Source organism: Cupressus sempervirens, chromosome 1 (assembly GCF_028749045.1).
Source record: "Cupressus sempervirens isolate cs-2001-9-10 chromosome 1, ASM2874904v1, whole genome shotgun sequence".
Classification (NCBI taxonomy): Eukaryota; Viridiplantae; Streptophyta; class Pinopsida; order Cupressales; family Cupressaceae; genus Cupressus; species Cupressus sempervirens.
The window spans coordinates 490,245,358-490,317,446 of NC_143118.1; the positions used below are offsets into that span (position 1 = coordinate 490,245,358).

Here is a 72,089-nt window from a genome sequence, read left to right on the forward strand (position 1 = left end):
ATCTCCAATTATGACATTTTCATCCAACTGCAACGTACCCCAGCTCAAATTTCCATCTTTGAGTTGTTAGAATTATCCCCTTTACACAAGAACATCCTTGAAAAATCTTTACGTTCTACCAGCCTTCCCACAGATATCGATGCGAAATGATTCCAAGCTATGGTGAACCATATCTCTTCACCTCACTACCTCACCTTTTATGAAGAAGATGACAAAGCTCTTAGTCATCCCCACAACTTTTCTCTCCATGTCAAAGTACAAATCTTTCATACTCGCATTCACCGAATCTTGATCAATAATGGTGCAGGGTTGAACATCATCTCATCCAATGTTATACAACAGTTAGGCATGTCTAAATGTTCCATTGACCTTAGTTGCAAGATCACTATAAAAGCCTACGATGAGGTCGAAAGACCTTCTAAAGGTCTAATTGTGCTTCCAATTGAAGTTGGTCTAGTTGAGAAAGATGTCATTTTCCAAGTCCTAGACATACCACTTGCATATAATTTTTTGTTGGGATGACCATGGATTCATGACATGCAATTATTACCTTCCACATATCATCACTATATTAGGTACCCTTTTAATGGTACTGATATAGTTATCCCCGATGACAACTCAATGTCTATCAATATGTTATCTATTGCAGAAACATTGGTTCCACATAATCACGCTTCTCATGAGCTGACACCATCCTTTATAAAGTGTGAACAGAAACTAAAAATTATGAGCCTAGGCATGGGAGAGTACACTCTAGACTCTATTATTGCTTTACCTGTTTCCCCTCAGTCTTATGAGAAACCTTCTACCAACAAGAAGCCTTCAGCTTTTGCAAAGACTCTTTTTGGCACCTTTGTGCAATCATCAATTCTCCTACAAGTGGAGAAAGAAGAACAAGCAATCAAAGATTGGATATATAGGGAAGAGGAAGATGAGGAGGAAATCATTGTCACTCCTTCCATCTCTACTAAACACTATGGAAAAGGATATAAACTTCATGCAAACATGGGCTATTAGGGCTATGGGTCCTTAACTAGTAACAAAAAAGCTCTAGTCAAACCTTTAAATCATACTTAGGGTCGTGACACTTGAGATACTACTGGCCTAGGTTTTGGGTTAGAAGATGAAATACCAACAATTTGATAGAAAAGCACCCATGTCTAGTGAATCAGAGGATGATGATCCTCCCTTTGTTGTTGCCACTTTGCAAAATGAGGATTTCATACCTTTCACCTCTCTCCTTTGGGGAGAAGAAACACTAACTACCCACAATGATGTTGAATCTTCCACTTCTCAACAACAAGAACAAGATGAATCCAACCATGAAGACATAAATAGAGGATGAATTAGACAAAATATTGCTCACTGAATTGCTAGAGATCAAAGTATAGACTATAATGAGTATGAATGGGAAAGCATGTCAAACACATCTTACAAACTAGGGGTGGATGTCATTCATAGCTATGCAACCCAACTAAATATAGTCAAAGGTTCTATAAGTATAGGGTCAAACGAGCTTGGCTTGCAAACTACTTTAGTGGATCATGTTGGTCCCTCTAGGTCTATTCCTAATATGGATTCCTTTGCAACATTCACTATAGGCTTGACTTCGCATGTCACCAGAGACAACTCTTTTCATATTAACAACCTTGAAGCTTCCACATATCTCTCCTTACTTCATCCCAATCGCATTGATTGGTTGGTTCAACATCAAAGACCTAAAAAAAAAATTAAATTAAATGACTATGAGATCGCTTGCTACCTAAATGTCATTGAACCTGTCACTTCTTCCACTAGGAAACTTGTGGTTAACATGTCGGAATCATATATCAAGTACCTCAGTCATAAAATTTAAAAAAAAAACAAGTGGTTAGATGGCGAAAACCACTTTGTGGCGGTATTTGAACCTAAAAAAAAAGTAAAAACAAAAACGTATCCAATGGTAAGAACCTCCTTGAGGTGCCTATGGATGAGGTACTTGGTAGTTTTCCAAGCTATTTTTAGGATAGATCTGCAGTTCTCATAGAACCACAAAGCCTATCAGCTTGGGGACAAAGGAATCTCCTAAAATTATCCATGTGGCTCAATCATTTTCAACTGAAGAAAAGGAGAGTTTTTCCAAATTCTTTTAAGACAAGAAGATCAATTTTGCATGGACATACTCAGAAATGACAGGACTTGACACAGATCTTATCATGCATCATTTATCTATCTCTCCTAGTGTTAAACCTGTTAAACAAAAATTGGGAAAAATGCATCCACGTGTAGCCCTCTTGGTCAAACCAAAGTTGGAAAAACTCTTGAGTGCAAACTTTGTCAGAGCTATTTATTATGTGGAGTGGATTTCCAACATTGTACCTATGTCTAAACATGATAAATCCATTCAAGTATGTATTGATTTTAGAGATCTAAACAAAGCATGCCCCAAGGATGACTTTCCACTACCAAACATAGACATGATAGTGGATATGACAACGGGTTATGAAATGTACTCCCTAATGGATGGCTTTTCTGGGTATAACCAAACCAAGATCGCTCCTACTAATCATGAAAAGACAACCTTCACATGTGCATGGGGTACCTTCTACTAAAATATCATGCCTTTTGGATTCAAAAATGTTGGTGCTACCTATCAAAGAGCAATGACAAACATTTTCAATGATATGATGCATAAAAATATGGAAGGCTATGTTGATGACACGCTAGCTAAATCTAGAAAATAAGACACACATCTTGAAGACCTTAGTCTGATATTGGATTGTATGGAACAATTTCAACTTAGGCTAAACCCAAAAAAGTGTGCCTTTGGTATCACATCTGGAAAATTGCTAGGCTACATTATATCAACAAAAGGCATTGAGGTCAATCCTGAAAAGGTCCAAGCTATCATGGAAATGCCTCCTCCAAGAAATATTAGTCAACTTAGAAGTCTACAAGGTCGTCTACAATCCATTAGAAGATTCATTTCTCAGTTGGTTGATAAAATTCAATCTTTTAGCAAGAATTTGCATAAAAGTTCTACTTATATTTGGAATGAAGATTGTCAAAAAATTCTAGACCAAATCAAAGGGTGCTTGCTTAAACCTCCAGTTTTGATGCCACCTATTCCAGGAAAACCTTTGATTTTATACATCTCGGCTACAGCTTCTTCTCTAAGAGCATTATTGGCACAATGTGATGAGACTGGTAAAGAACGTGCTATATATTAAATAAGTCAAACTTTGGTGGCTTACAAAATGAACTACAATAGTATCGAGAAAGCCTGCCTTGTAGTGGTCTTTGCTTCTCAAAAACTCTAACATTACATGTTGGCACATACAGTTCACCTAATTGCTAAAATTGATCCCTTGAAATACTTGTTGAGCAAAGTTGCACTTACCAGTCATCTAGCTAAATGGATGATGATTCTTTCAAAATTTGACATACAGTACATTGAACGCAAGGCTATCAAGGGGCAGGCCATAGCTGACCAACTGGTTGATTTTCCACTAGAGGATACAACACCTATGCAAATTGAGTTTCTAGATGCCTTAATTATGTACATCACTGAGAGAACTTGGAAAATGTTCTTTGACGGTTCTCATACACAGAATGGGGTTGGAGTAGGTGTCTTTTTTATTTCCCCTCATGGTTATACAATCCCAAAATCATACAAACTCTTATTCCCTTGCACAAAAAACATTGTAGAATATGAGGCACTAACAAATGGGATCAAAATGGCTCTTGAATGGAGAATCACTGAATTACACATCTATGGAGATTCCCAACTTATTATAAATCAAGTGAATAATGAATATCAAAAAAGGATGACAAATTGATACCCTATAAGAAGTTGATTGATACTCTAAAGGAACTATTTCACTTTTGTGATATTCTAGCAAATTCTTAGAGTAGAAAACAAGGTTGTTGATGTTATGGCCACTCTAGCATCTATCCTTCAATTATAAGAACATGAGTCGTGATTTGAGTTCCTAGTGAAAGAACTACGTCATCCTGCCTATGATTCCTTAGATAACCAAGTGATCTGCATTATTGTAGGTCATGATTCCTCCCACTATGCTACTATCTTCTCTTACCTGTGTAATGAGGTTATTCTTGAAACCCTCACGTGCAACCAAAAATGCCAACTCCTCTGCAATTCTTCACATTACACTTTGGTCTCTAGTGAATTGTATAGGAAGAATCTAGATGGAATGTTTCTTAGGTGTTTAGAGTTAGAATATTTTAAAAAGACACTAGCCGAAGTCCACAATGGTATTTGCAGGGCACATTCCAATGGCCTTGCACTTTCTCAGAAATTACTTAGAGCAAGTTATTACTAGCCAACCATGCAAGCTGACATTGTTCATTATGCTAAGTCTTGTAAGAAATGTCAACTTCATGGTAGTTTGATTCATGCTTCTGATCATGAGTTGATTCCCTCTATGACATATTGGCCATTTCAACAATGGGCCTTTGACTTGGTAGGAAAAATTCACCCAAGCTCATCTAGTAGCCACAAGCTCATCATCATAGCAATTGAATATTTCACCAAATAGGTTGAGGTTGTGCCACTATCTATTGCTACAAGCAAACATGTTTCCCTGTTTGTACAAAACCACATCATTTTTCGTTATGATATTCCTTCCTCCATTGTTATTGATAATGGAGGACAATTCGCGAACAAGGACCTCAAACAACTGTGCAAGAAATTTAGAATCAAGCAACATTGGTCCTCTATCTACTACCCTCATGGGAATGGCCAAGTTGAGGCCTCCAAAAAAACATTACTAAAAATCTTACACTAAACAATTCACAATTTAGCAAAAGATTGGCACTTATAGATTAATCGAGCATTATGGGCCTATAGAACTACAATACATAATCCTACAAGGGCCACACCCTTTTCTTTGGTGTATGGTTTTGAGGCTATCCTCCCATTAGAAGTTGAGATCCCCTCTTTACGAGTCTCTTTACATGGGTTGATAATTAATGAAGGTCGTAGAGCTATGCAAGTATAGGAACTAGAGACTCTTGATGAATGTCGCAAGGTTGCTTTTGATCACATGAGGGCTTACCAAAAGCACATGTCTACTACCTATAACAAGAAATTTCATCCTCGAGAGTTCCAAGTAGGTGAACTTGTTCTTAGAGAGAATCCAAAAAATTACCAGCATAAAGAGCAAAAGGAAAATTTTGAACCTAATTGGTTAAGCCTGTACATTATCACAGTAGTATTTGGGTTTGGTGTTTATCAACTATCTACTCCGGAAGGGGAAGAATTCACAGAGCCTATCAATGTCCTACATGTGAAGAATTTATATGCTTAGAGGCTCACAACTCAACTATCTTTTACATATCTATGGATCCTAAACAAATCCTAAAAAGCAAAAAATGTCCTAAACAAATTATCATCTTGGTGAAAACCTAGCAATATGCACTTTGATGTATCACCAATATATATGTATACAAAAAAAAAAAAAAAAAAAAGTTCTGAAAAAATTTCAAGTGGTAAAAACTTGGAAACAAGTGATACTTGAGACCCTTGCACCTATGCCATCAGTCTTAATCACTCACTCTGCAACACATATTCCTAGCTTGGAATTGTTTCTTGTCCTCATCTCGAGGGCATAGCTGCTTAGCCTATTGAGGTCTCCTTGTGCATTAGGGTTTCTATGGCAACTCACAAAACAGTGTTTCTCAACGCTACCCCCAACTTGACATCAAGTGTTTCTCAACACTTTTCAGATAGTTTACCTATAGTCTCTAATGTCATGATATTTCTCACTATCTGAATTAAGTCTTGAAGAAGTGGCCAAGTGACTTACACACACACACTTAAACATTTAACTAGCTGAGCTATGATGAACTTTATCTTTTTTTTGTGTTGTATATGATGATTCCTTTGTTGAGTGTTCCCTCCCTAATAGCCTTTTGAGGATGTCATGAACTAGAAGACTGGGGGCATGGGGCATGTTTACTTTCTTTCTGCTTGTGGGTATACTTTGTTCTTCTACAATGTTTAAAGCATGCATGCTTGTCCTATTTGACACTTTGACTCACAAACATACCATCCTTGACTATTTTTGCAAGACCACACTCGAGGGTTATCCTAGCGCTTATGCCTTGATACCAGTGTAATCTTTCTATATTAAACTTAGGGAATCTAATTGCATAGTCATCTTGACTTACATGTCTTTGATGCTTAGATTGGATTTTCATATTCCTATCTGATATTGATCATATTCATATCCTCATAGTTATACTAGTGATGGTTGTATGATCTCATGATGTCCCTAATAAATACTCAATGATGAAATAAGAGTCTAACTGTTATGTGTTTCTTGCTGGTAAACCACTTTACTTATTAGCCTGCATTATAGGTTCATTCTCTAGCTTAATCTTGCATTTTTGCATATAGGGAGAGCTCTCTCTTCATCTTTTAGAAGACTATATCGGCTAACTGCTTTTGTATCTTTCTTTGCTTTCTTCTTGATCATGTCTTTTCATCTTCTTGATCTTTCGCTTTGCCTCTTTGCTATCCTTTCATCACAAGGGGTTAATCTAAAAACCACATGCGATCTATCCAAGTGTTACATGTTTTAAAAAACATAAGTCTATATCATACACATGAGAGCTAAACATCATAAATGAGAGAAATCCATGAACACATTAACATGAGCATAAAAACAACACATACATGAGCAAGAAATTGAAACATCACATGAAAACTTAAAATGCTGAAACATCCATCAAAATGAGACATGTACACAAAATATGTCGATCAAATCCAATATCTCATTTATATCAATGTGTCACAATACATATACAAATGTGAGATCCAAAATTTGGATATCCATGTCAACATACATGGAATACAATCACAAAAACTATCAAAACTATCAACCATAGAAAACATGGCAGTGGGTAATCATCACCATACTCATCAATGAGTCACTCCCAACTCAAATGGTGGTCTAAAATGGTGACATCATAGAACATCTCTTGCATCACTGCTCTCCCCTTTTTTGGGGTTTGATCATAATATGCTTGTGACATATAACCAAACCTTGCATCAGTATACCTTGCATCAATATCAAAAATTGAAAACGTAAAAGAGTAATCAAACATAGAACTCACTAGATCACCACATGGTAGGGTACCCAAAGGATGCAGTACACATCCTCTAATGTGATGGTCACCTCTCTAGTAGGCAGGTGAAAGGTGTTGTGCTCGCTATTCCATTGCTTGGCTAGCATAGTCAACAACTTGTGGTTCACCTGTATGTGGGGCATCTGCGTGACCCACCTCAATCCCATGCTCGATATGGCGACCCTCTCACCATCAGTAAAATACCCTAAGACCCACAACCCCACAACTTGGGGGGGCCTGATAAGCAATGCTAGGAACACCATCTGCAAAACAATGACAAAGAAACATCAACAACGTCGTAAAATAGTGCTCCAAACTTCAAAATTCAACTAAAAAACACAAAAAATAGATTATGCGACATTTCTTGCTACATGCAAGTGACACAATATGTTAATCAAATAATGTGCAAAATTTATTTATATACCCAAGTGATTTTTTTCTTCGGTGACATTTCGCACTAGCTCGCACGATAGTTGGGTATGGCTCATACAATAAACTTTAAACTATTTGTGCGATACAATTTTTAATGTGAAGTATCGCGCGATATTTTTTAAGTATCCGTGCGATTATTTTCAAAATATCATACAATATTTTGTATTTAACCCTTAAAATGTGTGAAAAAAGGTCATAAATGCTCAAAAAAGTTGAAAACTTACTGGCGCCTCATAATGGGTTGACCAATTGTGCAACTAGTTGCACTCAAAATGGTATTGGTGAGTTGAAATGTTCATCAAAGCCATGATGCTCTCTTTCAGCCACTCACAAGCTCTCAAAAATCACAAAAGACAAAATGATTTGAAAATGACACTTGGACCCTTATATAGCTTTCCGACCTAATTTTGACCCATTTTTCAAACTCCTCAAAATTTTGCAAAAATTGCACCCCTGGCTAATTTTGACATCTTGGATCCATTTTCAAGATCAAAATCAAAATTCAAGTTCATCTTGATAGTCAAAATCACATTTTAAAATTCTACCTTCTTTCTATGCAGTTAGCTAACCTTCTAAGGTCTAATCTTTGAATCTTCGTTGGGGCGTCTTCATTTCTTCATGTCTCCATCATTGCTACACTTCATATCTTCTTCAATTCACTTTTTTATGTCTAAAATCACATTTCTACTTTATTTGACCTAATTTTCATGATTTATCTTTCTTGGTCAACTCTGGTGAAATTGGGGCATTTTATTATTTCCTTATGGTCACTCTTTGGTTCTAATCATCTATCTGTCATTATGAACTTTTCTATATCTCAATTTACTAATATCTAGCTCGTTTCTACATCTCCCTTACCTCATTTTGATTTCGACTCGAGGGGGCAGAAATACTCTATCATTGCTTGCGCTATAGATATATATTTCTTAGGAGCATATCTTTGATCTTTTCATTTACTCTCAATCTAGCTACTTTGCTTGGTGTTAACATTCTTCTTGAGTGATGACATTGTATCTTTCCTAAGTGTTCAGTACTACCGCTATCAGGTTGTACATTCAGGATTTGCTACCTCTTTCTGCATTTCATTCTTTGGAATCAAATATCTCTATCTATTTTTGCCTACTTGGCTTCTGTTTTCTTTGACATAATGTGTTCCTAGATTGATCACGCATTAGTCAAAGAGAGGCAAATGTAATTGGATAAAAATGGTCACCTAGACTATTAGCCCCCTTCTCAACATTTCGGCTAAATTAATTCATCATTTGCCGAGACCAAATTGCTAAAATCAATTAATTTGATTATAACATATAGTTTTGACTATGCCATCCTAAGTTCATTATTTTATTAAAAGAACATTTCCCCTCTTAAATAAATAAAAGACCCCTTTGTTCTAACCCACTTAAAGTGCACACATAAAGTCTTTTTTCTATTTTACAAATTAAAAGAAAAGGCTTTGTGACTTTTGTCTTATATGGGAAGTCAACTTCTATTTTATTGGTTGACTTGTGTGTGTACATGGATCACTCCTATTTTCAAACTCCACCCTTGATCATCCATCGTTTTGACCTTGATCTCTATCATCTATACAAATTTAAAAGAGCTCTCCCCTTGTTAAAGGTTTTACGCTCTTGAGTATTGTTATGATGCAGGTTTCTCATTTGAATCCTTGAAGAGCTATTGAGGAGAACTTCTACTTCTCATCTCATTCTCATCCATCACATGCTGGCTTAGAATCATACTACATAGTAGTTTAGTTTCTTTGCAATAACTTAAATCACATAGTAATTAGTTTGGTTTGTAATACTCTCATTCTTATTAACATAGTTGCATTTTGCATATTCATGCTAGTTTAATCCACATTTGCATTGCATTCTTGAGGCATTCTTTGTGGATATTTGCATTCGTGCATCTTGTCTCAAGGAGAACCTCTCATTTCATGGTTTACTAACAAGAAGAGTATCTCTAAGGCTCAGCTGAGAGCCCTCGCACATTCAAATATACTTTCTTTCACTTCGTGGATAGGGAGCTCTAAGCCGACATCCAAGCATTCCAAACTCATGGAATCACTTGGATAGAAGGGTTTAGAGTGTGACACAAATCAAGTGTACATCAACTACCAGGTATCTAGTTGGATTCAGGAAACAAAATAACGCACTAACACAAACCATGAAAATCAACCCAGGCTGGCTTATGTGGTAAATGTGTTGTATCTTGATTTAGCCCCTTAACTTGAAGTTTAGTTTCCCACTTCATGAATTCCAATAGATCTCTCTCTTCATGGAATGAATCCTTTAAGGTATTAGGGGTGTGTTGGCAGCTCCAACAATTTCCAAGGTCTTCTCCTTGTGGGAATGGTCACAGGAGTGTAGTGTCTGCCCCTAGTTTGCATTTTTCTTTCATTGCCAAACTCTTTTAGGCCAGTTTTATGTTTGATGATTAGTACTATTGTTTTGGAGATTATTAGATATTGTTTTACATTCAGTTTATTATATGATGAGATTACTTGGTACTCTATATTTCATGTATGTATGATGATTATTCAGTGTTTTCAGTTATTAATGATAATTAGTTAGATGGTTTATTATCACATGTGTTTTCTTATGGATACTTACCCCATACTACATGTGTATGGTGTGCATATTTGTTTTCTTTATGTATGAGGTTTCTGATGTGATTAATGAAGGGAGTCGTAGTCACCTGCTAGTCAGGATCTACATGTTGCACCACTTCCTGCCATTGCCTATTTAGCTTAGAATATTGTGTCTATACATGCATGGATTTTATGCAGGTTGTAGGTACGAGGTATCGACTTCCCTGAATTGTCAGGATGAGTGTACCCTATTGCATTATCTCAATGGTAAGAGAGGGGAGATAAATTCTTAAGTCCAAATCCCAAACCTTTAAGCCATTTGGCCTAATTGAAAATTAGGACAAGTATCTGAGTCGAGTACCCTTCAAATGCGTTGAATGACGTTAATTCGTGATTATAACCCTTTAGTTTGATTTTGTATGGGTTTTTCAATTATGGGTTTTCGAATGTTGTTATGAGTCTTTGGTGTATTTTCTATTGATTAAGTCTAATTAAAAGATTAAATTAATGATTTAATTTAATGAAAATTATTATGACACTTCAATATTTAATCGTATTTAATTAATTGAGAAATTAATTAAATAAGAGAATTAAATTTGAAGATAAAAGTTACAAGGATAAATTTAGAATGTGATAATATTTATTTAATTTAATAATAATATATATTTAGAGTTCATTTTTAAATAAATGCTAAATAATATTATTATTTGAGTTAATAAATATTTTATCAATTAAGTTTTGAAAATAATTTAAAAAGTGAAAACATAGTTTTTTAATAAAAGTTTTAAGATCACATGATTTATGCATGAATTTAAAATAAAAGAAATTAATTTAAAAGATTAAACATATGAATTTAATAATGTTGTTTTTAATTTGCATAAAGTGCACATGAGATTAAAGTTAATAAATTAACTAAAAGCGAAGTCAAGTGGAAATTAAATAAAATTATTTAATAATTCATTTGACGTGCATGGAAAAGAGTAATGAAAGATAAAAGAAATATAGATAAAAGTTAATATGGAATTAAGGGTTGTGAGCAAGGAGTTCTCCCAGGTGAACGCACAATCAGTGCCCCAATTTAAGGAGAGAACTCTTTATCACAATTAGGGGGTTCATTATTGAGGGATAAGAATTTTGGAGGAGGAATTTAGACACAAATTTTGGGAGCAAAATTTGGAAGCGAATTTTAGAAGGGAATTTTTGGGGAAAAGTTTCAGTGAGAAGTTCTTGGATAGGAGCGAATTCTCTCGCGAAACTTTTGAGCATTGCAATTTTAGCATGAGAACCAAGTAGGTTCTTGAGTTTTGATTCACCCAATTAAAATTATGTTGTTAGATAATCTTGTCTTCTTCGTGTCTGTTGAATGGCTATCTGGATATTTCTTGTGACAGCTACTTTCAATCCTGTGAATTTCCAGTACGCATGTTAATTCCTCTATATATGTAGAAGTTGAATTTTTTTTAGAAAACCTTGTCCATTAATTTTGCAAATTAGATATTAAACCAGGGAGGGTTTGAGATTTAAAAAGAAAACAAATATTATTGTTTAGAATTTAACTGATGAATCTGGGTTTCCATTCTAAATCTGTATTAGAAATGTTTATTAAAAAGAGAGAGGAGAAATTTGTTCATATAAATTTTATATTGAAAAGAGACGATATTCTTTTAAAAGAAAATTTTAATTTAGGAATTTGAATGGTTAGTCGAATTTCTCCTATCAAACTAGGATTGCAAATATTTATTTAATTTATTTTTTAAAAATTCATATATATATATATATATATTGACAACTTTGGGAAAGGAGGCCTTTTTATACAAAAGGATTTTTATATTAATATAAACTATATTTAAAATAATAATAATTTAAAAAATAATTATATATAATTTGTAATAGGTGGTGAGGGGGAATACCCCAACACACACACCCCTTTGCTAATGCCACCAGCAGTCATTGTTGGCGCAGGGACTGCGTCAGCAAGGCTACCATAGGCCCTGCAACAGCAGGCCTGCTGCGCACAACAGCCACCCTTATAAGGGTTGGCATTTATTTGATAGCCCTGCTGTGATTTAAAATCGCATGACAACTTTGGAATTGTTTATTATTATTTTTACTAAAGTTTTAAGTTATATAAAACTTAGTTTATATAAAATTATTTATTAATAGATATCTATTAATTAATATGATATTTAATGGGTATTAAATGTTATTTAATATATAATAGATATTTAAAAGTTTTAATTTTATAAACGTCAATAATTAATTATTAGATATTAGATTAGTAATTAAACTAATAGTTGTTTAATAATAATTTAAGTTATATTTAAATAAAAAATTAATATTAATGATTTAGTAAGTGACTAAAATTTTAATAATATCTAATTAAGTTATCATTAAAATATTTTGGAATCATAGATATGAATTATATACTTTATTAATTAATTTAATTAAAACGAGATTTAGTTAGGATTAATTAATAAGGAGAGTTGTTTTCTTTAAGTCCTAAATTATTATAATATTGATTTGATAAATTCATAGATTATTCTTGAAAAATCAATAAGCATTTCTTTAATAATTAATTTACCCATGGAATATTTTAGGAAATGGACTTAAATCAAAAGGATAATTGGACTTTATAATTAAGAATGGGGTAAATTGAGGGGGTAAATGATGAACCTTATCTACTTGAAATATACCTTGAAACAAAAACTGGAAACCTTGCAATTAACTCCACATTATGTTTTCAAATCAAACCAATTGTGAGACAATGATGTTTCTATGTATTGTTTATGTTTTGGGGTTTGGGTTGATTTAGCTTTGACCAATCCTAGATTGTTACCAGAGGCTTGGGGGTTCTGTAAATGTGATGTTATGTTGTTTTGATCTCGATCTTTTAAACCCAACCATGGTGATGTGTTTAGTATGCTCTATGATGGATGTATTTATTGATTGTTATTGCTTTCTAATCTTCTTGTGTGTGTGAAGCTGAAGTGTATGTATATGAAATACCTGACTTAACCATTTTTGAGTCATCAATCAGTTATATTTGATTTGTCTTCCAGTCGCTTTAAGAAGACTGAGATGTTTTGGATTATTTGTTCTTGATGATGTCATGTTGTGACATGTTTGACTTGACCATTTTGGAGTCTTCGATCAGTATTATTTTGGGATGCTTTCTGATTGCTTGTTGGAGAACCATTGAATATTGTGATTTATCATTGATGCCTTCAGTTGCTGATAGAGAAATGTTGTGATCATTATAATTATCATTTGATGCTTTTGAATTGCTCGTGGAGGACTGATGTGATTTTGTGGCTTATCTTTTGATGCTTTCCAGTCGCTTGTATAGGGTTGAGGTGATTTTGTGATTTGTGATTTCTTGAGCCTAGGGTAGGTTATCTGTGTGTAGTGTCGGGAAGTGGCTTGCAACGGGGGACAAGGGCCCTAGTGGCTCTAGGAATGACTCATTGTAAGTTAATTTTTAATAAGTGATAACTGTTACACTAAATGGGGATTAAAATGAACCTAATAAGATAATTGTATGTTCTCTCCCATGCCTCAAGTGCTAGTACAAACTGGGATGGGGTAAAGAGAACGCTTGGTTACGACCTTGCATTCCGTGGTATGCCTCGTCAGTACGAGAGGATACTAGTGGCTGCAAGATCATTGAGGACCCGAGATTCGTAAGGGATTGTTTGCGTAACTTCCAACGTGATTTGTGTGATAACACTTTCCCGCTTGCATAGTAGGTTTCCTACGTGTCTTGTGTGCCTCTAGGTCTAGATGTCAATCTATGTGTTGGAACCTTTGAGTTAGATCACTTTTAAGATTTCCTGGACTTAGAGAGTATTTGTGTTATGTGTTTTGATATCCTGTTTGAGACGTGAGACTATCTCCTTAGCGTGGTGGGAGTGGACCATTTAGGTTCCACATAATCAGGTGGTAGTGCTTTTTACTCTTACCATTGAGATTTGTCCGTAGTCACCATGGTTGGAGCTTCTTGGTTCTTCTTATGTTGTATTCTGGTATGTTAGATTTATTTATGATTATGTTCTAGTATGTTTTAGGAGTGATGTCCCTATTACTATAGTACCGATGATCTTATCGATGGCTTGGGATGTTAAGCGTGGGGGATGGCTAGGACCCACAATGGTCTAATGATACTATTGATGGTTGGGAGGAACCACGCATTTAGTTAGTTGTGTTTTACAATGTTATATCTTTATGATGGATAGATGTACCCATGTATGTTATTAGTTTCATTTATTTTACTGTACTTTGTATCATGGATTCGTGGAGGATGATGTATTTCTATTTTTACATATGTATATTCTTTTAAGCCTTTCATACCCTGTGACATGTACAGTGGATGATTGAGCATTCCAGATTTCATTTGCCAAGAGGCATTCAGAACAAATGTATATTATGGACATTGGACTTTTTCATTATTCTTTCATGTGGATGTGGTAGTTGTTAAACTTAGAATTAATTAAATTTAAATGTGACTCAACATCTTGGGATCCTTAAGGAATGTAACCTGTTAAGTATATTTACAGTTGATTGTATGTTATTGCTTCTACTACTATGTGATTGATGTGAATGATCTATCTTTCTTGTTTAAAAAAAAAAATGCTTGGCAAACTTAGTAAAACTTTAGGTTGATTATTTTGGATCCCTTGGCGGGGCGTTACAATGAGTCTTAACAAGGGCCAAGTTGGAAGAAGTTGCCAGAGCATGCTTTGTCATGAAGGCTCAAGAAATCAGGGGTTGTGGTGGACTTTGATAAGAATGTCCTCAAAGAGAGGCACTGAGAGAGGTCCTATTTTGAAAGATTTTCATTGATTTTTCTTTTTAAAAACTATGGATGTCAAAATTTTGATGTTTCAACGATGCCTCTCATTAATGGCATGACAAGCTAGTCGATAACAATCTCCTAATCATCAATATTTCAACAATGCTTGTCGTCGAGGGCATGGCAAGCTCGTCAATAACAATTTCCTAAATGTCAAACTTTAGACAAGAACTGTTGTCGATAACAATGTTGTAATTGTCGAAGTTTCGAAGTTTCCTAGTAGTGGTCTGGCGTCGCCCCATGATAGAGATTGGGATCATTTTTGACAAGGTTGTCTGTTGATATATCAATAGCCTTGGATTACATCAAATTTTTGATGAAATTATAGTGATGCTATTTTTTGACCATTGTCCATTGAAATAATGACCAATTACTAGTGAGTCATTACATACATTTAGTACATTGGTCCTTGGTAGAGGCCTCAACCCTATTAGGAGTTATTCCAATAAGAAGTCATTTCTCAATGATGACTCACTGTCCAAATACAAAAGGTAATAGTTACAATACCAAGAATGATTGTTCTAACATTACAATGCCTAATTAGTCCACAATAACTCACATCTACTCTAATCATCAAGGCTCACATTTGACCATCAAAATAGCATCATATCACATAACATCATCATACATCATACCATGCTCGCATGTGAAATCTAACTTTGCTTTATACCTTTTCTCAATTAATTTTCTAGTCAGCTTGCTAAAGTTGTCTTCACAAAACGTGTGGCACAATGTCCACAAGTAATTATTAAGAAATGTTACCCAAGGGTTAACACCTAGGATGTCATCCTTATAATTCCAAGTAATTGAATTGGAAAAACAATTCAATTCCTTAGGTCAATTTGCCAAATCTTCAAAATTGATTATGAACAACTACAATAACTGCTAGTTAACATATTTTCAATCCAAAACATGTGCCACACTATCTTATTTTAGAACATATTTGAAGCATGTATGAACCTTATACTATTATTATCCTATATCGTGGTCATTATTGATTACTATGTTATGCTCATTGACAAAAATAATCTAACTGCTCACTATTTACATTTAGGCATTTTTCATTTGCAAGCAAACCAAAACTAAATATTAGATTAGGGGATCATATTGATTGACTTTGTTGCCATCAATGACAATATTTGAGTCTTCACAAATTGATCACGTGCCAACAATCTCCCCATTTGGCATTGATGGCATTACTTAGTAAAAAATGACTAAAAGTCAATGCCAAACCAAAAACCTACAAAGATTTATCTATGCAATACTCCCCTTTCTTACTACATTCTCGAGGTCTTGACATTTTCCTAGCCTAGTCATTTATTCATTTTAAAACAACAATCTTCTTCATCTTTAAGAAAGTTAATATCCCATGATTTAATTATGTCTAAGATTTGTGGCATGAGAGGTGGTTAGTTTGTTGTGTTTATGAAATTTTTGTAAATTTTGAAAATGACACTATAACCATGAAGAGCTAATTGTTTGTAAGGGTGGAGAAGTTTGTAGAGTAACTTGATCTAAATTTTGACATTGGTGCATAATTTAGATTTACTACTTTAGAAAATGTACCTTTATTTTTCTATGAATAAAATTAAATCTATTACTTAAGACATAAAAAAATAAAGGTAGTATACTTTTCCATTTAAGAAAAACACACCTTACAATAATTATGAAGTATGCTTTATAAGACTTCAACAAGAATATCCAAAAAATTTACACAATGTTATTTAGACACATCCTTCACGATCTAAAAAAATAATAGAACACATTTCCTACCATACAATGAGTACAACAAAAGACAACGAGACACATATCCTAATTTTAAAACACTACAATTTTGGAAAGACAATACCTACTCAATATGTTAACAAGAAAGTGAGATGCATCCCCGCCTCTCAAATTTTAAAAAAAAATAATAGATATAATTGGTAATACAAAGAAACAAAAGAAAAAAAAAAGACTTAAACACTTAGCAACCCACTTGAAATAGATCTACCACCAATCACTAGAAAATAATTAAGGCTCATCCCATATTGATAAATAATCATAAGATATATCATTTCAATTAATTTTCAAAAAAAAAACTTATAAAACACAACTAAATCTATACCCTTCCACCATAAAATGAGATGGAACCCCTCCTCTTAAATTAATAAAATTTAATGGTAGATTTAATCTCTAAAATAAATAGAATCATTGGAAATCAATTATCTCAAATTGTTATAAAGTTAAAAAATTAATAAAATATAAAGATACATCTAATAAATTAATAAAATGTAAAAATAGATTTAATCTGTTAAAAAAATATAATCATTAGAAATCAATTAAAGCCCATCCCAAATTGTTATAGAGTTAAAAAAGTATGTTATGAAATTTTTTAATAATAGATATTAGAAAGGACAAGTAAACCTATACCATTCTACTATAAGAAAGGAAAGGAAAGGAGGTTTTATAGTCCACGACACTATGCCATAGTTTTTGGGTTTACGCATGGTGACAGTGATATGGGACTACCTCATACTCTTTTTCGAGAGGCACTTGGCACTACAAACGAGGCATACATACCCTACCCCCCAGTGAGATTTGAACTTGTGACCTCTCTTTCAAGAGTACAAGTTTTCCACCACTAGGCCAACTCAGGCTGTACATATCCTACTATAAGATGAACATAAGAAAGCACACTTAGACCTATACCCTCCCATTTAAACTTAAAAACGAAAAATTCCAACTAAAAAAATAAGAAAGACATATCCTCCACCTTCAAATAAAAATGATCAAACATTTCTTAAAATACTAATGAAACTTATCTAAAAGAATCCATTTCCAACTCCTTAATAAGACCTATCATCCACCTTTAAAACACCACCAAATCATTCCCCACCTATCTACAACAATAAGAAAATCTATTTCCAATTCCTTAATAAAGACCTATCATCCACATTTAAAATCATTCTCAAGATACCAATAATAAGAAATAAGACAGACTTGTATGTAGTACAATTATAAGAACTACACACCACAATTTTTAAAAGTTGGTTAAGACATCTCCCCTCCAACCAAAATTACACACATTCCCTCATTAAAATAGTAATAAGACGACATCCTCCCCCAATTTGAAGAAGATATTATTTCACCCACCTACAATTTCCATCTTTCAAATCGCAACATCAACAGCTCAAGAATTTCAAAGTAATCAAACCTCATTCAAAAGTCCATTTGATAAATAAGAACAAAAGTAAAGTATCTTTTGTTTTACACTTGGAATTAAATAGCCTCAAAAAATAAATTAAGTAACAATTCAAAGTCAACATATATTACAATAGTATAAAAGATTTTGTTGCTTTTAATTTATTTAATGAGTTATTTATTTATTTATCAAATAGCTGTCTTCCTTCACCCTGAAAAGAAAAAGAAAAACTATTGATCTCTAAATATCTTATTAGAGTAATATCAAAAAAAATATCTATGTTGTTTGGCGCATTGGCTGCCTTGCCCAACAAATTTAGACCGAATATTTTCCGATATCTACGTATTGCGATTAAAGTTTTTCCGCGCACGCACATTATGAAATTCCCAATTAACTGCTAGTTTAAATAAAGCCACAATCAATTCCCATTTCTTAATCTTTAGATATCCCTCAATTTCTGCGATTTTCCAATTAGTAGTCAAAAACTGCTTAACAAATTCAGTAATTACACATGACTGCCTTCAGAAGTACCTGACTGTGACTACAAACCACTTAAAGGCAGCACAAGAAATGGACTTAATCGGTGAAAATTAGTTTGAACAACTTGCCATTTGACCAAGATAAGTTATACTCAATATCAATTGACAACAGTAACTTTCAGAATTTAATTCTTCAAAAAAGTCACATCGTCACTACCCTGTGATATTAGTGTTACAGCCTCTGATTTAGCTGAATCAAGAAGCAGAATTTACAGTGCTGTCCAGAGTTGCAAGCTTTATGCATTTAGAGGAACTACAATAGTGCAAGCATCAATTTCAGATATATAAGAAAGTGCCGCCTACACACCCAGTTTAAACAGTTTTCCATCATTCATTGATAAAATAAAAATTAGATGAGAGTTGCATTTCCATTTTCTATTCATATGAAAAGTTGTAATAATTGGTCTTGACAGGTAAGTTTGGTCAGCTGTATAGCCATTTCAATATAAGAGCAATAACATTGAATTATAACCCTGTAATTAATTAAGTCACTTGCGGCAAGCATTCAAGTGCTTACCCCAACAACAAAACTAAATTCTTTAAGGCAAGAGTTTCATTCGTTTGAATTTGATTCGGTTAGAGAAAAATATATGTGCTTCAAATTTTTAATGTGAACTTGAAATGATAACTAAACTGACCCCAGCAATAAATAGTGTGCTTGTTTCATCCATTTGATATGTAGCATGAACATTTAAGAAAACGGTAGGCAATCAGGTATTCAAACACTCACAGTTATCAAACTTCGAATTCTTTCCATCTCATAGAAGCAGATATCAAATGTTGAAATATTTCCATCATATCAACCTTCAAGCAATGGCAATATACATGCATTCCATCCTTTTGAAATCAAACTTCTTTTCCGTGATGACATTTGCAACTACAGAGCAATTGTTCTAGACACAGGTGATGCTCATTAGATAACATGGGAAAATCTAAAAAGCTCCAAACTGATCCACTGCTTACCTCAGGGAATAGCAGAAATTTGGGAATATAAGAGAACACATTTGGTCCTGATAGGACAGGCACTCTGAGAAAACATCCAACTGTTTTCTCAAAGCTGCAGAGGCAATACTGCTAAAAATTAACAAAGGAAATATGAACTGCTAAGCTTTTAGAAACGAATTCAGGACGCATAATTTAACGATAACCACCACTTTGACTTCTGGTGACCATTTTTATGCTTAAAGGGCGCACCAGAACTTTACAAATCTCTACTGTCAAATTGGAGGATGCGGATAGACTAAGATTTGAAACAGTTAAACTTATCAGCAGATATTTAACATCAGGAGGAACATCTGTCTACTAGCGTCTGCATATCAAATGCAATGCTGATTTTAAGCCAGGAAGATCGTTAAAGGAGTTAAATCTATAAATTCTGCAACCCAAGAATGAAGGCATTCTGAGTTAACCTGTAAGAAGTGTTAGAAAACACATAAATTTCCTTATAGGGAAATAGTTCAGGACGACATCAATCACCCTCCATACGGGCTAGTCTGCAAAAATGAGAAATTGAGAACCTGTAAGGGCATATAACTAAATATTTCACAACAGATACATTTTCGCTAATGAAACAAAATATATGAAAATTGACTGAGTGCTTGTTATCACGTTCAATTGTTATCACGTTCAATTTACTTAAATGCCCATCTAGCTAGTAAATAAAATTATTTGATCCTCATTTGGCTTTGTTTATATGTTCTTTTCCACTTCAAATGGTATAGAAAAGCACACATCTCAAATGCAGAAACAACACCAGATTTCAGGATCTGCTTTAGGCATTCACAAAATATAAAGCCAAAACTAAACATTCTGCAACATGAAATCTACAGGCAAAAATCTACCTCCAATTATCACCTCCTGCCTTCGTGCTTTTTTCCAGTACCAGCTATCATGCAAGCAGAAGGTATGTTACCCTTAAAAACCTCTGAGCTTCCAATCCTACAAGTCATTACCTCGTCATTGTTGTTAACTCCCAAAGACAGCCCCCCCATTTGTTTTACCAGCCCAAAACCACCACTTCCTAGAGCAGGCTTTAACTCTTGCTTCAAAGTCCCATGACTCAACTTGCTGAACGGCAAATGCTGTAAGTCAGAATCAAAAGAATTCGGAATTTGCTGTAGGGAGCTTGACTGTGATGAAGGGTGCTGCTGTTGGTACAAAACTCTCAATCTTTGTACTTCCTTCATCAGCAATTCATGTTCAGCTGCATTCAGAGAGCAAACAAAAGTAAAACATGATTTATTTAGAGACAACAATTCCTTTCCTAAGACAATATATCCCATTCACAATAATGAATAATCTAGAGCACCTAAGTCAAATATGCAAAATATCCTTTTATGCACAATTATTTAGGAAAAAAAATTTCTTTCCCTGGAAAACATACATTTCCAGATTATAACCCATTATTTACAAAGGATAATTCCTTTCCTTAAGGCAATATACCCCATTCCAGATTATCTAGCCCATAGTAGGAGACATGGTCCTTTTGAACTATACTATTTACAGACAAAAATCCCTTTAAATTCATAATTTCCTTAAGACAATATAGCCCATTAGCAGGAGATATGGACACTTTTTGAAATTGTACTACAAAAAAACACTTATTACCAGAAAGAAACCGGATTCTGATAAAGTAATTATTTTCATTAATGCACTTATTTATCTTGTTCATAGAGCATGCATACCATTGAATGACAAAAGCTGTGTTGCACACAAAATTCTATAAAATGCTTACCATCTTTGATCATCTTCTCTTGAGCAAGACCAGCTACACGCTGCTTAAGAGCTTGGTTCTCTAGTGTCAATATTAGGCGTTGTTGATTTAAAAAGGCCACTTCAGCTGAAACTTCTGATTCCTCAGCCTAAAGGTCGGAAGTTAAAACACACTTAAACACCATTTCAAAAAAAAAAAAAAAAGTGATAGATTCAGACATGCATTTAGAACAGAAAAAAATTATCAGAATAACTGAGGGGAAAAAAAGAAAAAAAGAAAGATAGATTCAGAGAAGCATTTAGAACAGATCCAAATACCTGCAATACACTGACATTTCTTTCAAGTTCAGAAATGTACTGTAGCTTCCTAACACGAGAGCGCTGTGCAAATTGCCTGTTGGAAATAATCCTGAAAAGGGTCATATACTACTCAGGATTGAAAGCTATAAACATTAAGTGTGTGATACAACATTTCCTGAAGAATTAAAGAGGAACTGCCACGTAGATCTAAATGCTGTCAAAACTAATGTGATGTAGAACCCAATATGGAAGAACAACATATAGGCTGTACACCTGTGTATCCCTAAAAGAGAACACAAGCAAACATTTGTTTGCAGTTGCAAATTCACAAATGAATAATAGAAAAGTGCTTCAGGATATCCTGGACTGACTAAGTTACAGTTCTGTATACCATCACAAATTAATATAACATGCAATATCAGTGACTTCTGCATCAAAGACTTATTTCACCGAAGCTTGGTTCATTACTTACATTGACAACTTAAAAGTACAACAACTGATGCTTCCTAACTGCAAGGATTTTGTAAAACTATTTTATGGACATCAATAATGGACAAAAAATAGCTTTCACAAAATTATGCCAAAGCTACACAAATGCTTTCATAATTTTCTGAAGAACCAGTCATAAAACTAAACAAATCTGGCCCCAAATAATTTATCTGATTCCAATAATGTATTAGGCCAGTCAAACTAATTATACAGGGAAAGGACTAATGGAATTTAATATTTTTCATTTTTAATGCTATCACAAAACAATAACACATGCAGCATCAGTGACTTCTGCCTCAACTCCTACACTGTACAAGTGTGACTTTTTAACAGACGAGCTCCTTTCATTATGTGTTTCGAGATATCCTAAAATCGTAAAACAATAAACTATGTAGGATCAATGACTCCTGTGTCAAATGATACATAGCAGGCAATAAGCTTTGCCCATTAATTAGATTAGCACCTTAATCTAGTAGAAAAGCTGATAGTTCCTAGCTGCAAGAGTTTGGTAACATTATTTTTAAGAACATTTTGGGTACTGGAATTAAAATTGCTTCCAGAAAATTATGCCCATGCCCTATAAAAATACTGTCAGACTATTCTAGAGCCCCAAATCACAAATAAAGAAATTTAACCCCTTGTAGAAAACCCAATACCAAGTATGTCTTATACTCTACAGAATTAATCTTTAGTTTTGACAGTAAGGGCAAAACAGCCCTTCTTATTGGCTTAATGCCTACAGGCAACTCACACAAAGCTAGCAAAAACTCAATCCCAGTTTACAATAATCAGTACAAGAGTAGGATACATAATCTATGTAGACTGCGCAAAAGAGAGAAAGTACATAATTGCATCAGAGAAGATAAATTTTATTGTTTACTCTTTAGAAAAAACATTTGCCAAGCCACTAAAAAATAGTGACATACAGTGTAACCCGTCATGAAGTTTTGTAACAGATAGACATCTTATAACAAGTTCAAAATTTCAAATCAACACACAAGCAACTTATCTAAAAATAAACATTGCAGATTAAGGTTCATAACAAGAAATGAGCATAGCTGCCTACCTATTTTTGTGCAACAAGGCTAGCCACCATATAAGAAGTATTCCTTTAGATATTAACTTACAGCTATAAGACAAATATTCCATACCTATGATCTAAGATATCATGAATAAGACATGACCCATAATTTTCCGTCACTGAAAACATTGAAGAATAAAAGATTTTCTCCAGAAGCAAACATTTGCTAAACATGTTGTAAATATGAAACAAAATTGAAGGAAATATTGCTCACTGCTTTGCTCGTTTTGGATCCATGTCAGGATCAGCTAGTTTGCCAAGAGATGAGTCAGTGCCCTCCAAACCAGAACTTGTTGCATTATATACATCATGTTCCTGTGGCTCTTCTCGTGAAATTGCACACATTGTATCATTATCAGCATCTTGTGTAAGAGATGATGTTCCCAAGTTTGCAGTTTTATGACTCTCCCTTGCAGAGACTTCCCAGCTTCTAATAGGTGGCTTTTTTGTCTTTGTCTGATAAGAGTTAGATGCCCGATTTTCCTTATCAAATCTGTTAAAATTTGAAGAACCCCATGAAGGTAGAGATGATAAATTGCTGATATCAAACTCCTCCTCTTCTGCAATGTTTTCTATTCTTGAAGATGCATTAGGAACTTCCAAAAAAGCAGCAGAGTCACTTGCAGAACGTCTATGAGAACCCTTCTTGACCGGCGTTTCAGGTTCATTAAGCAGATCATCAAGCCAGGAAGGCTGCTCTTCTATGAGAAAACTTTCTGAAGAAGTTCGTTGATGCTGTCTATATCCTCCATTTCCATGTGGAAAGCTTTTCTGTCCCGAGGAATGACTAGGACCATACTCTACAAAAGTTGGCCCCATGCTTGGGAAGGGGCTCTTGGGAGGAAGATGGGCCTGCCTTGGTGCATAAGACCAGTTTACAGGCTGTGTTTTTCCTTTCATGTGACTCGCCATTATTTATGTATGTTTTAACTGTTCAACCAAGTCAGAAGGACAACATGTTAATTCAATATTATCAATAAAAACTGGCTTTCACCAAGTTTTAAAACACGTCATGCTCCAACATCATAGAGTACAGTAAAAATGAACATCAAAGAAATGTATTATAATTTAAATAGGAATTCACTAGCATTTATCTTTCCTTTGTTTTAATACCCAACATGAATGAATTGCCCTGGCATGCAATGCCATATCTACACCAAAATACTACAGTCCATTTATATCAATAACAAATGTAACAGATTTATCCATATGCTTCTCATGTGCACACATGGTACTATTAACTTATTAAGTATTACAAACAAAACTAGAAAGTGAACATGAAGGACGCACTTCAAATAGTAAACAAATACAGAGATGATGGAAACATGTGTATCTAACAAACAGAGCATCTGTATCTAATGCACATAGCATTTGTATTTTTCAGCCTCAACCGGGTGCCATCTCCCCCCTCCCCTGCCTCCCCCCACTAATCAAATACTTATATTTTAGCTAGGCAATGCAAGCCTTTCTGGTTTAAATTGTTATTTAATTAAAACTGACTTAATGAGAAACATTGTCATTGGAAACACCTTTTGAAGAACACGTTAGTACCAAAGCAAATGGCATCATATCACCAGAGAGACCTTTTATAGGAAAGGAAATGAGAAAAAGAACTCCTCAACTTTTGCATATAAAGAGAACTTGTCACAAGACAAACGAAGTGAATTTGAAGGGACACCCAGCAGTAATGGTCTCGGAAAATGATCTTATCAGAAGAATAAAATAAAAGAAAAAAAAATACACATGCTTGTACAGCCTAATATAAATGGTGCAGTTGTATGAGGACTAGACATGCATCTACACCCTAACTGTTGTATAAGAAGCATCACAAATGGTGCCAGAAACTATGCCATCAACACCACAAACATAGATACATTACTTGTACACGAGTGAGCAAGAAAGAGTATGCAAATTATGCTACTGATTTTCATATTAGATTATAAGGAACCTGATTTAACTGATCATAACCCCCACTCTTCGATCAGAGATTCTTTTCTTTAATATTGTTACATTTTGGTATGTAACTGCCATAAGTGGCATTTCATGTTGTCTTAATTTTAGGGGGATTTCCCTTTGGAGGTTCCTTATTTACTTGGTTTTTATATTGGAGTTTTATAACCTCCGACAATACAGGACTAATTGTGGTGTTTCAAAGTACAAATAAAAGAATGATTTTTCTAGCAGCTAACTTGACGTATATGTTTTCCATTCTGCATCCATTGCATGTTAATTGTTTGTATCACGTGTACACTTTTTGAGTTTAGTTCAGATGCTGTGTCACGTTGTGGCTAATCTGTTTTTGTTCCATGATGAATTAGGGCAAACCATGATTAGTCAGGGCAAAGCAGATAACTTAGCAGCAACAGAGAAAGTCTGCGTCAGAGCCACTCTCAGCAGTAAATTATAACTAGGTTTTTCTATTTTACCAAAATAAAAGCCATTAGTTATTTATGTGCCAATAAAGAGAGAGTATGCCAAGCTGAGCAACCAGTCAAGAGATAAAATAATGCCATCAGAAGGCTTTTGGTAGAGAGACTGTAACTCACAATCCAAACCTAGAATCCAAGCCAGACCAAACCAAAAGCATCTACGTACAAACCTATAAGTCACAATAAATCTAGAGGAGAGAGAACAGCAATTAAATAGGTACAACAAAATCTGCAGACTGTATGTCATCTGTATAATTCTAAAGCACATCTTTTTTATTGGAAGACTCAATATAAGCCAAAAAATCCAAAGAGACCACAAACTTATTTTCTTAAATGCTTAGAAGTCTAAATTTTCCCTCAGCGAAGCGAAAGAACTGAAGCAGAAGAAGAACGGAAATAAACAAGGTTATTCAAATCATTAAAAATGCACTTTAGCTCATTGCTACTGAACTAATAAGACATGCAAATGTTGCAAGGCTCTTGGATCTGATCAGAATAATAAGAAATAACAAGTAATAAAATCTGAGTGCATTGCTATCCTAACAGGAAACTCAATAAACTTGATCCATAAAATCTACAAATACTACAAGAAAACGAGGGCGCTCTTATGATAGAGCATATATCAATGCCCTTCATTCATTTAAGCGGACATTTGGATGCGCCTCTGAATGTTAGCGTATGTTTTCCATTGTGCCTACATATGGGCATTTTGGGTTTCCAGCTACATTCATTTAAATTAAGCAACTAGCTTTCAATACATAGCTTGGATTTTCTGGAGAGGGAGGGTTTCTGGCATTAACAATACGCAATATCTCACTGAGGCAAAACACAAAATATATGGAGAAACCATAAGTTTTCAATTTCTTCTGTAATCTGGTTTTCATATCAGAACCTAAAGGTCTACAAATACCGGGCTAACAATCAACAAAAGTGAACAAAATACAGAGGCGAAAACAAAATATTCCAAATGGAGATAACTTAACTCTGACCAAAAATTCGTGTAGTTGCACTCTGTTGCGGCCACAATGTGAAAACCAGTCGAGGAGAACGTAATGAGAATAATCCGTGTACAACGATCTATTTTTTCATAATGGGTATAACCGCCTTCACAGATCTGACAAACCCACGTCAATAACCTGTTTGTGTAGAGAGGAGTTTGATCAGTTTTGAAGGACTAGATTTTTTATTTTTGTTGGTATTTTTTTTAAGAAAGCAGATTGCAGCTGGTGCAGTATTTGACAGAGGCAATGTGCTCGTGTGATTGTACAGTGAGAGGAAATAGAGTGTTTACTGTTTACAGTAAGAGAAGAGAAGGGAAGAAGCGAGAAGGGGGGAATAAGGAAAGAACCGGGCTGAAGGTGTGAAGGGCTAGGGTTCGAATCCGCGTGCAACCCTCCCGGCGAGTCGCGATTGTCATTGCCGCCACCTACCCTGAAAATCCTCCCTTGCGCTTCACCTCAGGAGGAGATCAAAAAGAGGAACACACTTCTACCCAGTACTCACCGACACCTGTACGTCGCTGTCTCCGTAGCGCTGACATGTCCCTCCACTCAATGCCATGCTGGACGTCTGTGCAAACATCTGCCACATCGGATGACTGAGGTTTTTTACGAGGAGAAATAGAAATGGTAAGGAGACTGAGCTTGTATCCTTCCTTATCCTCTCATCAAACCTTATCCCATCTCGATGACAGTCAACTATTCCTTTTTTAATCTTCAGGTTAAGGTCTGTTTTTCTTTTTCTTTGTGTTAAACTCCCTCCTCTTTTTTTCTCTTTACAAAAATCTCGTTCCATGCGTACAGACTTCCATAGTAGAAAGTGCATCTTTTACTTTTATTTATATATTATTATATTTATATCTTCAATCATTTAAGTTTTAATTTGAAGTTATTATCTATTATTATATTTATATCTTCAATCATTTAAGTTTTAATAACGAATAGATTGATATAGGGGAAACTATCTGGTAGTTGTCTAGGCTAACTTCGCTCACCTACAGTTCCTAATTCCTAATTCGTAAATCAAAATTTGTCATTTTTTTGGTGAATCTTTGCAAGTGATGAAGAGCTTCAAGTTAACCTTTCGTATTTTTCACATTTATAGAGCTCTTTGTAGAACTCGTAGAGTGCGAACGGTCTAAAAGTGTCATTTAAAAACGTTCACCTGATACCCATGACTGAGAATCCCCAATAATCACTCACCCAAAAAATAGTTAATGAAAAAGAGGGGTTAAAAAAATTCAAATAAACTTAGAATAAAAAGCATAAGTCTTAGGCTCAAAAATGCACAGCCAAAAAGTCGCCAACAAAATAGAGCAGCAACATCACTTCATAATATATCTTCTAACAATAACCTCTCCAAGGTCTCAAGATGGTTGAAATGGAGACCATCCCTTATGTGAATATTCCATTCATTGTCTTTGTTTAGAAGCCCACTTTGCTTAGCATTCAACAACATTGTTCCATTCCTAGGGGATATGGCAAAAAGAGACAAGATCAAAAGAACCACAAAGACTTGACATTTGAGGAATCATTAAGGCTAATTGTCAACTAACATCCTCCAAAGTCTGATTATTCAACATTTCCACAAAAATCTGGTAATCCAACTCACAAATAATACTACTCCAACCTAAAGAACAACACCTCTCAATAGCAACCATAATAGCCATTGCTTCCATCATATTATTAGAGTGTTGTCATTTATAAATCGCGAAGAGGAAAATAAAATCACCATCATGACATCTACATATATTACAGATGCTTGCCTGACCAAAATTCCCATGATAGGAACTATTAGTATTGATCTTCAGGATCCTAGTCAGAGGAGGTATCCACCTCCCATCCTGACATACATGTTGCTTAACATGACATGGTCTTTTTCCCACAATGCAACTCCCACTTCTGTCACCCAAGCTCAGATTCCTTTCAGTTGCATGATCGTCAAGATCAATATTCTCAAACACATTACACTTAGCATGGATAGTCTCCTAAAGCTTTCAAACAATCTTTTGCCACAACTAAAAACTCCCAATTTGGAGCTACAAAATATTCTATGATCTCATTCCATCCAAAGGTTCCTTATAATAAAAATAGGCCCAATAGCCCAAGCCACCTGTAGGAAAGTTGACTTTGTTAGAGGTATGCCTAAACTCTCTCAAAACTCAATTGGGGAGGAAGCATGAGTGCAACCATGATGCCAAGCCTCCCACCACCTATGTAAAATATGTCTAGAAAAATAGCATTGAAAAAATAGATGGGAGGTACATTCCTCACCATGCATACAAAGTAAATAGATCAAGGGTCCCTAAAATCGACACTAGTGTAAATTCTCCCAAGTGAGGCATTTCCTTTGGACAACCAACCAAACAAAAATGCTTTCTTTTGGCCAAGAGAAATTATTCCATACCTTCTTCCACTACGATACCTTGGCTTGACCATATAAATGTTTATGATCACATCATAACCTTGAGCAACAATAAAAATTTCTTTCATACTAAGACCCCAAGCTAAAATATCTCTCCCATTAAGGGAGTTGCATAACCTCTCTCCCAAGACTAAAATCACAACATCACGATCCTTAGTAGATCCATCAAAAGGCCCCTCACAAGGAGCCTTCTAGCAAGTCCCTACTACTTGATAGTTTAAAGTGTTCCACTTTAGTCCATCCTACATCAATAAAAATATGGCATAGAGATTGCAACTGAGGAAAGTAGGGAAGAATAGTGGGGTGGTCGTGTCAAGAGCTTTTTTAAAACAAAACATCAACACCTCCATTACATATCTCAAAGAGTTCATCCTTAACCAGTTCAACTCCCTTTTTAAGAATGTCCCTGATGCAAGAACCCTTTCCTAACAAGGAAAAGTGTGACCTACCCCATATCTATCAGCAATAGGAAGATACTAATGAGTCAAAATCTTAGCCCAATTTTGTTCTTGATTATCGCACCACCTCTAATAAAGCTTTATTTTCAAGGCCCTAACCACTAGAGCAATAGATTTGAGATTGAGGCCTCCAACATGCTTTGGCCTACAAAAAGTATCCCAACTGACTCAACTTCACTTTGATGAAAGAAGGTTATTTGTCCAAAGAAATTGATGAGAAAGAGCATTAAATTCCTTCATAAATGTAAAAGGAGGAACCTACATAAAACACATGTAAATAGGGAGAGTCTTTACCATTGTCTTTAGAAGAATCACTCTCCCAATAGAAGAGGTCCATATTTAGGTTCAACTACTAAATTTTCTATGGAACTTTAATGCTTTGCCGATATTTCTTCCACTAACAACCCAAATCCAAAAGATTTCAAGATACACTAAGGGAAGGTAGCCAATCTCAAATTTGAGGATCCAAACAATCTTTCTCTAAATAAGTTGTGGAGAGTATTAAAGAAATATATGGAAGATTTGTCCTCATCAAGTCTCTTCCTTGAAGCTTTCAATGTGAAAGGTTCTCCTCAAGTCCATTGCTAAATTCATTCTAGTGATGCAGGAGCATCCTGGGTTGCCTTTTTATCCTACTCAATTTTGTTCATTTTGCAAGTTGGTCTCGAGTTACTATAGCACTCTTCATGTGCCAAGTTACTGTAGCACTTGGTGTCGAGTTAATGTAGCACCCTTCTTGTGCCGAGTTAGTGTAGCACTCTTCATGTGTCGAGTTACTATAGCACTTAGTTGGTGCCGAGTTACTATAGCACTCCTTCGTGTGCTGAGGTACCCAATGTATGTAGAGTGACTCTTCATGTGTCGAGTTACCCAATGTATGTCGAGTGTCAGTATTTGGACATGATTTATGTGAGCCGACTTGCGAGATTTATTTCGTTCATGACATTTATGTTAAGATCTTTTCTTGGGATGAGTCCAAACCATTGTTGGGTTGGCCTTCCTCTTATCTAATGATTCTAGAATAATCTGTAAGTTGTTTTGGCAAGCATATATAGAGTGTTTAGGCTTAGAGTTAGGTAAGTTTTGGAGAGAAGATTTTAGAGTAGAACTGAAGGTGTGATTTGCAGTTGGATCATTGAATGTGAAAGCATTTGTAATTGGTCGTAACCTAGAAGGCCTTACAGCTGGGCATGTATGTTGAATATTTGAAGAATCAAATAAAGTATTTCATTCTTCTTCCTCCTTTGGTCACTTTGTCTTGTGCTTGCTTCCGTTGTGTCAACTCTTGCAGGGTGGTTTGGATAGCTGGGTGAGCCTTTGGCCCTAATTATTCACTACCTTTGCTTGCATCAATCGGTATCAGAGCTTGAGTTTCATCCTTGTGGGGATTGGATCATGTAGAACCCTGATTTGGATTTGGTTGTAGGGTGGCAGATCTGTGAATTTGACCTATAACTTGCAGAGGGTTATGATCTTGCAGGAACCTAATTTGTAAAGATGGTTTGTGGTAGAACAAATGTTGATGATGCTATATTGGATCAGTTGAGACAAATTGCAGCCAGATTAGATGCTGTGGAGACAGCTCAAAGGAGAGGAGCACATCTTGATGATGTAAGTGATGATGAAGCAGTAGCACCAAACCATAATCCAGAACCTGAAGAAGATCAAGATGAGAAAAGATTGTTGCAAGTGTTGTCTAGGGCAAATTCAAAGCCTGTTGTAGAAGTTGTTCCTTATGATGGAAAATTGGATACCAATGCTATGTTGGATTGAATCTCTGATATGGAGAAGTTCTTTGAGTATGACAAAACTCCTGATAATAGAAAGGTGAAGATTGTAGTCACTAGGTTGAAAGGTCATGCATCACTATGGTGGGAGCACTTGCAAACTGATAGACAAAGGAGAGGAAAGGAGAAGATCGAAACTTGGCCAAAGATGGTGAACAAGGTAAAGAAAGAATTCCTCCCTACTGATTACCAAGTTAGCTTGTTGAGAAAGATGCAAAATTTGAAACAAAAGGACATGACTATGAAAGAATATATCGAGGAATTCTATAGATTGGACATCAGATCTGGACATGTGGATGATGATGTTGAGAAAATTGCAAGGTACATTAATGGATTGGGATCTGGAATTCAAGATGAAATAAATTTTGTGAAGTTGGAAAGTGTTGAAGAAGCATATCAATATGCCTTGAAAGCTGAGGAGATATTGAGAAAGAAACATGAACAAAGGCAAAGAGGTAGAGGTGGTAGATTCAAGAGAGGCAGAGGTATATCCTATGGAGAAAGTGGCAGATCTGACAATTCTATGCAGGATAAAAGCAAATTTGAATGGAAGAATGATGACAAAAGCAAGACCGAATGAAAAAGTGGTAATTCTTACCAATGAGACACTAATTCTTACCGAGGAAGAGATAATTCTTATTCTAGAGGTGGATGTCATGGTAATTGTTTTAGATGTGGCAAAGAAGGGCATAGATCTTTTGAATGTAGATCCTCTAAAAGTGGACAGAATAATAGAAATGTTGTGATTCAAGAAGACTTTAAGAGTTCACCAAGTGGACCTGAAGCTGGAGAAAATTTGATGGTGAGAAGAACCTTATGTAATAAGGGAAGTGATGAGGAACCTATTTTAAGAAGAAATCTTTTCAAGACAAGATGTAAGATGGCTGGAAAATGCTGCAAAGTGATCATTGACAGTGGAAGTTCTACAAATTTGGCATCAGAAGAGCTGGTTACAAAGTTGCAGTTGCAGAGGCTAAAACATCCCAAACACTATCATGTTTCATGGATCAAAGATGAGCATAAGATATTGGTAAGTGAGCAATGCCTTGTGAAGTTTAAAATTGGACATTACTTTGATGAAGTTTTGTGTGATGTTATGCCCATGGATTGTTGTCATATTTTGTTGGGTAGACCTTGGCAATATGATAGATATGTTGTACATGATGGAAGATTGAATCAATATACTCTTTGGATAAATGGGAAGAAACAAACATTGTTGCCTTTGATTGAAAGTCCAGATAAGGTTAATTGTACTGCTGTAAAAATTTGCATGGTTAATGGGAAACAATTTGAGAAGGAAATGAAAAAGAATCAAGTCTGTTTTGCTATAATTCCAAGAAAATTGACTTTTATCAATAGAGACTGAGTGCAAGAAAATAGTGTTAACCGAGTGCCAGTCAGTGGTGACTGAGTGATAGATAGTAGTATTGATCGAGTTCCAAAAGAAATTGCAGAGTTGTTGAATGAGTATGAAGACATTATTGTGGATGATATCCCAGATGGTTTACCTCCTATATGGAGTATAAGTCATTGTATGGATCTGATTCCTAGAGCTAGTTTGCTAAACAAAGCACCATATAGATTGACACTTGCAGAGAATGAAGAACTTAACAGACAAGTGCATGAGTTGTTGCAAAAAGGTTTGATCAGAGAAAGCTTGAGTCCATGTGTTGTACCTGCTATATTAACACCTAAAAAGAATGGAGAATGGAGAATGTGTACTAATTCTAGAGCTATTAACAAGATAATAGTGAAATATAGGTTTTCTATGCCAAGGATGGATGACATAATGAATTTTTTGAGTGAAGCAAAGTATTTTACCAAGATTGATTTGAAGAGTGGCTATCATCAGATCAGAATCAGAGAAGGTGATGAATGGAAGACTGCTTTCAAGACAAAAGATGGTTTGTATGAATGGTTGGTTATGTCTAATGCACCTAGTACTTACATGAGGTTGATGAATGAAGTTCTGGAAAAAAAATTTTGGGTAAGTTTGTGATTGTTTATTTGGATGATATTTTGATATTCAGTAAGACTAAGGAAGATCATCTTGAGCATATTAGACAATTATTACAGAGGTTGAAAGAGGAAAATTTGCTAATTAATCTGAAAAAGTATTCTTTTATGCAAGAGGAGATTATGTATCTGGGATTTGTGATTTCAGCTGATGGATTGAAGATGGATCCTGAGAAGGTTAAAGCAATTTTGGAATGGCCTACACCTGAGAATGTGAGTGAGGTAAGATCATTTCATGGTTTGGCTAGTTTTTACAGAAAGTTTACAAAGAATTTCAGTGTTGTTTGTAATGCTATGATTGAGACAATGAGGGGAGATAAAAATGAATTTAATGGACACATGGAGCTGATAAGAGTTTTGAGACTCTGAAACAAAAGGTTGTTGAATTACCTGTATCAACTTTACCTGATTTCAACAAAGTATTTAAAGTTGAATGTGATGCAAGTGGTAATGCAATAGGAGCTGTATTAAGTCAAGAAGGTAAGCCTGTTGCTTTCTTTAGTGAAAATTTGAATGATGCTAAAAGGAAGTATTTTGTGTATGATCAAGAATTAAATGCCATTGTTCAATCATTGAAGAAGTGGAGACATTATTTGATGCCTAAGGAGTTTTTGTTATATACTGATCATAAAGCTTTACAATACTTGGGAAGTCAACATAAATTAAATCAAAGACATATGAAGTGGGTTGAGTACTTACAGAGTTTTACATTTGTGATCAAGGATAAGAGTGGACTTACTAATAGAGTTGCTGATGCATTGAGTAGAAGACGTTCTTTGTTGACTGAAATGAAGGTTGAAGTTCTTGGTTTTGATGAAATGAAAGAGTTGTATGATGTTGATCCTGATTTTTCTGAGGCGTGGAGAGAGTTTAGACCACCAAATCTGACAGACCACATAAGTAAGTATGATGAATGTTTCATTCAAGAAGGTATGTTGTTCAAAGGTATTCAGTTGTGTATTCCTAGAAGTCCTATGAGGTTGAATCCAATTAAGGAAAAGCATAGTGGTAGATTAGCTGGACATTTTGGAATTGATAAGACATTGAGTTTGTTGAAAGAGAAGTATTATTGGCCACAAATGTATAAGGATGTTCAGAAATTTGTAAAGAGTTGTGGAGTTTGTCAAGTTGCAAAGGCAGTGAGTCAAAATACTAGTTTGTATACACCTATTACTGTTCCTAAGAAACCTTGGATTGACATCAGTATGGATTTTCTTCTTGGATTGCCTAAGACAGTGAAGGGGTATGATTATATATTTGTTGTAGTGGACAGATTTTCTAAGATGGCTCATTTCATACCATGTAAGAAGACATTAGATGCTGATCATGTTGTTGAACTTTTCTTTAAAGAGATTGTGAGATTGCATGGATTATCGAGAAGTATTATTTCAGACAAAGATAATAAGTTTGTTGGTTAATTTTGGAAGACTTTGTGGAAGAAGATGGGTACTAAATTGAAGTTTAGTTCTACATTCCATCCACAAATAGATGGTCAAACAAAGGTTGCGAATAGAAGCTTGGGTAATTTTTTGAGATGTTTAGTTGGGAATAAGCCAAGTAATTGGGAGATGGTATTGGCACAAGTAGAATTTGCATATAACAATTCTATGAATAGGAGTATAGGGAAGACACCTTTTGAGATTGTTACTGGAATGCATCCTAGAGGTATATCAGATTTGAGAGATGTTCCTGGTGAAGAAAAGAGAAGCATTGTAGGAGAAGAATTTGCTAATTTTATGGAGTCTTTGCATAAGGAAGTGAAGTTGAGGTTAGAACAAAGTAATCATAAGTACAAGGAGAATGATGACCAGTCTAGAAGACACCATGATTTTCAAGTTGTTGATGAGGTGATGGTTCATTTGAAGAAAGGAAGATTCTCAGTTGGAACATACAGTAAGCTGAAGATGAAGAAATTTGGACCCTATAAGATCTTGAAGAAGTTTGATAGTGGCAATGCTTATGAAGTTGAGTTACCTGATGACATGGATATATCTCCTATATTAAATATTGTTGATTTGTATAAGTATCATGAGTCAAAGGATGAAGTTGTATCAGATGATTATCCTAAGAAGTAGATTGAAGAAGTTGAACAGATATTGGATCAGAGAGTTGGCAAGAGCACAAGAGGAAAAGATTACTATGAATTTGGTGAAGTGGAAGAATGGACCTATTGAAGATGCTTCATGGATTTCTCAATTTGAGTTGGATTCAACTCAAGTTGGGACATCTCAATGATTCGGGAGAATCATTTCTTTCAACCCTGGTTGTCTGATGCAGGAGCATCCTCTATTGCCTTGTTATCCTGCTCAATTTTGTTCATTTTGCAAGTTAGTGCCGAGTTACTATAGCACTCTTCATGTGTTGAGTTACTGTAGCACTTAGTTGATGTCGAGTTACTGTAGCACCCTTCATGTGCTGAGTTACTATAGCACTCTTCATGTGCCAAGTTACTGTAGCACTCTTCATGTGTCGAGTTATTGTAGCACTTAGTTGGTGCCAAGTTACTGTAGCACTTAGTTGGTGTCAAGTTACTATAGCACTCCTTCATGTGCTGAGTTACCCAATGTATGTCAAGTAACTCTTCATGTACTGAGTTACTGTCGAGTGTCAATATTTGGACATGATTTCTATGAGCCAACTTGCAGGATTTATTTCATTCATGACATTTATGTTAAGATATTTTCTTGGGATGAGTCCAGACCTTTGTTGGGTCAGCCTTCCTCTTATGTAATGATTCTAGAATAATCTGTAAGCTGTTTTGGCAAGTATATATAGAGTGTTTAGGCTTAGAATTAGGTAATTTTTGGAGAGAAGATTTTAGAGCAGAACTGAAGGTGTGAATTTGTAGTTGGATCATTGAATGTGAAAGCATTTGTAATTGGTCGTAACCCAGGAGGCCTTACAGCTGGGCATGTATGTTGAATATTTGAAGAATCAAATAAAGTATTTCATTATTCTTCCTCCTTTGGTCATTGTGCCTTGTGCTTGCTTCTATTGTGTTAACTCTTGCAGGGTGGTTTGGATAGTTGGGTGAGCCTTCGGCCCTAGTTTGCCACCACCTTTGTCTACGCCATCTAGTCATGCCCATCAAACCAGTATCATCCACAAACTGGAGGTGGGAGTAGGGAGGAAGCTCACTGTTCCATCTCCACCCCTCGATAAGACATTGTCCCACCTGAGACATAATAAATCTGCTAAGACCCTCTGCCATAATTTTGAATAAATAAGGAGTCAAAGGATCACCCTATTGGAGTCCCCAAGAGGTGACATACAATTCAAAGGGCTCCCCATTAACAAGGATAAAGAAGGAATAAGTCACACAACTAAGAACCCAATTTGTCCACTCCTATGCAAAGCCAAAAGCTAAGAGAAATCATTGTAAATCCCCTAGCTCACCTGATCATATGCTTCAACCATATCTAGTTATATAAACATAAATCTCTCCTTTGAAGTAGTCATAGCTTGAATAGCCTACATTGCTATCACAACCCCATTGAAAATTTATCTTCTACCCACAAAACTACCTTGCTTCATAGAGATCATAGCACCGATAAGGGGTTAGAGTTTTATGTCATTAATTTAGTAATAATTTTATAAGTAACATTACAAAAGCAATACTCATGAATTGATCTAAATAGCTAGCCCACCCCCCACCTCTTAGGTAGAAGAGCAAAAAAAGTAGAGTTCAAAGACTTCACTATTTGTTTATTCATTTGGGATTCTTTAACCACTTTCAAAAGATTATATTTTATAATTTCACAAAATTCATGAGAAAACTCAACTAAAAAATTGCATGGCCAAGAGCCTTTCCTTTTTTTCATCTTAAAAGCTACCTTCTCCAATTCAAACAACAAAATGAAGTGCGTGAGCACCTCATTCATCTGTTTCAAGACAAGGGAGTAACACAATCCAAGATAACCCTTATGTCATCCATAATTGTGATATCCTACTTGATAAACAAGTCCAAAAAATAGCTAACTACTTCCCTCAAAATTTCATCATGAGAAGAGAGATGCATCCCTTTTGAAGAAACAAGAGACAAGATGGAACTCCTATACCTTTCATCCTTGACCATGTTATGGAAAATCTTGTGTTCCAGTCACCTTCTTAAGCTAGTTAACTCGAGAATTCTTCTTCCAAGAAATCTCCTCTCATAACTCCCACTCTTCTAAATCCTTCAAGGCCAAGGATTCAATCAACACTCATTTCAGAAATCATCCCATGACCCTGAATCTGACAAGTGACCTTATCCAACTTAGACTGAGTAACCAACTTTTGAGCATGCAAGTCTCCCAAAATATTGTTTGTTCCACCTCTTAATCTTGTATTTCACATGTTGAAGCTTCTTTCCAAAAGTGAATATGATTCTGCCATGAGCAAGCATTCCCTCGTAACACAAGACTGTCATAAAATCTTGAAAAGGTTGATCTATCAACCACATCATTTGAAATTTGAAAGAGGGGTTTTTGGTATCTCTATATGGAACAACTAAAATCTTAATAGGCGAATGATGAGAGATCCTCTAGTCAATATTTATGAATTGGAGAATCACATGTCATGCATCTAGTAGTAGGAAACTAGAAACCTATCAATTCTTAATGAAATAGCTTCAACTCTACTCCTATTATTCCATGCAAAGATCCCATTAATATATTGCACACCAATTTTATTCAAGAGCCCAATTTTATCCCTAAGTAGATTGGAAGAATAATATAGCCTAGATATCCCACCCCACTTCTCATCGAGAGTAATGACAGCATTGAAATTTTCATCCATAATCCAAGGAAGAACTAGTTATAGGGAACTTACATGATTATTGTGAGTTTGGAGATGTCACTTAGCCAAGAGATCAGTAAGAGCGTAGACTTTGGAAACGAATCAATTTTCTCCAATCTCCAAACAAGGATCAACCATAGAGATGGAAGATTTTCTAGAGATTTACCATAAGGTAGAGACTTTCTTTGGGTCCTAGAAATAAGCCACACCTCCTAAATTTACCTTAAAACTCATCCCCTTCCTATAACCTAGGGGCCAAACATAAGAAGCACAATTATCGAGACCCTCCACTAAAAGCTTGGTTTCTTGAATAAAAACTACACCAAGAGACAAAGAATTGATTAATTTGTTAGCAATAGGGGAGATTGTTAAGATGGTTGACATGTATTGATGATAGGTTTTCTAATTGATGTCAACATATTTTCTATAGTATTCAAAAGAATTAAGATAGACTCGGATTATATATGTTGCAAGCTATTGATCAGTACAATACAGATAGTGTCTGACAGTCTTGAATGCATCATGGATTTGTGTTTCAGGATGAATGTAGACCTTATGTCTATGGTTATAGTATTTAATGATTTGTATTGAATGAGTTTCACTTGTTCGTTAGGATTAACAAGACAAAGATAACAATTACATGCAAATATATCCAGCATCATAAAACATAACAATGCACACAGAAGAGAACACAAGACACAAAGATTTAATGTGGTTCATGTTGGAATTTTAGAGAAGGCTAGGTGACTGAGAGGGGATGCGTGAATTAGGAACCAACAAAACTTTTACTTCAATTCACAAATTAATCCTTCATAAACTAATCTGATCTAATTGCATGCATGAAGATTGAAAGCAATAAAACATTCATAACACTTGACACAATATTTGGTAACCCATAAACCTTCTAAATAGAAAGTAAAACTAGGGTGGGGAGAATACCCACAAGCTTTAGTATTGTAGTATAAAGTCGGCCTGTTAAAGCTTACAAATGATCACTTCTGATGATCTCCCTTGTTAGGAGTAATAAGGACTATTAAGTCCACCTTGTAAAAGGATTTATACAATACAGGGTTAGGAGATTTTTCATAAGACTGTTAAGTCCGCCTTAATAGAGAATTCGACTTATGCACCTGTTAGGATGAACTAGTAGCTGATCTCTACTCTGCAACTTGGTTTGTTGAAAGAGATTCCTTTGATGTAGAATGATCATCTTAATGTGATGGATGAGACTCTCCTTTTCCTTATACTTCTTGCAGCCTTTAGTCAATCTTCAAACTCGCATGTCTTCATATTCCATACATTTCATTCATTCTTGGATATGACAAGATATCTCATGTTTATAACAATCCAAATAATTACCTTCTAAAGTCAACTACAATATCATATTAACCAATCTTCACCTAGCTGGCTTAGTGTTGACACACAGGTTCAGAAGTCCACTTGAGTGATATACTTGATACTCAAAAACATAGTGAAATTAGCAATCTCTGGCACTTAGTTGACAATAGTGCTTGGTCTACATTGATCGCTCAGGAGTAGGTGTGAACTTAGTTAACACATGACTCGACAAATATTGAAGAGCTTGGTTGACACTACAACAACTCAGTTACTATTGTAGCTTGGTCAACACAATTATCCACTCTACTCAGTTAACACCCCATGCTCAGTTGACACTATTTGCAAGGTTTACTCAGTGGTGCTCGGTGACAATGTAACCAACCAAATGACTAAGTGTTTTGGCACTAATTGACAAATAGTCTGGTCGTAAGGTCAATGATCTTCCCCTTTGACATTAGTGACAAAAACACTTATCATACCCAAAAAAATTTGAATACTCACAATGATGAGTCAAAACTCCCCTTATCAATGTACCTAGGGGTGTAGCTCAGTTTTGACTACTGTGATGATGCTCGGGTGACACTGACTCTATTTTTTATTTTTCAAAATTGTTTTTGTAGCTTTGCTATATACATAGATTCTTTCTTCCTTGTAGAAAAGACTCCTTAAATGCTACATATAATTATATTTCCCCCTTTGATTCCTCACATGCTATATTTCCCCCCTTTTTTTGACACAAATGCCAAAAATGCACATTTACATGGTAATACTAAAATGTGAGAGGAAATCACTATGTATCTTCAAAATTAGAGACATGGTTTTGTCCAATTTTCTTGCAAAACTTTAGAAGTATGCAAAGCTATTTGAACTTCAGATGATAACTCCATCATATGTTTAGCAATAGAAAAGTTGTTGTCATATATTGATGTATTTGCATGAACAATGTGTTTCTACATTACATCCATGTTTGGAATTATCAAACTTTGAATTTATGTCAATGTAGCCCTAATTCTTTTTTCTTCTCTCAATAACTCTGCCTGCAAATCAGTCAAATACCTAATCTTGAAAAAATATGTTGAGCTAGTACTAGGGTCAAGCGACAACTGGTTTGCACTTGCCTTCAGATCAGTATCAATCTTTGACAGCTTGTCTCTAATTTTTTGGTAAAATTTGTGGTATCACTCAATTTTAAAAACAAGAAAACAACATTATTAATAGTGATTTCAAAAGAAACTAGAATAGTGGACAGTTCCACTTCATCCATGGCAATCTTCTATGCTACATTATCCAAAACTTTATTTTCAAATTTTCTCTCTACCTTTTGCAGTAGTTTCTCTTGACCATTCAAATCTTCATTGAACTTGTCAACTATGTCAACAGTTTGGTCCAAAATAGAGTTCTTTTCATCAACTTCAATACTCCAGTGCATCAAGAAATATACCTTTGATGTCTTCCAACACTTGATTTATTGTCTTCTTCTCTACTCTAAGCTTTTGTTGTTTGGATCTTTTCTTCCAAAGTTCTCCAAGAGTGTCCATTTGATCAGGAGTAAGATTCAAGAGATCCCAATCTAGAATTACTATGTCTTCATCTAGATCAACTTCATCAATGGAAACTTCTATTTCTTTCCCTTTAGCCTTTAGAATAGGTGAAGGAATGATTTCCTTACCTTCACTCATATCTTTAGTGCTCAGTTGAGGATTGACTTCAACTATCATTGCACTTGATGTGGAATCACTTGCAACAATAAAAACATGACTAATTAGAGAGACAACAACAATGTAGGAGTACTTACAGTGCCTTGCTATAACTTGGTCTGACTTGATTCTAAGATGAGTGGAGCCTGTAGCTCGGTAGATGAAGTAGTGGTAACATTACTCATCTCTAAACTTGGTAAGATAGATCCAATAGACATTTGAGTGCTTGGTTGTATAGTATTTAACCCAATGGTCTGAGACTCGGATGTTGTCTTCTCTAAACTTGATGTTATCAATGCTTGCTCAAAGAATTAGGGAGGAAGGCCATTAGCTCACTTGTAATCTTTTTTGGATATGAATATTCAATGTTCTTAATTTTAGGTAGGTCCTCATTAACTATTTGATTTTACCAATCCTCTTCATCATCATTCACATCATTTATTTGTACAACTTCCTCAATGACCTTTAAAACCTTCAATCCATAAATCTTTTTCCATGCATTTGTATTGGATTGCACAATAGATTCAATATTATTTGACAGAATTAAGAATGCATTGAACTTAGGAGTTAATGTTTGTTCATGCTTTTCAACGCCTCCTTCACTTTTTGTCTGATAGGTTTGGCAATAATTTCCTCAAGGTTCGATCATAGATATCCTTGGCAACCATTACTACATTATCCTAACGATGTAATACTACCTTAAGTAGAATATCAAGAACTTATGTTCTTAATTCACTTGGAGAGTATTTCCATTTTGCCATCTTTTCTACTAAGGCTTCTTCTATTTGTATATGATCCTCTTTATTTGAGGTTTCATATTTAAGAAACTTAAAAATATGCCATACCTCCACCTTCTTTGAGTCACTTCAATCTTTCTTCAAAGGTTGGAGTAGACCTTTTGAATGATATATGTTTCTCTTCTTCTTCATCTTCAAGTTTGAGCTTTTTTCTAGATCTAGTGGGTTTGTTGGTGGTAAAAGTAGGAGTTGACCTTGTAATTCTCCTTGATGCAGATTTATCCTTTTCTTAGGTGGTTCTTCTTCTACTTATTCTTCATCATGTTCCTCTGCTTCTTCTTCATCATGTTCCTCTGCTTCTTCTTCCTTTTCAATGTCATCACCCTTACCTTCTGTGAGCAAAAGAGGGGAACTAGATTTCACACTCTCCTCCTTAATCTTTTCTACCTTCTTCCTTTCTCTCTTTAGAATTTGAGGAATCTTGATCTCAAGTTAAATCCTAGTTTTAGTTTCTTCATAGGTTCCAAAATAAGGTTCTTTTAGGTCCACGAGCTCATTGACAAGAGCCTCAATGATGTCCTTAGTATCAACAATGTTCACCTCATAGCCAAGAGGTCTTACCCATGCAACTCTAGGTCTAACTACCTAAATATATACCTCATCATAGTCTACAAGAAAACACGTCTTGTTCATAGTCATCCACTAGTTGCTTAGGAATTTTGAATCTCCTTTGCATCCTTTCCTTGAAAATTTCAAAATATGCATCTGTGATGCCTTCAAAGTTGTCTCCCATTTTAGCTATGTATTGGTCTGTCCTTCTTCCACACTACACTACCCTTGGAAGGAAAACATTTATGAATATAAAAGCGTAAGTAAATTAAAAGTGAACCAAACTTGCATGGATTTGACTTTGATTCCCATATGCTTTCCATGTTTTTTGTCAACTGGTTTAGTTGTAACTTAGGGAGGTCAAAAGAAAGATTGTTCTTGACTACCTTGAAAGCCAAGTTCACAGCTTCACATGTAACACTATTTGGTAGGTTGGAACTGTATATCTTATGTGCAATCACATGAATACAAAACTTAATTTCCATGTCAATGACTCCAATTAGCTTCATTCCTCTGTCATCCCACCTGGTGAGAGTCTTCTTTGCTAGCTTAACTTGACCTAGGGTTTTGGTCATCTTCGATTTATCAAGCATGGGAAATCCAGTAAACCTATGAATCATTTTCTTCGTGATCTTAATGGGTTGATTGAGCTAGAATTGCATATCGTGAACATGGCTCAAGATGAACCTAATCCACTTGATTTTAAAATTCTTTGGCATATGCAAATATGGGTTAAAGCCTTCGCTTCCAGGTGTTTGTGCTCAAGTTTGAGGTTTTTGTCCACACACAATGCCTCATACACTTGATTCAACTCTAGAGTTCCTAATTCTTGAATTAAATAATGATAAAAAGATTTGGCATCATGAATTAACAGTACCTTCGGTGGAATTTGTGAGTGTGCACTGATTGGCTCTAATTTCTTTGCAATCATAGGACAAAGCTTGAACTTCAAGTCTTCATGCACAACATTCCTTACTAACATCTCAGATCCCTTCTTAACCTTTCTAGTAGATGAGGATTCCATAATGCTCAGTGATGGTAGAATAATCCTTGACGAATTCACTCTAAATTTCTTGGGGGCTCAAGGTTCTTCTGCTTTATTCTCTATTGAATTCATGGTGAAGAATGAAATCATTCAATTCTTCCTTTTATTCAAAATTTGTCTTTAAGTCGACATAAATGAATCGTACAATGAAAAACTCAATGACAACCTATTTAACTCGATAGATGTGACATGCTTGGCTAATACCTTTAGTCTTCAACTTGGTAAATGCCATCTACATTCATGCTTGGTTAGGTCTCCAAACTTGGTAAAGATCTCTTTGAACTAATTTGTGCTCGACTTCATTTGGTTAGGTCATGCAACCTAGCTTTCCTCGGTAAGGTCTAAGATACTAATTCAAATTGACATTCAACTCGGTGATCCCAATGCATTTGAAATGCTAATTTGGATCTTCTTGCTTGCTGACTAGAACTGATATAAGATGTTTCTTTAAATCATAGTTCTAGTGATCTCTATGGATAATTAGCTTGAAATGATTCAATCACCCAATTCATTGACTTGGTTGTCAACACTCTCATGACTTGCATTCTCTGGAGATTTCTTTACCCATTGTTGTCTCATTTGCTTTATGATATTGTCAGCCTTTGCTTTCTTTTCATCTTCAATTGTAGCTCGGTTCATACAGTTCTTAGCTAGATGACCAAATTCTTTGCATACAAAACATCTCTTTGTAGGATCTCTCTTCCTCATGTGAGTTCTTATATAATTTTCTCCAATGTGTCCATGCTCACCACACAAGTGACATCTGCACCATGTGTTATAATCCCAACCAAAGATAGTTTTCACAATTTTTTCTGTTCGATTTCATTTTTTGCTTTTGCATTCTGGATATTTGTGCCCTTGTTTATTGCATTTGAAACATTTTCCTTCAAACTTGGTTTTCTTTGTGCATTCACTCACTCTATGACTTTGCTTGTTATAACTATAACATTTTCTTCCGAATTTTGATTTACCATTGCTCCAACACTTGTTTGATGTATGCATTGTCTTTCCACAATGATTACACGTAGGCCTTTTGTTCTTTTGAGCTCCTTGTTGTGATGATTCACCTTCATCTGTATAGCCTAATCCAACTTTGCCTTTGTGTCTAAATTGAGTTTGCTTGTCCAAATGATTCACACTTTCTTGAGATTTCATTATCCTTCCATTGGTTTGTCTATGCTGAGATCATTCTGCAATCTTGCATTATCTGTCCTCAAGTTGATAAGCTCTTGATTTTCACAATTGAGTTGATTTATTAAATCTACTTGATGAAGAGATAGGTGTTGAATTTCATTATCATTTTCTTCTATATTTTCAATTAGCAATCTTTCTCTTCTTAAATTGCTATGTCTTTTTGTTTCATGTCTTCACATATTCTGACTGACTAAATTTCTTGTTCTCTTTTCATTTTTCTAACTTCTTCATCTAGAGTGAGATTCTTTTCAAGTAAATCTTTAATTGTTGCATCAACTTTATCTAAATTTATGTCTTCACAAATGTCTTCAATTCTTTCTTCTATGTAGAGATTGTCATTCATCTATGCTGCTAGTTCTTTCCTTCTTTGCAAGGATTTAGAGAGTTACTCTTCAGTTTCTTGATTTGATCCATGGCCATCTACATATCCAACTTTTCATTTTCAATAGCTTTCTCTAGTCTGTACACTTCCATTGCCTATGATCTTTTCTCAAGCTACTAAACTTTTGATATGAGAACCAAATGTTCTAATACCAATTATTGGAAATGTGGAGAAGGCTAGGTGACTGAGAGTTGTTGGGGGGGGTGGTGGGGGGGTAGTGTGGGGTGAATCAAGAACAATAAAACTTTTACTTCAATGCACCAATTAGTCCTTCATAAACTAATATAATCTAATTGCATAACATGAAAGGTTGAAAGCAACAGAACATTCATAACATTTTGCACAATATTTGGTAACCCATAAACCTTCCAAATAAAAGTAAAACTGAGGTGTGGATGATACTCACAAGCTTTAGTACTGCAATATAAAGTTGGATTGTTAAGGCTTACAAATGATCACTTTTGATGATCTGCCCTATTAGGAGCAATAAGGATTTTTAAGTCCACCTTGTAAAAGGATTTATACAATATAATGAAGTATGTACTTGGTTAGGAGATTCTACATAAGACTACGAAGTTCGCCTTGTTAAAGGACTTGACTAATGCACTTGTTAGGATGAACGAGTAGATGATCTTTGCTCTACAACTTAGTTTGTTGAATGAGATTCTTTTCATGTAGAATGATCACCTTAATGTGATGGATGGGACTCTTTTTTTCTCTTATAATGCTTGTAGCCTTTAGTCAATCTTCAAACTCGCATGTTCTTCATATTCCAAACATTTCATTCATACTTGGATATGACAAGATATCTCATGTTTATACCAATCTAAATAATTACCTTATGAATTCGACTATAATATCATATTAAATAATCTTCACCTAGTCAGCTCAGTGTTGACACTCAGGTTCAAAAGTCCACTTGGGTGATATACCAATACTTGGCAACATAGTGAACTCAACAATCTCTGGCACTTGGTTGACATTGGTGCTTAGTCCACATTGATCACTGAAGAGTATGCATGAACTCAATTAACATTGATGAATTGACAAACATTGATGAGTTCAATTAACACTGCAACAACTCAGTTACTATTGCAACTTGGTCAATAGTACTATCTAATTTGCTCGATTGACATTGTCTACAACGTTTACTTGGTGGTGCTCGGTGACAATGTAACCAACCAAATGACTAAGCGTTTTGGCACTAATTGACAAATAGTTTAGCCATAAGGTCAATAGTTCACCCAATCCCCAGGCTACATCCACAAAATGAGTCTAATATTTTAATTACCCAATGATTACAACCTAATTACAATCTAAAATCCCTTACAACTCAATATCACTGCAAGAAGATACTATCACATCACAACTTATCAAAACCCCTAACCCTAAGACATTTTATACAACTATTTTTTTTGCTTTGGGGTTAAAATTAGTTACAACATGTTGGCTAAAATCCACCCCTTTTGATTAGATTTGATTGATACAAGAGGGAGTGTCAATACAAAACCTAATGGACAAAATAATTAATAACTTGGATTTATTTCCCTTTCACCCCCACCTTAAGAGGATTTAAGTAAGAAGAGTAAAATAAGTCATACTGAAATGGAAAGTATGGAAATAGAAAGGAGAAGATAATACCTTATAGAACACAAAACATAAAATGTGTTGTGAGATGATGTAAAAGGTTATTGTAAACCAAGATGTAGGTTGAAATTTGTAAGCCTGGGGAAACCAAGAAATCTTTCAGATGTCTGTCAAGGGTGAGCTAGATCTTTAGGGGTGAAATGGATGATTTAGAGGTGCAATGTGCCCCTTATAACAATATGTGATGCTAATTTTTATCTCGTAATTCCGAAGAAAACCAAAAAGGGTATCTAAATTTGTAACCTATTTTTTGATTCAATGTTTGAAACCTTCAAAACAAAGGGATTGTTTGTTTTTTGTTGGGGGGGTTTCCTTGGTCAAACCCTTGTTTAAGAATTAACCTTTAATTGAAATAGTTGAAATGGAATGCTAGCAAGTAGTAGTGATAGATCTAACATGAAGCATTGTAAATCTATGAATATAATTTTGAATTTGAAATATAATGAAATATGTAGATGTAATAGCTTTAACTCGACTTCAAAAATCACAAGAAGGAAATAAAAGTGAAAACAAAAGCTTCATGAATGTATGTGCTTGTAATATGTCTTGTAGATTAATTTATACCTCAAAAGCATAGATGTAGAAGATGTAACAAAGGATCTCGAAATGTATGAAGGGAGATCTTAAATGTTGAAAAGTCAAGAGAAGATCTATCATAAACTCCTTCAATAGCTTGAATGCATAAATCCTTGATCTTTAATGGAAAGATTGCTTGAAACCTTGAATGCTTAAGAACTTGAGAGCTTGAGTGGTTCAACTTGTGAATGCATGATGTGAAAAATGAGGAAATAGAAGGGTTTATATAAAGCTCCGAATTGACTGACTCTCACAAGCCGATCAACCTAGAAGTTAACAATTGAACATCCTTGAGTACGAGACCCATAGAGGGAGCAAAAAATAGGGCCTCATCAAGCATGCATTGTACCCCTAATTGGCACATCAGGGGAAGACTACATCCCTAGTTGTTTAGGAGCACATTGTGCCCCTAATGATTAGGTGCACAAACCCTTGGGCGATCTTAGGTCTACAAAATAGGTATTGGAATCTAGAAATCAGGTCTAGATTTTGAGGAAATCTTATTTTGGTACAAGGAGTAGATTCCAAGTGGATAGATGGACAAAAAGGGAGGGCCTAGGGGAAATAGATCCTATTTCAAGCTTAAAACCATGAAAATAGGAGCTTTAAAGAGGATCTATTAGGTTTTACCCCAATTCCACCTAGGAAAAAGAACAAAAAAGGGAAGAAGAAATAAAAGAGACAAGGAGATTGATGATTTCACATTAAATAGGTGTTAAAAATTAATTACATTGGAATGAATCAAATTTAAGATGGTACATTTATCCCCCACTTTAGTGGAAGTGTGGATCAACCCATGCTTGCGATAAAGTAGAGAGAAGAAGAGGAGGAGGAGAATAAGAGTTCAATGAATCTCAACGAGATAAGACTCACTTAGTTAAAGAGAACAAGCCCCCAAGACCAAGGGTTCTAATTCCACATCCATGCATGAGGGTACAAAGAAAAACAAAAATAAAAGGACAAAGACATGACAAAGGGGTTAGTAACTTAGTACTAAAAACAAGCCCAAATCAATCAGTGAGAGAAACCTTAACTAAAGAAACATATCTCCCACTCATATCGTATTTGAAAAGCCATTACAAGAGCATAAGTGATAACATAAGAAATGCAAGAGAAATATCATTAATCAACATTAATTTTGAATCTATCTCTACTAGCATGAAAGAAAAAGAGATAGAATAAAGAAATAGTGATAACCTCGCCCAATAGAGTGCCCACCCCAATGTGAATCACTAAAAGAACTACTAAAAAGGATGACATTGAATGGTCTAATGGGGTGGTAACCTGCTAGTCCATCAAAGTTCCATCCATAGATCAACATCCATCATATCACCATGGCATGGTCCTATATAAAAGATGTGTTACCCATGTATGAAACTTAGCATGATGTGTTTGAATGTGTTACATGTATATGGACTTAGCAAGTTGTTGTGTGGTACCCAAAAATAAGATTTAGCATTAACTATCTAGATGTGTTATGCATGAATGAGATTTAGCAAGTTTGTCTACATTACCCATTATGAGATTTAGCATATGTATTTGTGTGTGTTACACTTGTATTTTTATTTCTTCACTTGGTTGGTTAGTTGTCTAGGCTCAGTCAATAACTCTGTTGAAGTTGAACTTGAACCTTAAAATCATGTTAGTTCAAGTTCAAGTTCAAGTTTTGTCACTAGCAGGAAATGTTAAAAGGGGGTTAGTCGGTCTATTTATTCACATATGTGAAAGTTGAACTTGAAGCTAAACCACATAGTTCAAAGTTCAAGTTCAAGTTTAGAGTTTGAAAGGTCACCCTGTCATGCATAAAGTTCAAAGAAAAATTGAAGTCATAAGTTGCTCGAGAGTCCAAGATCCAAGGCTAGAAGGTGGTGGTGGTAGATAATGAGATGTACAAGCTCCAATTGGTGATTCATGTGCACGTATAGGTGCATTAACTATTGTAGTTTTAATACAACTTGTAACCACAAATTTCTATTAGCAGAAAATTAGTCTCAGCATGAGAGCCATAATTAATTATTTCACTATTGGAGTTTGCTCAATTGTGGGTATGTTGTTTTAAGACAAGTTTCACACAATCTCACTTGAGAGATTGCCCAAATATGACTGTGTTAAAAAGTTATTAATAGATGTGTATGGGTCTATCCAACAATTTATGAGGAAAAGATTAATATGAAGGCTCGACAAAGGGGTATCCCAACAAATATTTGTGGTTGAAATGAAAATGTTGGTGTATCACCTCTGAATAATATAAATAAATAAGAGGTAGTATTAAAGTATGAGTCCACAACAAAATCAAGAGACACTTGACAATGTTATATGATTCATCAGTAAGAGTGGCATCATGGAATATCCATCAATTGAAATTTGTCAATTAATTTGAACAGTCAAAAAATTGTATGAGAATAAAGAATGAAATCAAAGTAGTCCCATGATTTGATTATACTTATTAAACATATAAATAATATAAATGATTAAAGTTCCAAAGAAAAAGATAGCTGTGGGGGGTAAAAGCTAAGGAAATTAATCAAATTGTTTTAAAAGAATTGACTATTTTAGTAACTAAAAAGTTACGAGAATGATAGAATGTTAAATAGGTGGCACAACATTGAAAGGGTTCTTCTTTTTACGGTGGATAGTCACGAGGCTACCAAAGGGAAAGAGGAATAAATCCCTTATGTTATTTGTAATAGGGATAAAGGGGAACAATGAGGAGTTACTTTATTTTGCTGCAATGATTGTGATGACAAGGATGAAATAATACTCCTATTGTTTTGTTATGATTTTGAATTAAAGTGAAATATATGTACATGTCAGATCTTGAGTCTTGGGTACTTTTTTTTTTGGTTGAATGTGATCTTATGGTCTTTTCTATCCTATTTCAAAATGTAGTTTTGTCATATCATGGCTTGTAGAATGAGACATTTAATTTTGTTTCTTTTTCTTCTGCATGTGGAAGGCTTAATAAGTGGTCCTATGGCCATTTTTTGGTCTTCCCTTATTTATCTTATTTTACATCTATAATCATGTTCATTCCATGCTTATGGATGATTGTGAAAATGCCTTTGTATCTTCAGGTTAAATACATACCCAATTATCTAATTCATTGCAAACATTTCTTGGAGGGAATCGTATCTCTCAATTTAGAGGGGAGTTATCAACCAATGATATCTCATCCAACAATTAGTAGCTTTTTGTTCTTCCATTCAAGTGTTTGGAGTCATATTTTGTAATTCTTTTTGAAGGACAAGTCTATTTACTAACATATTTTTGGTGAATTCGGTGGGGAAGAAAGTGAACTTCCAGTGCTCTCTTTCCTCGAACATCTGAAGGTACCTCCTCGATGATGGAGGTTAGTGACTTTGATTTCATTTAGTAAGAGAAGTATAGTGTGTTATGACTTTGGTTGCATCCCATCCATGGGGGGCTCAGATTGGACAATTTTCTTTACCCTAGTATTCAACCCTACCTAAAGGATCAAGAGAATATTTCCCAAAGTTTGCTGGTAACACAAATCAAGACCCGGATGATCACATTAAAGTGTTTATAGTCACCTATGAGATTCTTGTTGTGCAGGAAGAAAACATCTTTATTAGACTATTAGTCATGACCCTCATTGAAAGTGATGTTGATTGGTTTTATAATTTGCAAGATGGTTGTATCACTTGCTGGAATGATCTTGAGGTAAAATTTCTCCAAAGGTTTAAGCCTGCAATCAATGTTGTTAAGTTAATATTAAAGTTCTTTCAATTCCAAATGAACAAAAGTGAAACCATGAGGGATTTTGTGTATATATTTAACAGATATATTGGTAAAATCCCTTGATCTTATCAACCAAATGAGAATAACTAGCTGTGTCTTTATTTCTGCCATGCAAACTAAAATTAAATTCTTGCTTAAATGCATGAAGGTGCAAATATTACAAGATGCATAGACGAAGGCCATCATCTTGGAGGATGATATGATCTTAAGTGCAATAAAGTGCACAAGAGACATACAAACATATTTGTGCCTTTATGAGAAACAATATTACCCAAAGGCAAAACTTATACAAAATAAACATGTTGTTCAAACAAAAAAACCAATCCTCCCCATCTCTTTGCATCAAAATTTGATAGTTTTCAGTGATGAAGATTTTCTAATGCCTCATGTGATTGAAAGTAATCTCTATAATGTGATTGGAGTTTATCATTTACATGTTGAGTATGATGATGAAGGTTTTTGAGAACCTAAATAGATTGAAAATAATTATTTTAATATGATAAAAGGTCATTGTTTGCATGTTGAGAATAATGATGAGCACACCTCTCAATCAACAGATCTAATGACTATCCTTCATGTGCCTCCTTTTGAGGAAGAGCTTGGTGGTGATAAGTTAAATGAGATTTTATTAATGGCTGCTCTATTTTCAAAATTTGAATCTTTTTTCCTTTGGAGCCTCTAATATAATTTTAGCCACTAATATTGTTTAGGAAGGTATGGAAAATCAACAAAACCAAGAAGGTGTAGCAGTGAAATGGTAAAATAGAAAATTCCTTGCAGGTTGATTGTGAATATTTTCAATTTGATTACATGGACAATGAATAATTGCTATATCCCAAAGCATCCTAAGATCTTGAGAAGACTGAAATGCAAGAATCCATTTGTTTTAAAGCTAATATGGGTAATGAATCCTCAGAATATGAGGTATTTGATTTCCATGAAAGAGTGGGTAAAGGTTTTCTTGAAATTCTAGAAGATTGTGATCAGCCTATTCTAGAACTTATTTACTTTGAAAATGGACTTAGTATTGATGACAAAGGGAAATTCAATTTAAAAGACCCTTCTCATTCTAACAATCTAATTACAAAAAAAAAGATGTGAAATAAATTATTAGCATCGTGATAGTCCAATCAAAATTCTACAACCATATTGAGACCAAGCATTGACAAGAAGAAATGTTGTGAATGAAGAAAACATTTTTGATCTTTTACTTTTTTCTGATTATAAAAGTGCTGAAAGTTGTCCTTCCACTATTTTTTTAAAAAATGAATACTTTTAGCCTTACGTACAATAATAATTTTAAGTATTTCATTTTTCTTGGGATGATGAGGAATGCAATTCTTTGAATTGGCTTATTGTAAAATATATATCCTTTCATAAAACTTCTTGTGCTGAAAGTAAAACTAACTTGTGCCTTGTTGAAAGCTCTTCCAATTTCATGAATCTAAAAGGGATAGAAAAATCCATGACAGATATGGCACTTAATGATGGTAAGAGTGTTGAAGTATTGGAACCCCAATCATAATTGACTCACTCAAGTGGTAGTTCTTTGCACAAGGTAGAAGTAACTGAAAAATGCTTGTCAAATATTAAGCAAGAAGATGCCCAAAAGTCAAGTATTCACTTGTTTGATACATTGATTTTGGATAAAGAGTTTTTAGATTTGGTTGCAACAAGACAAGATGAAGTCATTTCAATAAATGTTGACCCTATGTTGAATGAAGTGTCTTCATATTTTGGGAGTGTTTTAAATGCTAAAAATTCTTTCAAAGAGCAAGGTCCCATGGGTGCTGATCATATAGATAACATGACCTTTTCTTTTAAAAGTGTCGAAGCCTTTTTGTTTTTATTTTCAGTTATGGATTGGAAATGGTCATGAAATTTTTATACCTCAAGTTGATAGTTCTTTTCACCCAAAAGAATGTATTATTCTACTCTAGAACCTTTCCATTCACATGATAAGGCCATTTCATGTCCTTACAATGAAGTACATGTTGAAAGTCAAGTGAAGTCATCCTAGCTAGAAGCAAACATTTAATTCTAAAAATTTACTTGGAAACATAAATTTTGGAACATATAAAGAGCAAGACAATGATTTAACCAAAATACCAAAACCTCAAGGATTGCTAAACAACTTGGAGAATAATTCTTGCAAAGTAGAGACTAGAGAGGGACTCTTGTTTTCTAATCAATAAGAGGACTTTATAAAGGAGGATTCAGGTTTAAAAGATTACTCAAAAATATTGCACAAATATGAATCAACACATGGTATTATTAAAGATTTGATTAATTGTTCTAAAAAAATTCAATCTCAACCTTGTGAAGATATGTGGTACCTAATATATACCAAGATGAAGGAAAAGACAAGGTATCTTCCAAAATTTGTACCAGCTACAATAATGCATGATTATGTTGTTGAGGGCAGAAATTGAAATAGTACTATGGAAAACTCAACTTGCGGGGATGACTTAAACTTGGAAGGTATGTTTTGTGAATTTAGTCCTTGTTGCATTCTTATTAGCTTAATGACAATAAGGATATTAATCTTCAGCTTAGAGGTCATTCAAAGTTATTAGAAGAAGACATTGATTTTGGTATGTTTTGTGTTCTCCCACACAAAAATACCATGGCAGTTAATGTTGGGCATCACTTACAACTGCATGGATGCTACTATGGTTGTGCATCTTATGAGTGGATATGTGATCTAATTAGATGGTGGTCAAGTAAAGATATATTCAACCTTGAGATCAACAGTACCAATAAGTTTTGGTATGCAGTATAGGTTAAAGAAGGTGTGATTCATGATGCATGTTTTTAGTTAAGCAAAATATTTATGTTGATCAATTTGATTTTGATGAGATTGCTGATATAAAGAAACATTTTGGATATGGTCAAATTGGTTGTAGCTTAGTCCGAGTTGCTAAAATTGAAGATGGCTTGCGAGTAGTTTCTTTTTTATATGTTGAAATATTTTCATATGTCAAGGTTTTATACCTATGCTAGAGATTATTTTGAGAATGATGTAGTATCTTTATTGGTGATGTTGGGGTATTATTTTCTTGATCGAAGAATTGGAATTGGTCCAAGAAATCTTATGCAAAGGGCATATGAAAAATCTAAATGCTATCATGAGAAGTGGTTGTTCAAGCATGGTGATGTGTTCATAAGGTTCTTGCACACATTCAAGTTGATTTGTTAAAGTAAAGAGTTTACCACATGGAGGTTGCACCAAGTTGGCTCATTCGGATGCTGCCCATTGTTCTGGAGAGGATATTTCTTCAAACAACTGGTAAATGATTTTGTGTAAGTCTCTCTTGGTTCCAGTTTAATGGTGAGGTCTTCTCACCTATATATACTTGTAAATAACTTTTAGCTCTTTAAGTTTTTGTGGTGCATGTTAGCTCGTGATGTTGGTAGTGTAGTTGTTTCATGTGTTGTCCTCCCTCATTTCCCTCTCTACAAGCCCCCTCAATTCTTTATTTCTCATTGATTCTATTACCCAATGGATATGACACTGGTCTTTACTAGAGATTCCTAGATTCTTCATGTCCCTCACAACTCATATCCCTAGTCAGAGACAATTGTTACAATTGTATTTTTGTTTCTTCAATTTCTTAGTTAATTATACAGGCTCAATTAGTAACTATGTTGAATTTGAACTTAAACCTCAAAATCATGTAAATTCAAGTTCAAGTTCAAGTTCTGTCTCTAGTGGGAAATGTTAAAAGGGAGTCAGATGGTCTCCAAGTCGTTGGTCTATTTATTTGCATATGTGAAAGTTGAACTTGAACCTGAACCACACAGTTCAAAGTTCAAGTTCAAGTTTAGAGTTTGAAAGGTCACTCTGTCATGTATAAAGTTCAAAGTAGATCTAAAGTTATAAGTTGCTTAGGAGTTCAATATCCAAGGCCAAAAGATGGTGGTAGATAATAAGATGTACAAGAGGGAAGCTCCAACTAGTGATTCATGTGTACGTATGGGTGCATATACTATTATAGTTTTAATATAGTCTATAACCACATATTTCTATCAACATAAAACCAGTCTCAATGCAAGGGCCATAATTAATTATTTCACTGTCAGATTTTTCTCAATTTTGGATATGTTGTTGTATGACACATTTCACACAATCTCACCAAAGAGATTGCCAAAATATGATTTGGTTAAAACGTTATTAATATATGAGTACAAGGCTATGCTATAATTTCTAAGGAAAATATTATTATGAAGGCCCGATAAACTGATGTCCCAATGAGTATTTATGGTTGAAATCAAAATGTTGGTATATCACCTTTGAAGAATATAAATAAATGAGAGGTATTATTAAATTATGATTCCACCAAAAAAAAAAGAGACACTTGGCAACATTATCTGATTCATCAGTAAGAGTGGCATCATGGAATATCCATCAATTGAAAATTATCAATTAATTTGAATAGTCAAAAACCCGTATGAGAATAAAGAATAAAATTAGAGCAATCACATGATTTGATTATACTTATTAAAAGTATAAATGATATAAATGATTAATGTTCCAAGGAAAAAGCCAACTATGGGGGGAACAAGCTAAGGAAATTAATCAAATTCATTTAAAAGAATCGATTATATTAGTAACTGAAAAGTTATAGAAATGGTAGAATGTTAAATAGGTAACAAAGCAACATTGAAAGGGTTCTTCTTTTTATGGTAAATAGCCTTAAGGCTGCCAAGGGAAAGAGGAATACATCTCTTATGCTATTTGTAATAGGGATAAAGGGGAATAATGAGGAGATACTTTATTTTTCTGTAATGATTGTGATAATAGGGATGAAACAATATTGTTGTTATTTTGTTATTCTTTTGAATTAAAGGGAAATATATGTACATGCCAGATCCTAAGGTCTAGGTACTTTGTTTTTTTTGGTTAAATGTGTTCTTATGGTCTTTTCTATCCTATTTCGAAATGTCATTTTGTCAGATCATGGCTTGTAGAATGAGATGTTTAATTCCTTTTATTTTCCTCTTCACACAAAAGGCTTAATAAGTGGTCATATGGCCTTCGTTTTTTCTTCCCTTCTTTATCTTATTGTACATATGTAATCACATTCATTCCATGCTTATGGATGACTATGAAAATGCCTTTGTGTCTTTAAGTTAATGATATACGTAGTTATTTAATTCATTGCAAATCTTTCTTTGAGAGAGTTGTACCTCTCAATTCAAAGGGGAGTTTTCAACCAATGATAACTTGTCCAACTATTTTTCTTCCATTATGGTGTTTGGAGTCATACTTTGTAATTCTTTTCGAAGGACAATTATGTTTACTAATAGTGTGTACAAAAGAAAGATGAAAAATGAAGTAACAATACATAGATTTGAAAATGACTTAGAAAGCATACATAGCATCTAAGGATAAAATACTCTAAGCCATGCTCAAAATCCATAATTTCTATCCCATCAAAGAAAAGACTATATAAGGAGGGCATATATATGCCCCCCTCCTTATCATGCCTATATCAAATAGGCATGAGAAGGAAGAGAAAAAGAATACCTAATTACACAACAAAGAGATATCCTTATAGCAAAAATGTAGAAATATTCATAATGAGGAGTCATGACTCCTACAATCTAGTAATATAGACAATTGTGAAAAAGATATATCACTTATGGAAAGAGGATCTTCAAAAATTGGAGAAATCTTAATAACAAGATTCCACCTAAGAGGGTTCTTGATTATGATAATATCTTTGAGAATAAGGGAAGAAGAACAAGAATTTACCTATTTATCCTCTTATATATATATATATATATATATATATATATATATATATATAGTTGAAATAGAGATCCTTGGATGAAGGATAATAATCTCCAAACAAGGGAAAGTGTGTATAATGGACATAGCTTTACTTGATAAATAAGAGGCGATGACCTAGGACATGTATCTCTTGCAAAAGAGATAATTCATAGTCAAGACATAATTCTTCATAAAGAAAAGAATAATGTCACATAATAAACAAATTCCATGTAAGATTGAAGAAAGTATATCCATAGAAAACAAATATGAACAATGTGTAAAGGCTCTTGCCCCCCAAGCATGAGACAAGAAAGGAGGCCTATAGTCGATTATATAACCAAATCTTGAAGAATGTAGAGATGAGTTGTAAACAAAAGCTGATAGCCATGCACAAAATGAAAAAATCTTAAATTCAACAAGAGAAATATAATTCCAAACTATAGAGTAAGCACTTGATTCTAAATAGTATAAGAATGCTTAGAAAAGAGGAATTAAAAAAAAAAAAAGATATAGAGGATCATTATATAAAAAGCATTAAGATCACAAATATGAATAATACTTTGCTAAGAAAAGTACATAGCTATGCATATAGCAAAGAAATCACACCTATAGGTAAAAATATTCCATAAAACAATATCAATCTATAGGAAGATAAAGAAACAAGGCCATTATAACTTCTAGAGAACGTCTCATAGAAATGTAGCGAATAGAGATAAGGCATCATGCATAAAGAGGATAAATTAGAATATAAAAGAGATAGAAAAGTCTTCTTTTCTCATAATATTTTAAAGAAATGTCCATCAAGAGGAAGAAGAAAGGATCTCAAAAGAGAAAAATAAACCTTTACCCCTAGTGAAGGTAAAGGGAAAGAAACCTATTGGGAGATTCCAAGGGCATATTATACAAGATAACAAGCAATATACTCCAATAGGTGAGAACAAAAACTAAATGAAATCATGCAAACATTGTAACACCTCACATATATAAGGAATAATACCCATTGAATCATTTTCTTTAACATACAAATGAAAATGAAAATAATCGGCAATGTTTTGATCATCATTATAATGAAAGGGACAAGAATACACGAGACAATCTTCAAAAGGTATAGGAGATTTCTTCTATTCAACAACTACTTAAATATACAACTTCAAAGCCAAATCATGATGACTATCAGGATAATCAAGATCATGAGTACATACGAGAAGATGAAGAGGAGTTCATCCAAATTATTCTTGCATCATATTAGAAGGAGAATATCCAAGACCATGTTTATTCATCTTAGTAGACACATCAATAGGATCTTTAAGACCTTGTTCATTAATACCAAGTCTCAAGCCAATGTAACCCTATTTAAAAACCATGTGATAACCTTAAGGATAGTTATTTATCATATTTTCAACAAGAGGAAAGTCTTTAGTTGAATCATGTGAAAAAGAGGTATAAGGAATGATAATCAGAGGAGGAACAAAAGGGGCCTTACATTTTTCCATATTATGAGTAACATGAGGAGAAATAGGCTCCTCAAGGAAGGTAGAAACATCCTCATCATGAACTAAAGTTTGAGCTTGAACATATGTAGAAGAAGTGCTATGAGAAGATGAAGGAGAAGAAGGATGATTGGGAAAGGATTAGGAGGGTTAGGAGGAGGATGAGGAGAATCCTCAACTAAGGTTCTCACATATTCTAAAGAGGTAATAAGCCAACCACATAAAGACCTCACCACAATATTAAGAGAAGGGAAAGATATGTTTTTCAACCTTGTAATAATATAAGCAAGGAGAGTATGAAGAGCCATGAACATTATGAAATGCATAAAACTCTCATAAACATCATAAGTTTTATAAAGAGATGCAAGAAAGAGAACATTGAAAAAGATAACCATACACCAACAGATCTTCATGATGCAAGAGAAAGATCTAACACCAAGACAATAAGGATCTAAATCTAAAATCAAAGAAGAGAGCACATCTGGTTCACCAATAAATGGTGGACATCCAATGTAAAGAATATAACTCTAGATAAAAACACAAGTCAAGTTCACCAATAAATGTAGGGTAGGAAAATGGAAACAAGTAAACCTACATAAGTGTGAAAGAAGGAAGACCAAATTCCACCCCATTTGATTAAATTTGATTGATACAAGAGAGAGTATCAATAGAAACCCTAATGGTCAAAAGAATGAATAAGTTAGATTTATTTCCCTCTCACCCCAGCTTAAGAGGATTTAAGTAAAAAGAGTAAAAGAAGTAATATTGAAATGGGAAGTATGGAAATAGAAAGGAGAAGATAATACAATTGTAGAACATAAACCTTAAAATCTATTATTAGATGATGTAAAAGGCTATTGTAATCCAAGATCTAGGTTGAAATATGCAAGCTAACAAAACCAAGAAATCTTTTAGATATCTATCAAGGGCGAGTTGGATCATTAGGGGTGAAATGGAAGCTTTAGGGGTGCAATGTGCCTCTTATTTCAATATGCAACACTAATTTTTATCTCACACTTCTAAAGAAAACCAAAAAGGGTATCTAAATAGGTAACCTATTTTTCAATTTAGTGTCTGAAACCTAAAAAATAAAGGGAGTTTTTTTTTTTGTTTTTTGGAGGGAGGGTGGTTGCTTTGGTCAAACCCCAATCTAAGAATTAACTTTGAATTGAAGTAATTGAAATAGAATACTAGCAAGTAGTAGTGATAGATCTAACACGAAGTAATGCAAATCTATTAATATGCTCATGAATTTGAAATGTAATCAAGTATGTAGATGTAATAGCTTTGACTCATACTTATTTGTATCCTCTTGCATTCTCCTTCATCCTGATGATGGATCAATGTGTGTGATCTGAAACATTGATGTTAAAAATTCATACACATTAAATTCCAAAAAAGCCTTAAGTATTTCTAATGGATTATGGAAATCTAATAACATTAAGCTTTGACTCAACTTCAAAAACCCTAGGAAGGAAATCAAAGTGAAACTGAAATCTTCGTGAATGTATGTGCTTAAAATCTATCTTGTAGATGAATGTATATCTTGAAAGGATGGATGTAGAAGATGTAACAAAGTCTTGAAATGTATGAAGGGGGATCTTAAATGTTGAAAATACAATAGAAGATCTAGCACAAACTCCTTCAATAGTTTGAATGCATAAATCCTTGATCTTCAATTGAAAGATTTCTTAAATGCCTTGAGTACTTGAAGAATGCTTGACAACTTAAGAGCTTGAGAGCTTGAACTTGTGAATGCATGATGTGAAAATTAGGAAATAAAAGGGTTTATATATAGCTCAGAATTGACTAACTTCCACTAGCTAACTAACCTATAATTTAACACCCAAACATTCAGGAGTACATGAACCAAAGAGGGAGCCTAAAATAGGGCCTCGTCAGTGGCACATTATGGCCCTAATTGGATCATTCAGGATGAATTACATCCCTTATTGGTTAGGGGTGCACAACACCCTTGATGATTAGGTACACAAACCCCTAGGCTATATCAGGGCTCCAAAATAGGTCTCAAGATCTAGAAACTAGGTCTAGATTACGAGGAAATCCTATTTTAGTGCAAGGGATAAATTCCAAGTAGATAGATGAACTATAAGGGAGGATCTAATTGAAATAGATCCTACCTCAAGTTTAACACCATGAAAAAAAGAGCTTTAAAGAGGATCTATTAGGTTTTACCCCAATTCTACCTAGGAGAAATGATAGAAAAGGGAAAAAGAAATGAATTAGAGAAGGAGATTGATGATTTAATATTAAATAGTAGCTAAATCTTCATTAAATTGGAGTGAATCCAGTTTATGATGGTACATCAAATTAACCCATGCTTGCGATAAAGTAGATAGAAGAAGAAGAGGAGAAGAAGGTCTAGTGAATCTCAATGAGATAGGAAACCACTTAGTCAAAGAGAACAAGCCCCAAAGACTAGGGGTCCTAAATCCACATCCATACACAAGGGTGCAAAGAAAAACAAAAACAAAAGGAAAAAGACATGACAAAGGGATTAGTACTGAAAACAAGCCCAAATCAATCTATGAGAGAAACTTTAGCTAAAGAAACATCTCTATTACTAATATCATATTTGGAAAGACATTACAAGAGCACAAGTGATGACATAAGAAATGCAAGAGCAATATCATTAATCAACATAACTTTTGGATCTATCTCTACTAGCATGAAAGTAAAAGAGATAGAAGAAATGAAGAATGATTACCTCATCCACTAGAGTACCCACCCCACTATGAATCACCAAGAGAGATGCTACAAAATATGGCATTGAATGGTATAATCAGGAGGTAACTTTCTATTCAACCCATAAAAGTTCTATCCATAGATCAACATCCATCATATCACCATGGCACAGTCCTTTGTAAAAGATGTATTACCCATGTATGGGACTTAGCATGTTGTGTTTGAATGTGCTACCTATATTGAGACTTAGAAAGTTATTATGTGTTACCCAAATTTAAGATTTAGCATAGATGTATTTGGATGTGTTACCTATGAATGATATTTAGCAAGTTTTTTTTGTGTTATGCATTATGAGATTTAACATATGTGTTTGTGTGTGCAAAATAAAGATGGAAAATGAAGTAACAATACATTTATTTGAAAATGACTTAGAAAGCATACCTAGCATCTAGGGATAATGTAATCTAAGCCATGCTCAAAATCCATATTTGGTATCCCATGAGAACAAAGAATATACAAGGAGGGCATATATATGCTCTCCTTCTTATCATGCCTATATCAAATAGGCATGAGAAGGAAAATAAAGAGGATATCTTCTTACACAACAAGGAGATTTACTTATAGAAACAATGTGGAATATATTCATAGTGAGGAGTCATGACTCCCACAACCTAAGGATATAGAAAATTGTGAAAAAGATATACCACTTATGGAAAGAGGATCCTCAAAAGGGAGAGATCTTAATGAGAAGATGGCCACCTAAGAGGGGTGCTTGATAAAGATAATATCTCTGAGAAGAAGGGAAGAAGAACCAAAATGCTCCTATTCAATCCCCTATATATGTATGTGAAATAGGGATCCTTGGATGAAGGATAACAATATACAAACAAGGGAAAGTCTACATAATGGACATAGCTTTACTTGATAAATAAGAAGTGATGACCGAGGACATGAACCTCTTGCAAAAGAAAGAATCCATAGTCAAGACACAATTATTCATAAAGAAAAGTATAATGTCACATAATAAACAAATTCTATGTAAGGTTGAATAAAGTAGATCTATAGTGTTAGTGTAAATAATTAATTATTATTACACTTTACTTAAGTTTACTTAGGAATATGTATAGACGTATCAGTTGTCTTGTTGACAACACCGAAGTTAGCAACTTATTAGAGCACATGGTGTCTACAACATCTCTTTATGAGATACATCTATGTAAACTTATCCTCTCATCATCACACAAACTCTTGTGCTCAATGGAGGATAATCCATATTACAGTAACCTAGAAGTCATTAAGGCCTAATTAGCCCACTGATTATGAGATCTAGATGTATCAAAAGGTGTAGAATCTAAGACAAAGAGACCTAAGAGTTAGTGCCTATACTGAAGAGTTTAATAAACTAAGTCTCATAGCTAGAAGGCAAGAAGAAGATGTGGAAAAGGTAGAAAGGTACCTTAATGACCTAAGACAAGGGATCCAAGATGAGATCACCATGATGGCTCCTGACAGTATGCATAAATGCTTTCAAATGGAATTGAGAGTAGAGGATAAAGCTAAAAGGAAGAATGAGTCATATCAAAGAGGAAGAGGCAATAATAGAGGGTTCAGAGCTAGAGGTGGCTTTGTAAGAGGACAAAGTCCTAATAGATCTGATGAAGCTCAGTTTGCTAATAGTAGTGGAAATAATTAGTATAGGGGGTCATCTCAAAGAGGAGGATTTAGAGGAAGGGGACCACCTAGAGGCAGATTCTAGTCACAAGGCAGAGGCAATATTATTTTTATCGATAGATGTTACAAGTGTAACCAAGTGAGCCATACTATAGGTAGATGTCCTAAGAAGGTTTCCACTTCATATATGGGAGAAAGCAAAACGCAATTAGTGCAAGAGGATGATACTCAAAGTGTCACACCACCCATTTCTAAAGCAAGACTAGTACTGGATGGTGAGAACTTGATGTTAAGAAGGACTTTATTGAAGATGTCAAATGTGGTAGAACCACCTCAAAGAAAGAGCCTATTTAATAATACTTGTAGGTCACATGGCAATAATTGCAAGGTGATAGTGGATTATGGTTCCACTAAAAACATAGTGTCAACTGAAATGGTTGACAATTTGAACCTTAGGAGAATACTCCACACCACACCATGCAAGGTGTCATGGTTGAGCAAGGCTCAACAGGTCTTGGTGGATAAACAAGCCCTAGTGGAGTTTGAGATTAGGGAATACAAAGACAAGTTCCTATGTGACATAATTCCTATGGATCCATGCCATCTCTTATTGTGGTGTCCATGGCAATATGATGTAAAGGCCATACATGATGGAGATCAAACTAGCTATGTGATAACCAAAAAAGGTAAGAAATTTTAGATGGACCCTTTGCTTGAGCCTATAGAGGAGAAACATGTAGGGTCAAGTGTGATGTTTTTAAGTAGAAAGGAGTTCCTAAAGGCTATGAAGAAGGAGAAGGGAGTGTGTTGTGCAGTAGTGGTAAGGCTTGGAGAAGAGACCATAGAAAAGACTCAAGTGCCTCAAGAAGTGCAGCAGTTATTGGAGAAATACCATTAGATAGTGGATAATGGGTTACCTAGTGCACTACCTCCTATGAGGGAGGTAAGTCATCAAATAGATCTAATACCAGGGGCAAACCTACCTAATAAGGCAGCCTACAAGATGACACCAAGCCAAAATGTAGAGATAGCAATGCAAATTCAATGTTTATTGGAGAAAGGGATCATAAGGAAAAGTTTGAGTCCTTGTGTAGTCCTTAAAATCCTTACACATAAGAAAGATGGAAAATAGTGAATGTGTATAGACTTTAGGACAATCAATAAGGTCACCATCAGATACAGATTCCCTATGCCAAGAATTGAGGATTTGCTAGATAATTTGGGAGGCTCTTGCTAATTCTTCAAGGTGGATTTAAAGTTAGGGTATCATCAAATTAGAGTGAGGCCTAGTGATGAATGGAAGACAACCTTTAAGACAAATTTAGGGTTGTATGAATGAATAGTAATGCCCTTTGTCTCGACAAATACCCCAAGTACCTTCATGAGACTAATGAATGAGGTGCTATCACATTTCATAGGTAAGTTTTTTATTGTGTATTTGGATGACATTTTAATCTTTAGTGGGCCCAAAGAGGAGCATATTGAACACTTGGAGATGGTATTGAGAAGGCTACACTAGGAGAAGCTGTTGATTAAGCCAGAAAAGGTGAGTTACTAAAAATAGAACTAGTGTACCTTGGTTTTGTTGTTACCAATGGATGTATTGAGATGGATCATGATAAGGTCAAATCCATATTACAGTGGCCAAATCCCAAATGTATAGGGGATGTTAGAATTTTTCATGGATTGGCATCCTATTAAAGGAAGTTTGTAAGAGGTTTCAGTCATATATGTGCACCTATATTGAACACCATCAAGGGAGGGGTGAAATGTCAGTTCAAATGGGAAAATGCAAAAAATAGGGGGTTTGAAATGTTGAAGAAGAGGATAGAAAATTTTCCTACCTTTAGATTTCCTTATTTTAATTAGTTATTTGTGGTGGAGTGTGATGCTAGTAAGTTGGCCATTGGAGCAATTCTAAGCCAAGAAGGACATCCTGTGGCATTCTTTTTAGAGAAGTTAAATGAGGCTAAACAAAAGTACTCAACTTATGATTTGGAGTTGTATGCAATGGTGCAAGGCTTGAAGAAATGGAGACATTACCTCCTTCCAAAAGATTTTTTGGTTTATATAGACAACCATGCCCTTATTTTTTTGAATGGGTAGGAGAAATTAAATCAAAGACACCTCAAGTGGGTGGAATATTTGTAGGCATTCACCTTTTTTATCAAGCATAAGAAAGGTGTGAGCAACAAGGTTGCTAATTCTCTCAGTAGAAGAGTCATAGCCATTTAAGATATCCAATTGCAAAGTGTAGGAATGAAGGACTTAAGAGACCTCCACAAGGAGGACAAACACTTCAAAGAAACCTATGAGGTATGTGTGAAATTTCAACAAGGCTTTAAAATTGATTTTATTGAGTATATGTTGCAGGAGGGTTTGTTGTTTAAGGGACATCTATTGTGCATTCCCCAATGTTCCATGAGGGAGAACATCATCAAGGAAAAGCATGAAGGCAGCTTGGGAGGATATTTTGGGGTAGACAAAACACTTGAGCAAGTTTCTAGGCACTATCATTGGCCTAGATTTTAGACTGATGTAAGGAAGTTTGTGGAGAAATGACATGTGTGTTAGAGAGCTAAAGGACATAGTAGTAATGCAGTATCATACCAACCACTCACCATACTAGAAAGGCCATGGGAGTGCTTGAGTATGGACTTTTTTTTGGGACTCCCCAAAACACCTAGAGGGCATGACAATGTGTTTGTGGTTGTAGACCATTTCAGCAAGATGGCACATTTCATCCCATGTAAACAAATAAGTGATTCTTTACATATAGATGGTCTATTCTTCAGGGATATAGTGAGAATCAAACCACTCAACATTGTGAGTGATAAGGAAACTTAATTCAAAAGACATTTTTGGAGGAACCTTTGGAAGATGTTGCAAACCAATTTGTCCTTTTCTTCATCTTAACGTCCTCATTTTGATGGACAAATAAATGTAGTGAATAGATCTTTGGGCAACCTATTGAGGTGTTTGACCAAGTAGCATGGTCGATCATGGGATCATATTATAGGGTAGGCCAAGTTTGCTTATAATGACTCCATTAATAGGAGCACTGGAAAGAGCCCATTTGAAATTGTGTATGGGGCTCATCCTAGGGGGATCTTGGAGTTGAGGGATCTTAGCCTACATGACAAAAGGAGTGCATAAGGAGAGTCATTTGCAAAGTAGATGAAAGAGGTGCATGAGCAAGTTAGGAAGACATTGGAGAGAAAAGTGGAAAAGTATAAGACAAAGGTAGATAAGAAAAGGAGAGACTTGTAGTTCAAAGTGGGATTTTGAGTACTTTCCTATCTCAGGAAAGAGAGGCTACCAAAAGGACATCCAACCAAGTTGTTGATGAAGAAGATATGACCTCTGAAAATCATACACAAATATGGAAACAATGCTTATGAAGTTGAACTTGCTCTTGACTTAGGCATATCACCTATTTTCAATGTGTGAGACTTGTTTCCCTACAAGGGTACTCATGTTGATGTTGAACACCCCACTCTTTCAGATTTGGAAGGGGCTGACTAGGTAGAAGACTTGCCAACACCCCAACCTTTACAACTAGATAGCATTGTGGATTCTAAAGTGATCAAGAAGACTAGGAAGGGTAGCTACAAGACCTTCTTGGTGAAATGGAAAGGACTACCAGATGCTAAGGCCACTTTGATGATTGAAGTAGACATACTGAAACATAGGGTCACCATTGAAGACCTCCTAACTCAAGGGACTTGAGTTCTTTGTTCCAAGGGAGTGTGGTGCAGGGAACCTCCATAATTTTTGATTTTTTGTGTGAATAGAGGTTAGTTATAGGTGTGAGTGTGTCAAATAATCTCCAAGAGTCCTTGGAGTACAACTCATCCAAATCTAAGAGCCATGTTGCTCACTAGGTCTTAGGTTGCTTAAAAGTTGTTCATTGAGACAAAAGTTACTCAATAGGTCAAATAAGATTAGGGATGGAAAAATAAGGGCTTTGATGGTCTAAATAGGTCCTAGGTTTCTTATCTAGGGTCCTAGAAAGGTTCTAGGTGAACCCATTTGACCAAAAATATCGAAGAGCAAAAGTTGCTTGAGCTACTTTTGCAAATTTTGCAAGAAATTGAAATTAGTATTTTTGGAGGTTGTAACTACCCATGCTGAGGTATATGATCATAGAAGATCATATTTTGAATCTTGGAATGATTACCATCATTTTATGCATGTGTGAGACTTTTGTATGGACAATTTATTGAATTTTGTATGGTTTAATGGTGTAGTATGGTTGTCTACGGATTAACACAGGGGATCAAGTTCATGTTTAGTTTAGTTTAGTCTTTCTTGGTTCTTTTCCATATTCAATTTTGTGTTGAAGTTATCAAGTTCTCAAGTTACAACATTTTCTTGTTGACTGGCTTGAACATTGCCTTCACAGGGCTATTTGTACAAAAATGTCTCTAACCTAATCACCCACAGTGGAAAATGCATGAAACTAGGTGGGGTAATAGGTTATATTGTTTAAATAGTTTTTTAAAATTTTTTTATTCATTTTTATGGTTAGTTTCCAATCCATGAGCTGATGCCCTAGGCTGAGTGCTAGGAGTATGTGAGCCTGGAGAGTTTTGCAAAAAATGTTACAAAGCACACCCATAATCATGTAGGGTCTAACAAATGGAGTTTCTAGGAGCCCTAGAATGTTACCTTAAATGTGAAGGTGGAATGGAAGGTTGGTTGGAGGTTTGAAGAGCTTGGGAGATTTTTTATTGTTGACTGGACTGGTGGCCTAAAACAAAGGCTAGAAACTAGGGCTTAAGAGTAAATAGGGTTATGGGTGTCTTGAAGCTTTGAAAATTTGGAATCTTGGAGTGATAGGAGATAATTACCAAATTCCTAGGGTTTTTTGTGGGATTTTTTGGAAGAATTTTGAGGATGGGAGAAAAATAGGGTTACTAGATCTAGAAGCCATTAGGCCTAATTGGCCCTATGTGAAGAAATTGAGTTTTCTTTGGGTTTTTTTGTGACTAGAAGTGTTGAATGAGGTCAAGAAGGTTATGGAGAGTATTTACATCATTATTAGACTCCAAGATAGTAGAAGTAAAAGATCCTAAGTGAGGGTTAGGGAATTAAGGGAAAGAAGGACTAGTAGGACTAGTGCCTAAGAAGGGAGATTAAGTCTACACTAGACCAACTACACCTAGGAGGCAAGTTGGAGGAGAAGTCTTGAAGGCTCAGATTGGTGTAAATACAAGTAACAAGAATCATTGGATGATTAAATATTGAAACCTTATTTAAGATTGATTATTGTATAGAACCCTAGGCTCTCTGCATTAAAAGTCTTCTTTTCTCATAAGATTTTGAAGAAATGCCCATGTAGAGGAAGAGGAAAGGATCTCGAAAGAAAGAAAGAAAACTTTTGCCCCTATGAAGGGAAAGGGAAATAAACATATTGGGAAATTCCAAGGACACATTATCAAAGATAACAAGGAATTTTCTCTAATAGGCAAGAAAGAAAAAAAATGTAAAATCATGCAAAAATTGTAACATTTTATGTGTATAAGGATTAATATCCATTAAAGCATTTTATTTAACTTACAAATGAAAATGAAAATAATAAAAAATGTTGTGATCATTATTAGAATGAAAGGGACAAGAATACACAAAAAAAAATCTTCAAGAGGTATAGGAGATTTCTTTGGTTCAACAACAACTACCTAGATATACACCTTCAAAGCCAAATCACGATGAGTATCATGATAATCAAGATTAGGTGTAGGTAAGAGAAGATGAAGAGGAGATCATCTAGAATATTCTTGCACTATATTAGAAGGACAATATACATGACCATGTTTATTAATCTTAGGAGACATGTAAATAGAAATTTTAAGACCCCATTCATTAATGTCAAGTCATAAGCCATTGTAACCCTATTTAACAACTATGTGATAACTATAAGATAGTTATTCATTAGATCTTCAACATGAGGATATTTTTCAATTAAATCATCCAAAAAAGTGGTATAAGGAATGATAACAAGGGGAGGAACAAAAAGGACCTTAAGTTTTACCCTATTACAAGTAATAATAGGAGAAATAGGCTTAAAAATATGTAGAAGAAGTGCTAGGATAAGACGAAGGAGAAGAAGGAGGATTGAGAAAAGGATTAGGAGGGTTAGGAGGAGGATGAGGAGAATCCATGTAATGCCCCACCATGTGACCCAAAAGAAGTTAACCTAAAGTTTTACTAAGTTTGTCAATCACTTTTTTTTTTATAGTTAAAGACAATAACTTAACAACAATAGTTATAATATAGTGGAAGCAATTAACATTCACATAAACACATACCATAAAATAGATTACAATTCTTAAGGGTCCCATGATGTTGAATCACATTTTAGTTTAATTAATAATAAATCTAATATATAATAAATCCACATCAACTAATAATATACCAGTATTAATCCATTTAAATAATATGCAATTATATATGATGCCACTTGGCAATAAATAGAATGCACAATCATCCATTGTACAGGTCATAGGGTATGAAAGACTAAAATAATATACATCATGAAATAAATTGCATCATCTCTTAAGATCTTATGAAATCAAATACAATACAATAGTACAACCATCCATCATAGAAATATAAGAACATATAGAAAAGAACATCTACACAAACACATCTAGTAGCAACATCTAATAGTCAGATCTCAATGGTATAAGAAAAAGCACTACCACCCAACCTCATGGAACCCAAAAAGGTCCACTCCGACCGCATTGAGGAGATAGTCTCAAGTCCCAAATAGGATAACAAACTCAACAATCAAATCCAACATCTAGGTTCAAGGAATCACCTAACAGTAATCTAACTCAATGGTACCAAGACACAAGTATCAACTAATCCCAGAGGCAACACAAACATATAGGAAATCTACTATGCAAGTGGGCAAGTGTCATTGCACAAATGAATGCTAGAGTTGCCCTAGCAGTCTAACTTGACCCTGGCCCCCTAGTGACTCTATGCGGCACTAGTATCCTTTCGTATTGACAAGGCATACTAATGATGCATGGTCGCAACCAAGCATCCTCTCTATTCCCATCCTAGTCTATACTAGCACTTGAGGCATGGGTACGGAAATACAAAGACTCTTATTTGGTTCATTTTATTCTCATTTAGTGTAATGTATTCACTTATTAAATAACTTACAATGGGTTACCCTGGTAGCCACTTTGGGCCCTAACCTCCATTGCAAGCTACTTCCCGACATGACATATAGATAACCTACCCTAAGCTCAGTAAAATCAAAAGATCACAAAAGACCACATACCATACATTAGTTCTTAAACAAGCAACTGATAAGTATTGAAAAACACTAATCATAATCATAGATTCCACCAATACGATCATCCTAATAGGACTAATCTCAAAATCAAGTATACATAAATCAATCCATGTCATAACATGACATCACCAAGAACAAATCATACAAATACCTTAGTCCTATAAAAGTGCCTAGAAAGAAATACAAATACAACTGATCAAAGACTTAAAGGTTATATTAGATAGGTCACACCATTCACCTTAGTTTCACACAAGAACACTAGAAACAAATAACAATAAATGCGTCAAAATATCTCATAGAGCATACCATACACATTACCTTGATTGAGTATAAAATATTGAGATCAAAACATCATCATGACATCACAAAACAAAACTCTCGAGCCTCTGGTAAACATCCTAACTAGCCAAAGCTAAGTCAAACCCAAAAGCCCCAACACCAGTAAATCACACGTTACATAAAGTGCATACAAAAGTGAATTTCATAATTCATTAGGTTTTGAAAACCCTAAAGTTCAATATTTATTAAAAGTTTTTAGATTAAATCACAGACAATTCTATAATGGAAATCAATTTTCTCAAACAAGAGTTTCAACCTAGAGAACTTTTGAAGGCAAAAACACAACAAACATGAAGAAGATAGGAATTCGAAGAATGAGAAACTATTGCACAAACCCACAAGATCCTACTTGGACCTAATGCTAAAACAATGAATACACAAACACACAAGAATCTTCTATTTGTTTCGAAAACCCTCTTTTTCTGAAATTGGCTCCTCCAAACCTATGTATCTAGAAATGAGCTCTAATTTCTTAATAAAGAGTTTTCCCCCCAAATCAAGGTTTTGATCATGCAATCATGCAAAAACCCTTTGTCTTTAATTACTATATTTTAATTTTCATGCACACACTTTATGCAATTTAATTAAAATAAATTTTATTAAATTAAAGCTTTCTCTCCCTTATTAAATCATGTGACGTTTTTAATATAATATCTATTAGTTTAACTAATAATATTATTTAGAGTTTATTAAAAATAAAACTTCTAAATAAATTATTATTAAATTAAATAAATATAAATACGCCTAAATTAGAACTTTAATCAAGTCTTTTAAATTTAGTTCTTTCATGCTCATTTAAATAACTTTTTAATTAAAATATTCTTTTATATTTTCTTTTCCTCTACTTATTAATTAGTGTAAGCACTATTTAAAGCATAGTTTATTATTTAAATTAATAAGAATAATTAAAGCTCATTATTTAAATGCAACTCTAATTTAATAATTATTAATTAAATAATCATAAAAAACAATATTAAATCTTTAATCTTTTAATATTTTAATTCTATCTTTATCTAACTTCTTAAATTAGACTTTTAAGATAAATGTTTTAAACTGGAGTACATATTTAATCAATTTTTAATTGATTAAATAACATCATATTCTAATCTTTCTTTAACCAATTTTCTAAATCTAGACCTCTAGTTTTAGACTTCTAATTTTAGACTTTAATTTAAAGCATAAATTTAATTAGTTTTAGTTAATCAAATATTCACATATTTTAATATTTTCTTTTTAATCAAATAATATTTATTACTCAACTAATAATATTATTTAGAGTTTATTATTAAGATAAAACACTTAAATAATAATAATACAATAAAATAAATATAAATATGCTAAAATTAGAACTTTAATCTAATCTTTTAAATTTAATTCTTTTATTTAATTAATTTTTCAATTAATTAAATATTGAATTTTCTATATACAATTTTCATGCAACATCTCTAAGTAATTTAAATTAAAATATCTTTATTAAATTAATTTTCTTTCTCACTTTAATTAATCATGAGATGTTTTTAATATCATATTTATTAATTTAACTAATAATATTATTTAGAGTTTATTAATTAAAATAAAAATCCTAAATAAATTATTATTAAATCAAATAATTATA

The 72,089-nt window shown here is 34.4% G+C and overlaps 1 protein-coding gene across 6 annotated transcripts; it reads right to left on the bottom strand.

The window, feature by feature from the left end:
- Positions 1-19,457: 19,457 nt before the first annotated feature.
- Positions 19,458-27,195, bottom strand: LOC149578391 (Basic-leucine zipper (bZIP) transcription factor family protein). Of its 6 annotated transcripts, none has more exons than XM_089828799.1 (7): positions 27,085-27,195; positions 26,720-26,872; positions 23,522-24,237; positions 21,756-21,831; positions 21,460-21,586; positions 20,567-20,928; positions 19,458-20,218 (listed from the first exon to the last, which is right to left on the bottom strand). In XM_089828799.1, the coding sequence occupies exons 3-6, from the start codon at positions 24,217-24,219 to the stop codon at positions 20,576-20,578; spliced, it is 1,254 nt and encodes a 417-aa protein (XP_089684925.1). In that variant the 5' UTR covers positions 24,220-24,237; positions 26,720-26,872; positions 27,085-27,195; the 3' UTR covers positions 19,458-20,218; positions 20,567-20,575. The 6 variants fall into 6 exon arrangements, with proteins under 6 accessions (XP_089684925.1, XP_089684902.1, XP_089684930.1 ...); XM_089828776.1 differs by having other exon boundaries at positions 21,756-21,846; XM_089828804.1 differs by lacking the exon at positions 26,720-26,872.
- Between the last annotated feature and the right edge of the window lie 44,894 nt (positions 27,196-72,089).

Bases quoted from the DNA above. Each gene is read 5' to 3' on its own strand.
- LOC149578391 (XM_089828785.1), bottom strand. From the start codon at position 24,219: ATGGCGAGTCACATGAAAGGAAAAACACAGCCTGTAAACTGGTCTTAT. The intron at 21,587-21,755 runs GTATTTGGATCT...TCCGACCTTTAG, and splicing joins GAAATGTCAGTGTATTGCAG to GCTGAGGAATCAGAAGTTTC. The intron at 20,929-21,459 runs GTAAGCATTTTA...CTCTGAATGCAG, and splicing joins AGAGAAGATGATCAAAGATG to CTGAACATGAATTGCTGATG.